The sequence below is a fragment of the Equus quagga genome, chromosome 3, assembly GCF_021613505.1.
Source record: "Equus quagga isolate Etosha38 chromosome 3, UCLA_HA_Equagga_1.0, whole genome shotgun sequence".
NCBI classification, from domain to species: Eukaryota; Metazoa; Chordata; class Mammalia; order Perissodactyla; family Equidae; genus Equus; species Equus quagga.
Genome location: NC_060269.1, coordinates 83,270,073 through 83,342,161, shown reverse-complemented (window position 1 = coordinate 83,342,161; position 72,089 = coordinate 83,270,073).

Here is a 72,089-nt window from a genome sequence, read left to right as displayed (position 1 = left end):
TACTCTACACTCATTGTTATCACTTCTTTGTCACCTACTGCAAACTGGCTTTGGACTCCACTAGCCCACTGAAACTGTGCTTGCTAGAGCAATTATTGAACTCTTACTTGATAAATCTAAAAGGCACTTGTTGGTTCCTGTCTTACTTGGTATCTTTACTGTAGTCCAGAGTCGTGAGCATTCTCTTCTTGAAGCTTCTCCGATTTGAAGGAACCTAAGTCAACCTGGTTACATACAACTTTTGGTTTCAATTTGGTTGATCAATATAGCCATGAAAGAAGTTATAATGAAAGCAAGTCTTTGATAAAATTATGCTACATGTAGGTTATTTTAACTGAACTTTAGAAACACTGGCACAAAAACAGTTCCTGAAACCTGTGCCGTTAACTGGAGGAACTTAGAGTTCTTTGTCCCTTCAGTGCTCCAGCCATCACTTTGCATGTAAGTTTTCACAAAGTAGATACACCAAAAGCAGAATTCTATTACTTGGCATAAGCTTGTGCATCATATCACACTGCTATACAACAGTATTTAAATACCATTATAATGTAATTCTCACCTTGTTTTCTTTCCGTATCTAGGAATAGTGTTTCTTGTCCTTCAATGATCCTTTTACTCTATTGTAAATTGATTGATAATGATAATCACTAACTTAATTATCTATTGCTGATTAATGATATTACAAATATCTTAGTGGCTTAAAACAACATACATTTATTATCTCACAGTTTTTGTGGATCAGGAGTCCAGGTATGGCTTAGCTGTGTCTTCTGCTTAGACACTCACAGGGCTATGATCAAAGTGATCATTAAAACTGTGGTCTCATTTGAGGCTCAACTGGGGAAGGATCCACTTACAAACTCACTGAGATTGTTGGCAGAATCAATTCCCTGCAGTCTTGTGGCTGAGATCCTCAGTTCCTTGCTGGCTGCTAGTTGAAGGACACCTTCAGCAACTAGAGGTCACTTGTAATTCCTCACTACATAAAGTTCCCCAACATGACACTTGCTTCGTCAAAGACAGTAAGAGAGAAAGAGACTTCAGCAAGATGAGCACTATAATCTTATGTAATCACATAATCATATATAGATAATCATGTCCATTCCATCTATTGATTAGAAGCCAGTCACAGATCCTTCTCACACTCAAGGATTGGGGCTCACACACAGACATGAATACCAGGAGATGAGCGTTACGTCTTATTATTATTATTATTATGTCATATATGTCTTCTGTACCCACACATTCAGTCTTCCCACTCTGGATATTCTGCTTAGGTAATCTCACCTTCATATATGACTTCAGCTGGTAGCTATATGCTGTTGGTTTCAAAATCTATAGCCCAGTCTAAATATCTCTCCTAAGATCTCAATCCATATACTCAACTCCCTTTAGATATTGTTATGCGAATGTAGACATTTCTGTGTAGAAACCAGCGTCAGTGCTGTTACTTTCTCTCCAAATTGTTCCTCCCTCTTTTTGCCATCTTAGATGATGACACGTCCTACATGGATCACAAACCTGATACTGTGATTTAACTATTTTGGAGTGGAATCCAAACATCAATATTCTAAAGAAGCTTTCCAAGTGATTCTAATTTGCAGCTCTTATTGATAGCTGATGATCTATAGCATTACTCTGCTTTGTCTGCTTCATAACATGTATTACCATCTAAAATTATTATGTTCCTTTATTGCCTTATTCTTTTTCTGTCTCTCCCTTAGAATGTAAGCTCCTTAAATGCTCTTTCACTGTTACATTACTAATGTATATAAGAATGTTTGGCCTATAGTAGGTATTCAATAACTTACTTATTGAATGATTAACTGATAAATACCATTTATTATGGGTGAGCATTATGATAAGTGATTTATAGACATTATTTCATGAATCCTAACAAAAATCTTGAGTCTGTTTTCAATTTTATTATTCTTCCTTTATCTATTAGGTAAATGTGGCAAAGTAATTTACCCAAGGACACCTGTAAAGTAGAGCTGAATTTGAAACCAGATCTGCATAACTCTAAAGCTCATAGTTTTGACCAAATGCTATATATATGCTGTCCAGCTATATGCATTTATTGCTCAAATTCTTATGCTTTTGACTTTGTTGTTTCTTTTTGGAATAGCCTCATTCTTTAGTGATTTATTAATCCACTGTGGTAGGATTAGAAGTCAAATCATCTGTCTCCACCAGAATATAGCTGTATCTTCATTTTGCTCAACACCCTTACAGAATATGTAAGGACTCTGATGGTTATTATAAATGCAATTATTGTCAAGCGATGTATACTGCTTACCAACAACTTTCTAGACACAGAGTGGAATCGTACTGTCTGACATGCTCCCCATTCTACACTTTGATCCATAACTTTCATCCACCAATCCCTTTGTATTTTGCAATTGTGAATTCCCCAAACATCCCATGAGGTAAATGAATATTTATTATTTCCGTTTTACAGATGCATAAAGTTAGCAGTAGACTAAATAAATAAGTTCTTCAAGGGCAGAGAGTAAGTTGATTAGAAAATCAAGGTTAGCGTTGAAACTTCCAGATCCTCCTTCTAAAAGGAATGCATGGTGTCATAAGTTGATTTCACCACACCTAGCTGAAAATATTTATTTCAAGTTTCCACAATATATCCTCCATTAGTTTTTGGACATTGCCCAGAAGAATTCACAGTAAATTGATATTCAGCCCTTAGATGTGTATGCGGTTTGCATCTATTGGCTTCTGTGGGAGCTGCAAAAATGAAGCTGAAGAAAGAATTTAGCCCATAGTAATTATATCTTCCTGTAGAGATTCTGGTAATTATGTTTGAAGATTTTTTCACTCTATAATTTAAAGGTTTTTATTTTGTAATGTAGCTCTAATTTAGCATATAGAAGTAAGCAGCTAATTAAGCTGAGATTACTTTCTACTCACAGCCAACATTTAGAACATAATCAGAGTTATTATTACAAAATTGTTTAACGTTGTATTACTATTTATGAATATGAACCCAAACCAAAATGCACAGCATAATAACATAATTAAGAAAGACTATATTATTTCAGTATGTTGCCATTTAAATAACAAATTAAAACTATACGTCCTCTATTTCACAAGTGGTAGATTTTTAGACTCATAAAAGATTCTTAGTTGATTTGTAATCTCTTATATCTGGCTCTTAAACAAGATGATATATTTTTCTGGTTCTTTTTTTATTCTTAACTTTTTTAAATGTAAAATTGATTTAACAACAACATACGTATATAGTGCATCACTGCTACACATAATTTTTAAATAGTTCAGATTTTGAGATTTTGTTGAATCTAAATTTAAATTTAGATTCATGGTCAAAATCATTGCAATTGAAAGTCACAACAATGCTATAAATAAGAAAAAGAAATTGATGTACAAAAGGGAATTTCTTTGAGGTTAAATAGGATTTTATTTTCATCTGCACACATCACTTAAATCATTCATGGGCATACGCACTAACATAAGATTTCCTAGTAACATGACAAATCTGATTGGGAGATATCTATCTCAGAAAGGTAGGCATTAGATAATAAATTGTTATAATGAATAATGCTTTTAATCAGGGACTCCTCAGCTTTCTATTCCATGAACTCCTATGAAGGATTGGTTACAACGATTTCAGGATATCTTAACAAATTTGCTGGGCTGTGTGATTTAAATATTAACTTCCTGAGAAAACCGCTTCATCAATAGTTAGCTGAGTAGATGGTACTTCAATTTATTTATTTCTGAGGGGTGTCCACTTATTTGCACATGTCAGAGGACCTTGTCTTGAAGAAGAAAATAAAAACAGATTTAATTAGTATAATTGGCAGTGTAACTCTTTTGGATTCTAACGGAATAGCCAAGGGAGAATTATATGACTTTCATTGGTTAACCTAAAATTTCAATCATTCTACCAGCAGAAATCATCTAACTGATTTACCAAGGTTCTCACCACCAAATTTCACATCAACCTTCCTCCCTTCCCCTACCATTCCAAACCATTGGCAAATACCAATATATTCTCCATTCTAAAATTTTGTTACTTCAAAAATATTGTATAAATGGAATCGTACATTACATAATCTTTGAAATTGGCTTTTTTTTTTTTTAACTTAGTGTAATCCCTTGAAGAATAATCCAAAATGTATGTATCAATTGTTTGTTCCTTTTATTATGGGGTAGTATTCCATGGTAGTTATATACCACAGTTTGTTTACCCATTCACCCACTGAAGGACAGTTGGGCTGTCTCAAGTTTAAAATATTATGAGTAAAGCTTCTGTGAAATTCACGCACAAGTCTTTGTTTGAATTTGTTTCATTTTTCCGGAATAAATGCCTAAGTGTACAATAGCTGGGTTGGACTGAGGATTAGTTTCCTTTTACTTCTATAACAAATTACCATAGACTTAGTGGCTTAAACAATACAAGACTTGTTATCTTATAGTTGTGGAGGTTATAAATGTCACAGGCCTCAGATCAAGGCGACTGCAGGGTTATGTTCCTTCTGGAGGCTCTAGGAAACAATCTGCTTACCAGCTTTTCCAAATTCTCGAGGCTGTCCACTTTCCTTGATCATGGTCCCTTACTCCATCTTCAAAGATCATTGGCATAGCCTCTTCAAATCTCTCTCTCTCTCCTTCACCACCTGCCTCTGCATCTGTTGTTACATCTTCTTTCGGATTCTGACTGTCCTGCTTACCTTTTTCCCCTATAAGGACACTTGTGAACACATTGGGCCCACATGGATAATCCAGCTAATTTTTCAATCTCAAGATCTTTAACGTAATGACTTCTGCAATGTCCCTTTTGCCAAGTAAAGTAACATATTCTCAGGTTCTGGAGATGGGATGTAGATTTTTTTTCAGTGAGGAGGAGAGCAGGTTGGCATTACTTTGTCTATAATATGTGGCAGAATAAGTACATGTTTGGTTTTATGAGAAACTGCCAAACTTTTCCAGAGTGACATTACCATTTTCCATTACCGTGACCAATACACATGAATGATCCAGTTTCTCTACATCTTCACTAGCATTGGGTGTTGCCACTATTTTTTATTTTATCCATTTTGATATGTACAGGCATACTTCATTTTATTGTGCTTCACTTTATTGCTCTTTTCAGATATTGTGTTTTTTACAAATTGAAGATTTGTGGCAATTTTGTGTTGAGCAAGTCTATGGGTGCCATTTTTCCAACAGCATTTGCTCACTTCGTGTCTCTGTGTCACACTTTGATAATTCTCACAATATTTCAAACTTTTTCATTATTATATATATTATGGTGATCTATGATCAGTGACCTTTTTACTATCGCAATTGTATTAGGGAACCATGAACCACACCCATGTAAGAGGGCAAACTTAATAAATGTTTTGTTCTGACTGCTGCACTGTCCAGCTATTCCACTGTGTCTCCCCGTCTTCTCTGGCCTATTGCCTGAGACACAACAATATTGAAATTAGACCAATTAATAAGCCTGTAATGGCCTCTTAAGTATTCAAGTGAAAGAAAGAATCGTGTGTCTCTCACATTAAATCAAAAGCTAGAGATGATTAAGCTCAGTGAGGAAAGCGTGTTGAAAGCTGAGATAGGCCAAAAGCCAGGCCTCTTGCACCAAACAGTGCAGCCAAGTTGTGAATGCAAAGGAAAAGTTCTTGAAGGAAATTAAAAGTACTACTCCAGTAAGTGCACAAATGATCAGAAAGTGAAACAGCCTCATTGCTGACATAGGGAAAGTTTTAGTGGTCTGAATAGAAGATCAAATCAGCCACAATATTCCATTAAGCCAAAGCCTAATACTGAGCAAGGCTCTAACTCTCTTCAATTCTGTGAAGGCTGAGAAGGCTGAGAGAGGAATTTCAGAAGAAAAGTTTGAAGATAACAGAAGTTGATTCACGGGGTTTAAGGAAAGAAACCATCTCCATAACATAAGACTGCAAGGGGAAGCAGCCAGTGCTGATGTAGGAGCTGCAGCCAGTTCTTCAGAACGTCTAACTAAGATAATTCATGAAGACGGCTGCCCTAAACAACAGATTTTCAGTGTAGATGAAACAGCCTTATATTGGAAGAAGACGTCGTGTAAGACTTTTACAGTTAGGAGAAGTCAATGCCTGGCCTCAAAGGACAGGCTGACTTTCTTGTTAGGGGCTAATGCAGCTGGTGACTTTAAGTTGAAGCCAATGCTTATTTACCATTCCAAAAATCCTGGGGCCATTAAGAATTATGCTAAACTGTTCTGCCTGTACTCTGTAATGGAACAGCAAAGCCTGGATGACACCACATCTGTTTACAGCATGGTTTGCTGAATATTTTAAGCCCATTCTTGAGAACTACTGCTCAGAAAAAGGGATTCTTTTCAAAATATGACTGGTTATTGACAATGCCCCTGGTCACCCAAGAGCTCTGATAGAGATGTACAACAAGATGAATGTTGTTTTCATGCCTGGTAAGACATTCTGCAGTCCATGGATCAAAGAGTGATTTTGACTTTCAAGTCCTATTAACATTTCACCTATTTTTGAGTAATTTGTTTATCCAGTAATAGGTATGATTTCTAAGTTATTTATAGCTTTATTCTAGTTGGTGAAACAAGGTGATAGAGGCACTATTTTAGGTATTGGTCTCCAAGACCTTGGCCTCTTGTTCTGTGTTAACACAGGTGGGAATGAATGGGGGCACGTTTATACTGTCCTTCACCATGCAGGCGAAGGACTTCAAGAGAGAAGCAGTTATTGAATAGGAGGAGCGTTGTGCTGGATACATCCTTCTATATCCAGTATGAACACTGTGCATCTGACATTTTGGTATGTGTGTACTCTGGAATCGCCCTAGGGAATAATTTTCTGGTCCACCTTTATCCACCTTTCAAATGAGCCTGAAATAAGACTGAAGTCACTCTGCCTCGACTTGTGGCAATAGAGTTAACACATTTCCTTCCACCAAGTGATTGGCCCTGACACTGCTGAGGACAGGTCCTTTGTCAGAGAAAAGAATAAAATGTTGATAATGTTACGGTATAAAGTTGTTGTGGCTATTTAGTCTTCAGTAAAAACTGTGGTTCTACCACTTAGCGTATTAAGACCACTTCCCATTTTATAGTGTTTTGAATTATTACAAACCATTTTTACACACCCACACACACACACATTATCGACATTGATTTTTATGATTCTATGAGATGGGAATGAATTTCCAGATAGTTAAATACCCAAGGCACTCCTCAGAACTGCCTGCAGCCTGGGGTCTTCTTAAAGGAAGACAATATTGCAAGATGAAGTGCTTATAGTTGCTGAATGCCTCCTTATTGAGAGGTAAATAGATTTTGTCTCAAAGAGTTTAAATTGTGCAAGGTCACAGAAGGTACATCAGGCTGCGGAGAAAATGGACTCATGTTAATAGAATTTAAAACAAGAGATATAAAACATTTGTCTGACATTTACAAGTTTTCTCCCCACTCCAGAACCACTTAAAGTCTCCAATATTGTTTTCTAGATCAAAGCTTTTTTCTTTTCTTTAATTGAAGTGTAGTTGACATACATTATATTAGTTTCAGGTGTACGACATAATGATTCTATATTTGTATGCATTGCAAAATGATCACTACAGGAAGTCTACTTAACCTGTCACTTCACATAGTTACAAAATTTTTTTCTCGTGATGATAACTTTTAAGATGTACTCTCTTAGCAACTTCCAAATATGCAGTAGGGTGTTATCAACTATAGTCACTATGATGTACTTCTCATCCCCATGGCTTATTTATTTTATAATTGCAAGTTTGTACCTTTTGACCCCATTTACCCATTTCTCCCACCCCATACCCTCTGCTACTCTCAACCACCAATCTGTTCTCTGTATACATGAGCTTCTTTTTTACTTTTTTTTTTTTTAGATTCCACATATAAGTGTGATCATATGTTATTTGTCTTGCTCAGTGTGACTTATTTCACTTAGCATAAAACCCTCAAGTTCCATCCATGTTGTTGCAAATGGCAGCACTTCCTTCTTTTGATGACTGAATAATATTCCACTGTACATATGTATACCATATCTGCTTTATCCACTCTCCATGAACACTTAGGTTGTTTCTGTATCTCGACTATTGTAAATAACGCTGAAGTGAACATGGGGATACAGATATCTTTTCAAGTTGGCATTTTCATTTTCTTTGGATAAATACCCAGATGTGGAATTGCTGGATTATATGGTAGTTCTAATTTTATTTTTTTAAATTTTTGGGGGGAACCTCCATACTGTTTTTCATAGTGGCTACACCAATTTACATTCTCACCAACAATACAGACAGGTTTCTTTTTCTCCACATCCTCACCAACACTTGTTATTTCTTCTTTTTTTTTCCAGAACATTTTTAAGATTGGCATCTGAGCTAAGATCTGTTCTGGATCTTCTCTCTCTCTTTTGTTTTTCTTCTTCCTCTCCCCAAAGCCCCAAGGACATAGTTGTATATTCTAGTTATAGGTCCTTCTGGCTCTGCTATGTGGGATGCTGCCTCAGCATGACTTGGTGAGTGGTGCTAGGTCCATGCCCAGGATTCCTCAAACTGGCAAAACCCTTGGTCACCAAAGCGGAGAGCATGAATTTAACCACTCTTCCACGGGGCCAGCCCACTGTTATTTCTTGTCTTTTTGATAATAGTCATTTTAACAGGTGTGAGGTGCTATTTCCTTGTGATTTTGCTTTTCATTTCCCTGATGATTAGCGATTTTGAGCACTTTTTCATGTGCATTTTGGCCATCTGCATGTCTTCTTTGGAAAAACGGCTATTCAAATCGTTTGCCTATTTTTTAAATTGGATTGTTTGTGTTTTTTTGATATTGAGTAATATGAGTTCTTTATATGTTTTTGATATTAATCTCTTATCAGATAGATGATTTGCAAATATTTTCTCCCATTCAGTGGGTTGCCTTTTCATTTTGTTCAATGGTTTCCTTGTTGTATAGAAACTTTTTAGTTTGCTGTAGTCCCACTTGTTTATTTTTGCTTTTTTTGTTTTTGCTTTTGGTGTCAGAGTCAAAAAATTATTACAAAGACCTACGTCAAAGAGCTTCCTACCTATGTCTTCTTCTAGGGGTTTTATAGTTTCAGGTCTTACATACATCCATTTTGGGTTAATTTTTGTGCATGGTGTAAGACAGTGGTCCAGTTTAATTTTTTTGCATGTGGCTATCTAATTTTCCCAGCACCATTTATTGAAGAAACTATCGTTTCCCTGTTGTATATTCTTGGCAAATTTGTTGTATATTAATTGACCAGATATGTGTGGGTTTATTTCTGGGCTTTCTGTTCTGCTGATCTATCTGTCTGTTTTTATGCCAATACCATAATGTTTTAATTTCTATAGCTTTGTAGTACAGTTTGAAATGAGGGAGCATGATGCCTCTAGCTTTGTTCTTCTTTCTTAAGATTGCTTTGGCTATTTGGGGTCTTTTGTGGTTCCATACAAATTTTAGGATTGTTTGTTGTATTCCTGTGAAAAATGCCATTGGAATTTTGATAGGGATTGCATTGATTCTGTTGATTGCTTTGGGTAGTATGGACATTTTAGCAATGTTAATTTATGCAATCTGTGAGCACAAAATATCTTTCCATTTATTTGTGTCTTCTTCAATTTCTTTCATTAATGTCTTAAGTTTTCAATGTACAAGTCTTTCACCAGCTTGGTTAAATGTATTCTTAGATATTTTATTCTTTTTGATGCAATTGTAAATGGATTTGTTCTTTAATTTTTCTCTCTGATAGTTCATTATTAGTGTATAGAAATATAACAGGTTTTTATATATTGGTTTTGTGTCCTGCAACTTTGCTGAATTCATTATTAGTTCTAACAGTTTTTGGGTGGAGTCTTTAGGGTTTTATATATATAATATCATGTCATCTGCAAATAGTGACAGTTTTACTTCTTCCTTTCTAATTTGGATAACGTTTATTTCTTTTTCTTGCCTAATTGCTCTGGCTAGGACTTCCAATACTATGTTGAATGAAAGTGGCGAGAGTGGACATCTTTGTCTTGCTCTTAATGTTAGAGGAAAAATTTTCAGCTTTTCACTGTTGAGTATGGTCTTAGCTGTAGGTTTGTCATATATGCGTTTTATTGTGTTGAGGTGCATTCTCTGTATACGCACGTTGTTGTGAATTTTTATCATAAATGAATGTTGAATTTTGTCAAATGCTTTTTATGCATGTATTGAGATGATCGTATGATTTTTACCCTTCATTTTGTTAATGTAGTGTATCACATTGATTTGCAAATGTTGGGCCATTCTTGCATCCCTGGAATAAATCCCACTTGATTGTGGTGTATGATCCTTTTAATGTATTGTTGAATTCAGTTTGCTAATATTTGGATGAGCATTTTTGCATCAATGTTCCTCAGGGATATTGGCCTATAATTTTCTTTTCTTGTGGCATCATTATCTGGTTTTGGTATCAGGGTAATGCTGATCTCATAAAATGCATTTGGAAGCATTCCTTCTTCTTTGGAAAGGTAAACAAAACTTCCAAAGTTTATCATTTTGTTCATCTTTGTTTATCTTAGTTTCATTGATCTTTTCTACTTCTTTTTAGTGTCTGTTTCATTTATTTCTGCTGTGATCTTTGTTATTTCTAAGTCTTTTCTTTCACCAAGTCTTCTTATCCATTCTGTGTTGTTCCTTATTTTCCTTCTTTCTTTTTCCAACTGCCTTATCACAATTCTATGAGTAAGAGGTTATGACCCCAATCTGAAATCTATGCTGCCTGTTAAAAAACCAAGCACGTAACATAACGGTCCAAATGTTACAGGTTACACAGGTTACATATAAACCAGGGTGTCACTTATTACTTAAGAGAGTGAGATTGTAGGACAAACTCTTTGGCAGACTCTGAGTTTTCTGGGGACTTTTCCTCGCCTCTTATACCTGCTGAACATGGGGATAGATTTTGGTGCCCATTACTCAAGCCTCAGAAATCTATGGCTATGTTTAATGTAGATTAAAGTTTCCAAATATTGCCACACAAAAATAATAAAAGGAAAACTTTAGGACCAATTCTGATAGATTTGATAAAAGCGTAGGTGATATCAGGTTTTTCTCTTCAACTAATTTGCTATTTCGTCTACCCTGAGACTTCTGGTCACTTCTACTGCCTCTGCTTCTTCATATCAGCTCTCTCACCACCACCACGTGTGCTATAAAAGCCGCTATACTCTTTAAATGTTATAATCTATAAAAGTTATATTCTGTAAACCTTAAACATTTTATTACCTAATGAATTCTTCTGAATACTAAGCAACTAAGCTTCTTAAAATTCCCTTCCCTGAGTGAGTTATACTCACTCACTGTATAATAATATAGTATTCTTACTGTTTTTAACAATGCCAGGTTCTCATTTATTGACAAATTTAAAACAAATGTAAACATAGATTTAAAAATATTAATAGGTATCTACTTCAAACAAAATCCTAAATGAGAGATTAAGAATCAACTATTTAACTTGATTTATGCTAAAAATAACAAAAACTATAAGGATATATGATGAATTATTTTTTTCTGGACTGCAAAATTTGGATTGCTGGACCAAAAATAATTAAAATCTGTCTATGTGGGACTGGAAGATGACAATATTTGACAGAAAAAAGTTCAGGTTTGGAGAAAATTAAACTCATAGCTTATCTTAGTGGAAAGTGTGAGGATAAATTTCTCTTCAAAGCTTTGTATTCTTTCTAAAGAAGAGGTACAATATAAATGCAAACATATTGAATTCCTCACTGACCCAAAATAAAGTGTTTTCTGAAGAAAATTAAAGTATGTATTTGTATCCATCTTATATGTATTAAATCATGCTAATCTATACATCTATTTAATCTAATAACTCATATGATCATTACGTAATTTGAATATAATAATATTACAGCGAAGTTATATTTTTATCATAAACTTATTTTATAAGTTTATTTTGTAAGTTTTAATTTTCAAAAAACATATATCGTTACCTTCAAACGAATTGGAATATATACCAGCAAAGTTCTGTCTGTGCTGTTAGATTAATAAAAGTAGGTTATATCAGAAAAATTATGCTTATTCAAATTTTTAATTGGATCTACTACTTTTCAAATATTTATCTTTCAACAACTTGTTTTAGCTAATCTGCTACTGTGATTAGCTGCTATCTCTCTTCATCACATGGTATTAATGTAAGACTCCTAATTATTTAAATGGAAGGAAGGAGGGAAGGAAGGGAGGGAGGGAGGAAAATAATTAATTTTAACAAAGGGCCTGAATAATCCATATACTAGATGCTTTGGGCATAAATTTAAAAAATGTTATCAATCTTTAATATAAATGATGCTTTTAATTTGGAGGGGTTAATTTTTATCCTGTGTTGTTTTAGTATAGTTGATTTATTAATACCAAAATCAATTTTTATGTTTGAGAGAATATAATATTTAAATTTCTATTATCATGTGCCTATTATAAAATCTATGCAGATATTAGTAGTTAATTTGCTATGTAAAAGATTGCTTTTACTCATGCAAAAATATAATAATCTTTTCATTTTAGACCAAATGTATTAAAGCCCAATCAACAGTAACTAGATAATAAACTTTAATATCAGTGTGTGAAAAAGTGCTTATTCAGTTCACGTATTTGTTGTCATTTATGCTATTAAAATATTTTGAATTCCACATTTGTAGAAACTTTAGAGCTATTCAAATATAAAATGTTAAGGATTAAGTTTAATAGCGTTTTTGTAAACATGAAAAAAATATATATATATACACACACACACATTGGCTTGGTGCTTGATTTATTAAGATTTCATTTAAAACAGCTTATGTTCATTTCTCTAAGAATATTTATTACTGAACAAATTTCTTATTTGGATCAAGAGTCCTCTGTCTACATTCATGAAATGTGCACAAGTTTTTGACTTTAAGTGGAAGGAAATATTTATAAAAATTAACAACAATAAGTATATGTTTAATGCCTCTCCATTTTCATTTGGAGTTGACTGGATGATGTTGAGTAGATCTTAGTTTTAAACTTGTACTTTTTATTTTTCTTAAAAAGTCTAATTAACAAAATAAATTTGATCTCGGTGAAATGATTTATAAATAGTTTTGAACTGTTTTATGTCATTAAAGTCTCTTGAAATTCATCCTTAAAATATCAGCAGAATAAACACAATTATATATGATTATTTCTTCTGACTTGAGTAAGCAACAGAAAATTATTCCTTGTATATTTTAAATATACTGCAAACTTTAGACATATATTTAAAATAATCATCAATATTATCATCATCAATACCATCATCATCAATTTTGCTATTATCTCTAGTATGAGTATGACCATGATAGTTATTGTGCATTCTAGACCACATAACAAAATTAATCTCTTCCTTATTCCAATTACCTACTATTGCTAAAAGCTATGTTGATATTCTTAAAAAAGAAATTATATATATACACACACTATATATATATACTATATATAAGTAATATATAGTATATGATATATATGCTATTTAAAGATAAAAAATAAAGTTTACTTGGTTACATAAAATGTAGTGTACTAGATGCTGTACATGCAGATTGAAATGATGTGAACCTAACTTAAGGAGCTCTTTGCCTAGTATATAGTGGGACGGTATGGTTTTAGAAAGATTTGTGTTTGTTGTTTTTGTTGCTGTCTGTTTTATGTTAGTTAGTTTTGTTTTAAAGTGTGAGTGATTCAAACACTTTCATTTATTAAGGGTAAAGTGGGTGTAAAGAGCAGGGAGTTTGAACACAGGAGAGGAGTAAGTGGTAAGGAAAGAGGCTGTAGGAGACAGGGAGGAATAAAGCTCAGAGCAGAGGAGCTGGACTACGTCTGGAAGTGCTTGTCTCCCCAGGAGACTTCAGGTGGGGCTTATAAGAATAAACGAATAAACCAATGAGATTATTAGGGCAGAGTTTGGTCAGCAGTAGGGAGGGCAGAAAATTGAAGGAGCTTACGCCTAAGGGCATTGGTTTTCTTAATGAAAGCAGAGGCAAGGTCAGCTCCTGAGACCTCTTAACTCTTTCCCTCCATCTCTTAGTGAGGAAGAAGTAGAGGCCTGAGGAAAATGAACAAGTTTTGTACCAACAGCAATGGAGAATGATGGGAAAGAGAATAAAATGGGGAGATGTGGAAGGATTAGAAAACATCACTAAAGACATTTTACATTAGACTTCAATCTTGCGCTACTATTTCTTTCAGTTGCTTTTAATTGTAGACTGAATTTAATCAGAAAGAGTATCTTTACCTGCCATTTGCACATGTCAGAGTTACAGAGTTCAGATTGCCCTACCTACAGGGGCTAGCTGATGTTTCTTATTTCCAGGTTGTATGAGAAGAGGAAAAGATATTAAATAAAGGAGGCCCAGGAAAGTCAGTGAAGTCCATTCTGGGAGCTTCAATGAAACTAGTCATTTGCCACATAAGAACGTTTCCGTCAATGATGGACTGCATATATGATGGTGGTCCCATAAGATTAGTAGCTTATAGCCTATGAGTATAGTAGGCTATACCATCTACCTTTGTGTAAGTACACTGTATGATGTTCAAAAATGATGAAATCACCTAACAATGTGTTTTCAGTATGTATCCCCATCGTTGAGCAATGCATGACTGTACATCAACCTGAGATTTATCTAAGTGAAGTTTGCCATGTAGTCTAGAATCTGACATTTGCTGTGTCCCAAGGCCAGCCCCAATTTATTAACTTTACTTCTTTATTTTTTTAAAATATATTCTAATGAGAGGTATATTCATGTAGCCATGAAGAAGAAGTTTTGTTCTATGATTTCTTAAGATTGTAGGTCACTAAGAATTGAGGCATTTGACAGTATTTTACAGGAACATTTTAAAGAACCATTATTATGGTGATTTTATTCTAGATTTAGATGAGGAGGCGATGAAACAACTATTGTCATTTAGAAAGCCCCAGTACATAAAACAGATAGAGCCATCAAATAACTCTGTGTTTTTTCCTGGGCAGTTTCATTCACAACCATGGTTTTAGTTAAAACAAACATTTTTCACAATTATTTCGTCTATTTCTTCAGCTCAGCCTTCTATCAGGCACTTCAGAATTGCATTTCTTTTTTTTTTTTTTTAAATTTAATTTAGTTTTTCTTTTGAGGAAGACTAGCCCTGAGCTAACATCTGCTGCCAATCTCCCTCTTTTTGATGAGGGAGACTGGCCCTGATCTAACATCCGTGCCCATCTTCCTCTACTTTATATGTGGGATGCCCACCACAGCATGGCTTGCCAAGTGGTGCCATGTCTGCTCCCAGGATCTGAACCAGTGAACCCCGGGCTGCAGAAGCAGAACGCGCGCACTTAACCGCTGTGCCACCAAGCTGGCCCACAGAATTGCATTTCTTACACTCAGATGTCTTAAGCCACACTCATCTTCCCCAAAACAAAACTGTACTTTGTCTAGTATGTCCTTTTAATAAATCGTGCCAGTGATACCAGGAAGCCATTGTCCCCCTCTTCATTCCCTACTTCCCTGCTTTCAATCAATTATCAAGTCCTGTTGAATTCACCTCCAAATATGCAGGTCATCTTCATCTTTCTTTTAGATTGCTGGTCTTCTAAATTATCTCCTTATCTTCAATCTTGATGCCATTCTCTAGCCTCTTTGGTCAGATTATTCCCTAGTTTAAAATCTTTACAGACTTTCCATTACCCTTAGGATAAGAATCTTTCTCCTTAACATGGTTATCAAGTACTCCATAATCTGACATCTGCCTACCTGGTTGGTTTCATCTCTTTCCACACCTCTGTAGTATGCTAAACTCTTGCTCTACTGTTTTCTTGTTTGTTTCTTTGTTTTTAAATTCAATACCACTGTGTCTTAGGCCTCTGAATCTTTTCTCATGCTGCTCCTGCCTCTTCCTGGTACATTAGTTCCTAGTCCTTATCTTTGCCTGGGGCAATCTTTACTTACCCTATAGTTGTAAACTTAAATGTTATTTCCTCCAGACATTGTTGGATACCACACTCTGTGTTCTTTCTTTTTCTTTTTCTTTTTGGTGAGAAAGATTGGCCCCAAGCTAACATCTGTTGCCAGTCTTCCTCTTTTTGCTTGAGGAAGAATGTTGCTGAGCTAACATCTGTGCCAATCTTCCTCTATTTTGTATGTGGGATGCCACCACAGCATGGCTTGACAAATGGAGTGTAGGCCCGTGTCCAGGATCCAAACCCACTAACCCCAGACCGCCGGAGTGGAGTGCACAAACTTAACCACTATGCCACCAGGCCGGCCCCCACACTCTGTGTTCTTATAGCATCTTACACTTCCCCTATGATTATGCTCACCCATTATTGTGAAAATGACTTATTATTTGACTCTTTCATTGACTTTTCCCTGCTACACTACTCTGTGTGACAGCACAGATCAAATCTACTTCTTCATCACCATCAGCTAGTGCAGCGTCCGACGTAGCCTCTCAGTAAGTGGCTGTGAAATGAGTGACTAGAATGCTGTGAGTTCAAACATCATATAATAATGGATATTTTTATTTTCACTATTCAAAATTTCAGTTTATCTCTCAATGTGCTATTTTAAGAAACTTCCTTTCAATATTTATTCCCATTTTTAGGACAAGGTCTTTCCTTATGTTTCTATAAACTGGTTTCTTATAGATTGATTTATGAAATATGTAGTTTGAACTGAGTCTCACTCAAAATGCTCCACATTGGCTGCCTCCAAATTTCAATCTTAATACTCATGGGTTTCATGTAAAACTATTTAGAATTTACTATCATTACTATTTAGTTTCCCTTTACAGAAGACATAATCATGACTTATTGAGTCTAAAAACACAAATGATTTTAACTTACTTTGTGAAAGAATTTTTCATTAGGGTTTGCCTTAGTAACTGTGAAATTTGATTAATATCAAAAGCATGGAAAGGCGGTATTATCAGCATTGTGCTGGTTTTTGAAGATCCATGTGTTGATTTAAAGAACAAGGCAAAGCTGCGCCTCCAGTTATGTTTAATCATGCACACAACCAGACTTTCTTCTCTTTTGTAAGCAGATTTGCATCTGTTGCTTACCACCATAGAGAGTAATCAATAATGATAAATAATAATGTTATGTAACTTACTCAAAATAGGCATATTACATGGACTTTAGAAATGAATTACATGAAAATCCCCCTGAAATGCCACAGGAGTCATTGATGAATGGGATCCTTAGAGCACAGGACCTGCCAGACTAGCTTTAGACAGCATAATGGTTTTGCCCATAAGTAAATAAGTAAATCTTTGTCATCACACACTGCTATTTCTTTAAGCTTGCTCTCCAATTATGGGCAACTATGAATAAATCTGGTATATTCACCTAAGAGCCATCAAAGAAGAAAGATTATACATAATTCAAACTGATGATGGTTTTCAAAAATAGAAATTGTCACCAATTTTAATTGAAGGAAAGTTCATCAGAGCTACTATTTATCAAGAATGAAAAACATAACTACCTATAATCTCTTTGGGGAAAAAAAAGGAATAAGTCAACATGAAAACTTCTTAGAAAAGATTCACTTTGAAAATAAATGCTTACTTAAGAAATAGTTTTATCTGTATTTGGAGTTCAAATTTAAATTTTCATTTATAACGAGAAGTAATATAACCTCAATATCATGGATGTTGCTATAGATCCACGTCCCTTGAAAAGTTGTATGTACTTATTTCTTGAATGATATATAACCTTTTGATAACTATTCTCTAATTATTAATAAGTAACTTTCATAGACATTGTGTCACTCTTTAAAAGCATACACCTTGACAACTTTACAAGAGCAAGAAAATACAGTTGTCCCTCCCTTATCTGCAGTTTCACTTACCTGTGGTCAGCCATGACCCGGAAGCAGATGCTCCTCCTAACATATCATCAGAAGGTCAACAGTAGCCTAACGCTATGACACAGTGCCCAGGTCATTCACCTCACTTCATCTCATCACACAGGCATTTTATTATCTCACATCATCATCATCAGAAGAAGGATGAGTATAGTACAGTAATATAGTTTGAGAAAGAGAGAGACCACACTCACATAACTTGTTTTTTCTTAAAGATTGGCCCTGAGCTAACATTTTTTGCCAATCTTTTTTTTCCTCTTCTTCTCCCCAATGCATCCCAGTACGTAGTTGTATATTCTAGTTGTAGGTCCTTCTAGTTCTGCTACGTGGGATGCTGCCTCAGCGTGGCCTGATGAGCGGTGCCATGTCCGTGTCCAGGATCCGAATTGGCGAAACCCCGGGCCTCTGAAGCAGAGCGAGTGAACTTAACACTCGGCCACGGGGCCGGCCTTCACATAACTTTTATTACAGTATATTGTTATAATTGTTCTATTTTATTATTAGTGTTGCTGTTAATCTCTTACTATGCCGAATTTATAAATTAAACTTTATCACAGGTATGTGTGTATAGTGAAAAACATAGTGTATATAGGGTTCAGTACTCTGCAGTTTCAAGCATCCACCGGAGGTCCTGGAACATATCCCCCGTGGATAAGGGGGAACTATTATACTAGAAAATCTGGAGTTTGTATATATATATATATATATATATATATACACATAAATATATTTGGTTTGATATCCTGTCTATTTCCCAATTTGTCATTAGAAAAAAGTATCTAAGGTGCTTATGTTTTCTTTGTTTCTGTTTTGTCTTCTTTTTTTTCTACTTGGAAACTAACGCTCAAGGGCCTTGAGCCTTATATAAATGTGCTCTGTTAGACTATATCATATGGAAAGCTTAAACCACTTCTGATTGTGAGTAACCTAAACTGCTTGCTACTTTCCTTTAGCTCTCTGAAAAAAATGAGATAGTTTGAAGTTAATATCTTAAAGAAATGTTCTTATAGGGAACACCTTTCCATTAAGAGATTATGCCCCTAGGAAACGACTGATTTTCAAAATTAAATCTCTATGACTAAGAGGAAGAATTGGCAATATTTGCTTTTAAATGTTTTCTTTTTGTTTTTTTTTGGAGGAAGATTAGCTCTGAACTAACATCTATGCCAATCTTCCTCTATTTTATATGTGGAACGCCTGCCATAGCATGGCTTGATGAGTGGTGTGTAAGTCTAGTTCCAGGATCCAAACCGGTGAACCCGGGGCCACCAAAGTGGAGTGCACAAACTTAACCACTACACCACCAGGCCAGCCCAGGCAATATTTGCTTTTGAACTCATAAAGCAATTTTTAACTTTCTCATCCCACTTTTGTACAAATCTCTAACTTTGCCTCTTTTCTTTTTCTCTTTTCCTTCCTTTCCTCAAAATGACTTCTAAGACCCTTTAGAAGAAAAGAGAAATTGCAGTACACGTTGTGCCAAGAGCTTGAAAAGCTATTTTCCATGAGATAGTACGTATGATAAAAAGAAAAAACTGTTCCTACAGATTATTTTTATACAGACAAAATTAGAAATGACAGACTTTGAGAAAAATCTTGGACATTACATAAATCACAGACATTTAAAACTGATCTTTAGACAATAACTCAAGAATAATTTACTAATTTGCAAAGATAAAGTATGCATTAGCAATCTAATTGCTCAGTGTACATATTTTTGTGAAAAATAAGATGAGTTAAAGCATTATTACTCTTCCCTTTGTGTTCAGAAACACATTTTTATGTCTTCTTTTTCAGAAGAAACATTTTATCATTTCCTCTTAGCTTAATGAAAGTTAGGCTGAATGATTCAGTTACTCAACACTTGTGTGTTGACCATCTACTGTGTCCCAGAAGCTATAAAAGCCACAGGAGCAAATGATATGCGATAAGTCTCCTCTGAACCAGTACCCACAACTTCAACATCCAGACAGCCCAAGGTGAAGCAATGACAATACTCTGTAAGGCAAACTTCAAAGTTGACCGGGTTTTTAAAGATCTAATGTGAGTGATTCATTTGGTTCCAGTTAATATGTGTGAACACAAGCAGAGATACAGACAGAAATACAGCATATAGAGGTAAGGTATATTTCCAATGGTTAAAATTTTCCATAGCCTGTAATTGTGAGTACTCTCAAAATCAATATATGTCGGTCATTTAATCCAAAGCTTCTCGAAGAGTGATTCACAAAATCTTTTTGCTGGTACAAAAAAGTATAAAAATTGAAAGTAAGGTGTTTACAAACTTTTATAGAAATTTGGTAGAGTAATTTTATGTCTGTTGCATCTAATAGTAAAAAAAGAGGGGCTTCCATTTGTATAGTTTTGGTTTAAATTTTATTTCTGGAATGGATTTATATTGTTTTCCAAAACATTGGTCTGTGACAGATTGAAAAGATTTTAAAAATTTTCTTCACCATAGATTGTCTGAGAAGTACTTATATAAATTGTAAATAAGAATGCTAATGAGAAATTAAAGGAAGATTTGTCTTCTATTAGTCAAATTTTACAAAATCTGTGAATACTGAAATCCTTTGTTTGTTAATGTCTGTCAAAATTTTCACAAAAGAGTTTTCTTAATTCTTAAATATTGTTCAGTGGGTTGAGATAATCAATTTTAATCAAGTCTGGAAAGAAAATAAATTGGTTACCTCATTTATTTCAATTCCATTATCCAAAATAAGGCCAACATATCCAAATTATGTGAGTTGTACCTCTTATTTCTGTTTCTATTTATAGACATAATGCAAACTTGTAGACACTTGAAAATAGTATTTATTAGTAATTCTCTTCTATCTGAATTACCCTACAATCATATAATAAGGCTCATGTTAAATGAGCACAATTATATTTTTGTCAGTGGAATATTTAACATATATTTAAGGGTAAACAAATTTTTAAGATAAAATGTTGCTATCTTACTGTTACAGCTTTATAAAACGTCTTTACAGGAATATATACATTCTGATCTTATAGCCTTGATCTAATAGACACAAATATTTTTCAGAACATGTTTGTCTCGTGTCATTTGTGTTTTCTGTGGTGTCCAGCCTGGGACTTTAAAAAATAGAAAGAATAGTTGAAGAAATGATATCCCTCAACAACTCTTATGGAACCTTCAGCTGTTTAAAGTCACTTTGTTATTTCTGAGAGTATTCAGGGAGAATCTCGTATATACCTAGAAATATGTGTAGCATCTTCCATTTTTACTTAATTTATTCATTCTCCAGTTTCTGCTCTGGCACCTTGAGATGACGTTAGGTGCTGAGGTTTCGGAAACGCTGGTAAGTCGGGAATTCCCGTGAAGGTGCAAATCTGTTCCACGGTGGCTGATGCCAGTAGGATGTCCTGTCGATACTGGCTGAAGTCATTCTGTGGCAAACCTGAACCTCTCTGAAACTTCTCTCCTCAGCAAGAACTAGCACGCTTTGCCAAAGATTTGCAGTCATGATTACACCTAGACCCAGAAACACCCAGGACTCTGAGCTAAAAAAAGGCAATTTTTTCTCTGACATTCCTCACATGTGGCTACAATGGACCCCAAACTCTAGACTTTTCTGCTCATGGTAGCTTATTGTTTGTTTAAATCAGCTCCTTCCGTTTTTAAGTTTACTCTGTATGTCTGTTTGGTTTTCATTTTGGTTGTTTCCTTGTTTATTTTTGATTAGCAGCTTTTGTCTTTCTGGGAACCCAGCAGGGACTAGTTGAGGATAGGGCCAGGGAAGAGAGATGCACAATCTGAGTAACAAACATGACAGGATCCTTCGCTGAGGCAATTTCAATGCACCAAGCTTGTGCTTTGACTTTCTATGGTCTACTTGTTACACTCATGTGAACTGGCCCTGGAAGACCAAATGCAATCTACATCTTAGGGTATTTACAGATTAAGCAGAAGGTGGGATTGTCACATAGGCAAGCATGTCTTAGAGCATCGTTTGCTGAATGGGATGTACACAATACCTTAACCTTACTATATCCTTCATAATACATATGTATATAATTTTAGATCATTATACATTTTGCCATTGCTCCTTTTTTCTTGTTTCCCTCTAGTCTTTTTTATCACCCTCCCCTACCCAGGTCCATTGTTCAGGTCTCCTTCTGTGGTTTCTCCAACTTAAAGCTTTAAAGGAACTGAAATTGAAAATCATCTTTTAAGTCATATTTGAAATTACCTTTACTGTTTTTCTAAGTGCCAGTGAATTTTCAACATATCATGAAACTCTTTTCTTGTGGTCCTAGTAATATTCATAGTCTCATGGTCCATCATTGTACTAAACTAACTTTGAAATAGGTGATTAGAAATGCATTTTAAATTACAAGCTGTTCCAGATCCATGAGGAGTCTTTTTCTTTGTGATAAGAAAATAAAATCTTTGGTTGTACATACACAGAATAGTAGATTGGACCGATTTGAATATTCCTCAATTAAACTTCACTATGTACCATTGTAGCACTTATTCTGTAAGTACTTTCTGAGTTAATAGTGTAGTGTAAAGTTTAAAAAGCAATATCCTTAAAAAGGTAATAGCCAATTATTTTACCAGCAAAATGAGTTTATTCGAGAACGGCAGAGAATTGCAATTCAGGACAAGCAAGCTATAGTGAAACATAAGCACGTCCAGGGAACAAAGGAGAGGGGTTTGCTTTTACAGAGGAAAAGGGGGAGTTGGGAGGAGCTGTTATAAACAGAGTCCATTGGAGGAAACTGGGAGTTTGAAGTGTAGTGGCATCTCATTGGCTGAGTTGTGACAGTTTCTCATTGGCTGGGTTGTTGCCAGGTAGGGAGAAATCTGCCGCCTTCTTTCTGGAGGAGTGAAGTGGGCTTTTTCCTGTTGGAAAATGCAATTGAGAGGATGGTAGGGTGTAAGAGCTCCCTCTTCTAGCCTCCTGACTCCATTTTAAATGAAGGTTATTTTATTCAGTTTCACAAAAGCTATTAAACAGATTTAACGAATCTTGTTTAATGGAAGAAACCGTGTTTTTGCACACCATTAGCTGAAATGTATTAATAAAAGTTATGGCTTGTTAGGCAATAAGGATGAATACTGGAGGCATTCACTTTGCCAAGAAAAGTCTAAGCTTGGCATGAAGACTGTGAGAAAAGTATAGTTTTAAATAAAATTTAAAATTATGTATTACTCTGTTAATTTCTAAAACAAAATTAGGATTGACAGAAGATTATTTTCTCTTACTGTCATTTCTAGGTGAGTCAGGTTTAAACAAATTCTAGTAGTAATCACCCATGTAAAACTGTGCTAAGATTGAAGGGGACTGCCAGATAAAGTAGAGAATGCCCATGTTAAATTTTAATTTCAGATAAACGAGTAACTTTTTAGAATAAATATGTCCCAAATAAGCATGAGACACATTTGTACTAAAAAAAATTGTCATTTATCTGACGTTCAAATTTAACTGGGTGTCCTTTATTTTTATTTGCTACATCCATAGACCTAAACCAGGAACCAAGGAAGATGATCACAAAAGTGATGACTAATGAACCTAGTTAACCAGCTTAGTTAATGCTTAACTTTTTACATTAAGACAATAGGAATTATCTCCAAGATATCATAAGAGGCGCACATACAGAAAACAATGCATGTTTAAATGTCTTCTTGTTCTAGTCATTCATAGATTATTAAAGACGGTATATCTATTTGAAAGATTTATTTGTAGCTAACCTGATGGAGTGAAACGTCTTTTTGGATGTAATATGTATGGTTTGAGGTGCTTGTCCTGCTCACAGCACCCTTCTTTACCCTGAAGGTGGGATAAGCTTGCGTGGTAGTTACACATTTATTACTCTTCCCATTCTTCCCTCAAACACACCATTGTCTTAGCCACTGCTAGTGGATCAGAATCCACATCTAATTTCAATGGGGGTGTATTGTCCTGTCCATTTTGGATTGGGTTCATATGAGCCAGAGCAAATTTTTTAGAGGAGCAGAGATTAGATTATGTTGAGTCCTGGCAGGAGTGGTTAACACATATGTCAAAACCACACGTAAGCCAAAATTGTGGATAAGCACAAAGAAGTGTATTGTCAGGTGTAGCTTGAATATCTTCTACATATTCTGCTGAATCTATTGTGATCATTATAATTCTACTCATTTTAGTTAGAATATAAAGGAGGAAAAAAGAGTGAGTAAAGGAAACTATTATATGTAAAAATTCAGATATAGAATGCTATTGATTTATTAGAGTAAACTCTATAATTGCAATTGAACATACTTGTATTTGTCATAATTAGAAACATTCAACTTTTATGTTTGTATATCTACAATTTAATAATAATTGTATTATTGATGTTAAATACATATTCGATATGTTTATCATCAAAGGGTGCTTTTCTTCTCTGTTAATCAGAAATAAAATATAGTGCCTTTATACTTAGGATGCTAAGTTGGTTACAGTGTGAGCTGATAAAGATGGGATTGTAAGAGGTACACACAAGTGTTGCCTTTGAAATGATTGAGTTTAAGGGGGAAAATATTGCTAGATTAGCACACTTTACTATTGGTGCAAAAATAACTCAAAGGACACATCCTCATGTCATTACACCAGGCATTATTTATTAACAAAAAATAGAGAAGAGTTTTATTATCAGCACATAATATTATGTAATACTTACCAAGCATGCCAATAAATAACAATCTGAATAAAAGGGAACATGAATATTAGCAATACAATCTTATGGGGGTCACATAATCCTCCACTAATACACACAAGTAATCTACTTGTTTCTCTGGTGCTTATTAAGAGTTTCCTGATTATTCAGGTGTCCAGAAAAAAATTAATGCTCGAAGCCCTAAACCTGGTGAATATAATGAGCATGGCTCCCCACGGATCTGAAAAAATTAGATTGTTGGTTTGAGACAGATGCAGCTATAACCAGAGGGAATGCTTTTGCATTCGCATCACAGGGTAGCAGAAACATCATTTAGAGGCTTTAATACATATTAATACTATGTTCAAGACGATTATAAGCTCCAGCAAACAAAAAATAAAGATCCCAGAGAAGAATGAAGTTACTCAGTACCCGAAGTCCACTAAAGGCAGTTACAGTCTAATTCTAGAACTAAATTTAGTATACAACTAGAGTAAAATCTTATGTAAATGCACTAGAAATACATTCAAAACAAGGTCAAGAGTACAGTGTTACTCTTCACAGGGTAAAGCAAATGAAATAACCATGAATCTGCTAGTCATAGTTTTCCTATTTCTTCTCCTTAAATAGATTCATATTTGTGCTCTCAAACAGTAATTATTAGTTTAGAATTTCGTTTGATCTGTCTTACTAATTTTAGTAGAACATGTTGTGGTTTTTTACATAAAAATATATAAAAGTGTTAAAGATATTTGTTAAAGAAATTATATACCAAAGGCAAAACTATGCACCAAGAGACTCAACATTATTTTAGAACAAGTAAATCCTAGATATTAGAGATAATCCACCCAAATCCTTTGAGAAGCAAGGGGAAAGGGATCTCTATTTATTGAGCACTGACCACATGCTAGTTATATGTTCTAAGGCTCTTACAGCAACTATCTAAGTTATACCATTTTAACAACACGTGTAACCTTAAAGGGAATACATGATTTGTCCAAAGTTATAGAACTAATAATCATAAGGGGCAGGGTTAGAACATCCCAACCTCCTACTTAATAAGTTGTACAACCTTAGGTAAATTACTTAATCTCTGCCTTGGTTTCCTATCCTATAAAATGCAAATAGTAATTGTACCTACCACAATGGGTTATTGTGATGAGTAAATCAATTAATAAATATAAAGCACTTAAACAAGTCATATCACACAGTAAATTCTATTTAAATGTATAGATCTTGGGGCCCAGTGGTGCAGCGGTGAAGCGTGCACGTTCCACTTCGGTGGCCCAGGGTTTCCTGGTTCAGATTCTGGGTGTGGACATGGCACTGCTCGGCATGCCATGCTATGGTAGGCGTCCCATGTATAAAGTGGAGGAAGATGGGCATGAATGTGAGCTCAGGGCCAGGCTTCCTCAGCAAAAAGAGGAGGATTGGCAGCAGTTAGCTCTGGGCTGATCTTCCTCAAATAAATAAATAAATAAATAAAATGAATAAATGAATAGGTTTCTAGCTCGATGTTTGTTTCACTGCTCCATAGAAAAACTGGACATTGAATTCACACTGCTAACAATGTGCAAACATTTGTAGCACTAAGATACTGTTTTATAGAGATTTATTCATTGCCTGCTGCAAGATTCTTTAGTATTTCTTGGCTGTTAACTTCATCAACTAAAAAATAATGAATGCACAAGTCATAAGTGGTGCAATGATTATTATTATGTTGTTTGGTTTGACTATATTTTTCTGTAAAGTTTTTAAAAATCTAAAGCTGTCAAAGTCTTTTTGACTACTTCTCTGTTTTGGATAATTTCAGCCCTAATTTTTTTTTCTTTAGGATCACTTGCTTTTCTGAGTATTAAATCTTACTTTGGAGTTACATAAATTCTGTAAGGATTTAAAATACCACAGATTATTTGTAACATTATTTAAAGAATTTTTTTTCATTTTGTTTAAACTAAAAAACCAAAAACAGTTCCATTTCTCCCATCCTCCACCCCCTGCCTCTGGCGACCACCAATCTGTTCTCTGTATCTCTGAGCTTGTTTTGTTTATGTGTATATATATATATAATATATATATATATTTGTTTATTATATATAATATATATCTTCCTCATACAAGAGAGATCATATGGTGTTTGTCTTTCTCTGACATTTCACTTAGCGTAATGCCTGCAAGCTCCATCCATGTTGTCACAAATAGCAAGATTTCATCCTTTTTTATGGCTGGATAATATTCTATAATATATTTAGGTACACTACAATTTCCTTATCCATTTATCCATCAGTGGACACTCAGATTGTTTCCATATCTTGGATATTGTAAATAATGTTGCAATGAATGTGAGAGTGCATCTATCTTTTTAAATTAGTGTTTTCTTTGAATAAATACCAAGAGGTGGAATTGCTGGATCATATGGTTCTATTTTTAATTTTTTGAGGAACCTCCATACTGTTTTCCATCAACATTATGTGAGGGTTCTGTTTTCTCCATATCCTCACCAACACCTGTTATTTCTTATCTTTTTGATAATAGCCATTCTAACAGTGCAAGGTGATAGCTCATTGTGATTTTGATTCGCGTTTCCCTGATGATTAATGATGTTGAGCATCTTTTCATGTACCTGTTGGTTATCTGCATGTCTTCTTTGGAAAAATGTCTTTCAGATCTTCTTCCCATTTCTTAATTGGATTGTATTTTTGCTTTTGAGTTGTATGAGTTCCTTGCATATTTTGGATATTAACCCCTTATCAGATACATGATTTGCAAATATTTTCTCCCATTCAGTAGGTTGCTTTTTTGTTTTGTTGATGGTTTCCTTTGCTGTGCAGAAGCTTTTTATTTTGATATAGTCTCACTTGTTTACTTTGGCTCTTGGGTTTAATGCTTAAAAATGACATTTTAAAATGATTACGTTACAACACAGATACATTTTGATAATGTATGGCATCAAGTAAATGAAATGAATCATTAAAATATACAAATATAGGCTGTAAAAATTTATCTCTTACCACTAATTCATTCTTGTGTCACATAGATCTTTTTTTCCTAACATTATCTAACCTTGATAAATGTTGTATTCTAAGTAACAGTGATTATTTCTAAACCATAAATATTTTAGAAGCTAAGTTATTTTGTCACCTAATCAGTTCTGACTTCATACTCCTATATTTATACATTATATTTTGAAACAGTACTTGTTATAAAGTAATTGTCTAACAATGGACAAAAAGAAAATGTGTGCTACCTTTGCATAACTCCTTATCTTGTTTTAATACTATAATTTCATTAATTCTCCAGCCTATATTTATATTGTTTACATGTTATAAATTTCTTTAAAGAACTTTACCTTGGGAGTGAGTATTTTAATGCACATCTTCAAGTATCAATATTTTTGACAGGTCAGACAATGCTGGAATAGTGTGTGACCCATCTATATTCTATAAATCCTGAATAAAGAATTCAGGGAAAATTGAGGCATCAGTTTTACTCTCAACAGTGTAGGGGAGCCTAAGAAAACCAGTGAAGACTAAGAAAAGGAGAAAAAGAAAACTAAACACATTGCAGTGTTATAAGGCAGCACAAGCAACCCACAGAAAGACCAGACAAAAGGAAAGATTCATCTTGCCTTGGAAAAGCAGGAAAGGTTTTGAGGGAAAGTGCCATATATGTCAGACTTTGAATAATAAATAGGATTTTGATAGATGATAAATGAATATAGATCAAGAAGGAAGGTTAGTGTTAACTTCTAGATGTTTTAAATATGGATTTTACTGCAGGAAATAGGGAGATAGTGAAGATTTTTAACTCACAGGAACATGGATTATGTTTCTTAATTGTTATTCAGAGCCTAGTTCCCAGACTACATACAGCATACAGCAGGATCATCTGAAGGCATTTGAAACACAGATTACTTGACCTCGCCCCAGTGTTTCTGATTCAGTAAGTCATGAGTGGGGCCTGGGAATTTGCTTTTCTAGCTAGTTCCCAGATGATGCTGGCACAGGTGGCTAGAGACCACTCCTGGTGAACCACTGATCGAGAGTAAAACTTTCCCCTCCGTAGTTCCCTCCCGCCTCCTAGAAAGGGAGTCAAATAATGCTGAACTGTTTTTTGTTAGCATCTAAATTATAATGTATACTGAAACTCTGAAACAAACCCTAGAGGAATATACGTACAAATACGCAAAACTCAACCCTTAAGAGTAAATGATAGTAACTAGAGTAAGAAGTGCCGGAAACTATAATACTATTTCACTTGTATCAGTTAGAGTCCTGGTAGGAAACAGAATTCATGCAGATGGTTTAAATAAAGAGTATTTAATGAAGAGATAGTTATAGACATATGGACATAGTTGAGGCAGCTGGAAGCCATTGCCACCCCTGGGTGCCAAGGGGAAAGTAGCAATAGTATTACCAGAGTCCCTGGAGAGCTGGTGCCGTGCAGCAGAGGCTGGCTCCTGGAAAGGAGTTGGAGTTTTCTTAGAGGGATGCAGCTGCTGCCAGAAAACTACTGAAGCAGAAGAGAAGGTAGAAAGAAATACCCCGGCGTCTCTCTTTCTTCGCACTCCAGTCTTCTGTTGATGCCTCCTTTTGGCTAAAACCAACCTGAAGCCAGTGTGAGGGTACATGTGGGGGCGGCAGCCAGACCATCCGTGTCCGAGGCACAGATCGGTTCTCAGAAGGCTGAAGACGATGAGTGAGGGACCTGGTTCTACCTTTCCTCATGTTAATTTTAAGCCGTGCTCCCAGTTCTATTTTATGCCTTTGTATTTGGGGAGCAACAGGCTGAGCATCAAGCAGCGTGGAGATGAGATGAGCAGTCTAATTGCTTAGCTACTCGGGAGTCAGAAGTGTTTTTGGAGTCTCTTTATCTATTGGGCAAAAGTTCACAAACACTCCTGCTACAGCAGAACCTTAAGCATAAGCACTCGTAACTCAAAAATGCTGTTAAAATCCTGTTGTTTGCTCTGAATATAAGGAGATAAATGATTGTCCAATTCAAGCTGCACAGGGACGATTGCTCTTTTTTGTTTTTAATTGACTTCCAAGGCTCTGAGGCTGTTGTATAAATACCAAGAAGGCAGTAAGAGCTTAGTTGTCCTACCATCAAAGAAGAAGCACCTTTTTAGAATTTGTTTAAACACCAGAAGGTAGTCCAATGTGATAGATACCAGCACTGCTTTATAATTCTCAGTCACAAACAAGAGATTTCTTTTATTATCTTACTTATTTTAGGATCCTTTCTTGTAGTCTCTCCAGAATTTCTGAAACAAGAGCAGAGGTGGAATTCATTGCTGGGTAATAGCAGTAAGATGGCGGTCCACATTCAAGATCATAGAAGGATCCCAATTGTCTTCTTAGCCTTAAGACCTATGACTTTTCTATATGTATCCTAGTATAAGGCAAAGGTTTTCACCCAAAGTGCCAATTATCTAACTCACTCTGAATTTTTGCTTATGCAGTTTATTTTGCTGAAACCACTTTTTCTTATCTGTATCTGCTTGGTAAAATACGTAAAGTTTCATCTCAAATCCTTGTCTTCCCGTGAATCCTTCCTTGATTCTTCCAGCGTGAAGCTTGAATACCCAGAGCACAATGTGTTACTTTCAAGCCACTGTTATTACCTTATATTATAATTAAAAATAACTCAACATTTTATACCTTCAATTTGAAGCGTGTTTTACCACTTAATACAGTGATTTATAGTGAAATATTTATATGGGCCTTGAACATGGAATATATGAATAGCTGTGTGAGTTTCCATAAGCTACTTAATTTGGTGTCCAGTCTCATCTGTAAAATAATGACGAACTTACCTCAAGGTATTATGGTGAGGTTCAAATGAATAAACAATGATGAAAATTAGCAAATGGAAGAGTAGACTATAAATGTTAGTTCAATTACTTTTATTTTTTGTGTCTTTTACATGGTAGGAAACCAGAAAGTTTGTAATAAATTGAGTGAAATTGACGGTTCATGGAGAACTATACTGGGATTAAAAATCCTTAATTATCCTTAGTACATAAAGAGAAAGAGACAAGGGAAAAATGTCTCAACATTTTCTTCATAATTTCAAAGCCAGGGCAAAACATATATGCATGTGTGTCCATGTACATATGTATGTGAGGCTTCTTTCAAAAAGGTTTTAAAATGTTTTGTAAAGATTTATAAGAAATATCAAGGTGTACCAACAGAATTGTAAGACAAAGGAGGTGAGACACTGAAGTCAAAAGTAAAATCATGGATGGAAAGTGAGATAAAAATCAGGATTCCAATTAGTACACTTCAAATATACCCTAAGAGCCTCATCGCTTGCTGGAATTAGGCCAAGAGATTACTTCTAAATGTTCTGGAAGCTGAAACAAAGTTTTATTTTAGGTATAGACCCCCCCAAAATATATGAGCATCAAACATAAGGAAAGAAAAGAAAGATTAATTAGTTAAGAGAAATACAAATATTTCTGCACCTGAGTCCAAAGAAAAAATTCATCACTTAGCCTCGTTAAGAAGATGGTGCATCTTAATGTGGTGAACAGTGACATTCTTAGAGTAATTGTACAGTGCAGTTGGGTATTTCCCCTGTACACGTGGAGAGCGCCACACCAGAGCATTGCTCTCTAGGCCTATCCCACAGGGGATCATTATCATTGAAATTTATGACTTTCTCAGGTAACAATCAACAAAGACACTCCAATATGTCCAAGAAAAAGGGACTGTATATTTTTTCAGAAAATCTACCATAAATTTTATTGCTCTAAACTTAGCTTTGGATTACTACTATCAAGTGGTTGAGGAGATGGCAACTTCCCTTTTTCTGATCTAAGGCCATTTGACTTAACAGTCAAGCAAGGGCTACAAGTGGATAGGCTCTGACAGATGCCTGAATTAAAGGTCATAATAACTTTTAAATTCAGGTGGGGAGGTTGATCACAACACTAGTAAAGAAGGAATTATGTAAATATCTGGAAAAATTAACTTCAAACCACTAACAGTGTTATCTCTATGGTATGAGATTTTTGGGATGGAGGGAGCTATAGGGTATTTTCTTTTCTATTTACATATTTCATACTTTTAAAGTTTTTTACAGTATAATACATTTCTTTAATATTGAATAAAAAGATTCTAGAATGCTACAACAAATCAAAACTAAAAATAAAGTACTAAGTAATTCTGAGTTCTGTGCACAACCAACTTAATGTCTGATCGAGGGCTTCATGTTCTCAGTCATAAATCAGTGGTTCCCAAACTGTTGATTACAATTCACTAGTAGAATGCTACAAAATAGGTACAGCAGTCCTCTCTTATCCACAGGGGATGCGTTCCAAGACCCCTGGTGGATGCCTGAAACCATGGATAGTACCAAGCCCTATGGACTGGTTTTTCTTATTTATACATATCGATGATAAAGTTTAATTCATAAATTAGCCACATTAAGAGATTAACATAACTAATAATAAAATAGAACAATTATAACTGTACTGTAAAAAAAGTTATGTGAATTTTGTTTCTCTCTCTTTCAAAAATCTTATTGTACTGTACTCACCCTTCTTCTTGTGGTGAAGTGAGATGATACAATGCCTGTGAGATGAAATGAAGTGAAGTGAATAACCTAGGCATTGTGACCTAGCGTTATTTTCAAACTGCAGTTGACCAGGGGCAACTGAAACCTCAGAAAGTGAAACCACGGAGAAGGGGGGACTACTGTATTCAATGACAAGTACATTTTGGAAATGCAACCTATAAATCATCCTCTTGGTAGTTCATAATACACATAACTATATTAAACTTTTGATGTCTTGTATTAAAGAATCATTTTGGACTTTGTTTAACCCACAAGTGTTGGAAGTTGTCAGGGCACCTGAAAATATGTATGAAGGGGATGTTGGGTTGTCACAAGATTAGATGGAATGATTGATATTTAGTGAGCTGGGACCAGGGATGCTAAAAGTGCTGCAATAGGGGCCAGCCCTGTGGCCGAGTGGTTAAGTTCACGAGCTCCGCTTCTGTGGCCCAGGGTTTTGCCAGTTCAGATCCTGGGTGAGGACCTAGCACTGCTCATCAGGCCATGCTGAGGTAGCGTCCCACGTGCCACAACTAGAAGGACCCACAACTAAAATATACACCTACGTACTGGGGGGCTTTGGGCAGAAGAAGGAAAAATAAAAAATAAAGTCTTTAAAAAAATAAATAAAAATGCTGCAATACATAAGACAATTTCACAAAATAAAGATATGAAAGTGCTTAAAATATCAAAAACTTCCTCACTGAAAAATATTGTTCTTCAAAACTTATTTGACAGGAAACAGTATTTTGTAGCATTGTTATTACGTAAATAGAATGGTGATTATTCTGAAATTTATATTTTAGTCTAAAGTCATAGATTCCTTTCTTGATATTCCACTTGGTTGTCTTGAGGATGTCTCAGAGTTAATGTGTCTGAAGAAGAACTACAGATTTTCACTCTCCACCCAAATTCCTACTTCCCCAAATCAGAATATTTTTCATTTTGATAAATGGAACTATCAGCCATTCATTTGTTCAAGACAGAAACTATGTGCCTAAATTTTTGTTTACATTACATATCTTCGTTCTTCATTCCACCTGCAAAATATATTTTTATTCTTTATTCCCATAAACATGAAAGGTTAAAAACCTGAAGTGAGGGTATGATATAAAATATAAAACTAGAAATATTAAAATGGAGATTTTTTTCCTTTAGAGGAGAAGAAAAAATTTAGAATAGAAATGAAAAATAATGTGTTAGAAAAATGGAGCCCCAAATTTAAAGAAATAGAGTGACTTAAATTTGAAAAAAATAAATTTGGAAAATAAAGTTGGCTAAACTACTACAATAGCGAGCCAATGGTGGTGTCTCTTCATCCTCCTTGAAACCTGTTCCCCACCTAGCATCCCACACACACGCTCACACACACGCACACACACTCCTTTGCACAGAGCCAGGCTGCTGACCATGATCTGCATATTTAGGGCTGTCTCAGGTGAGCAGGAGTCTTCAGGGAAGCTTTTCCTTTGCCCCACCCTTCTAAGAAACTTCAGATGTAGCTGGAGCAAACTATACTTTGGGACTAAAGGGAAAAGCTATCTGTCAACTGATAGTTTTTATTTTATTTATTTACAATTGTGTTCCAATTTCACCACCATTTTAACGCCAGTTTTTCCTTTCCTTTTCTTTTTTTGAAGAAGATTGGCCCTGAGCTGACATCTGTCTCCATCTTCCTCTATTTTATATGTGGGACACCTGCCACAGCATGGCTTAATAAGTGGTGCTAGGTCCTTGCTGGGGATCCGAACCAGTGAACCCTGGGCTGCTGAAACAGTGTGTGAACTCAACCACTATGCCACCAGGCCGGCCCCACCAATTTTTTACTAATCAATAACCTTGTTTTATATTTCCACTTGTCCCTCTCTTCCTCCAGTATGCTTTCAAATTTCTCTCTCTTTTTTTTAAACCATTTTTTAACACTCCTATGATTCTTTTAACAGTTGCTGTATTTCCTATGAAAATGAAAACAGACAGGACTCATGGAGCAGGATTTGCGTGCATATTTCAAAATATGTGTATTTGTAAACGATTTAATCTTTTCCTTTACTTTTAAGAAGTTGTATTTGATGGAAATGAAAACTACCATTTTTTCCAGCTTTATTGAGATATAATTGGCATATAACATTGTGTAAGTTTACAGTGTATAACATGTTGTTTTGATACATTTAAATATTGCAAAATGATCGCCACCATAGCATTAACTAACATTGATATCCTGTCATATAACTGTCATTTTATTTTTGTGGTGAGCACATTTAGGATCTACTCTCTTAGCAACTTCAATTCTATAATAGAGAATTATTACCTGTAATCACCATGCTATACATTAGATCCTTAGAACTTACTCTTATAACTGGGAGTTTGTACCTTTTGACCAATATCTCCCCATTTCCCTCACCCAGCCACTGATGACCTCCACTCTACTCTCTGTTTCTCTAAGTTCTATTTTTTTTAGATTCCACATATAAGTGATATTATACAGTATTGTTAAAATTTACCATTTCATTTAATAAGTAATTACTGAATACCTCAGTTTAGTGAAAAAAATGGAAGTATTACAATGTTATTTTTAAGCCTTCTCTAATAGCTTTTAGTGAAAATATATAACGTTCTCCAAAATGTAATGCAACAATTTTTACTATATTTTTTTCTCAAGTACTCAGTACCTTGTATAGCGATTTAAATAGAACCTTTTTTTAGACGTATAACATTATATTAGTTTCAGTTGTACAACATAATGATTGGATATTTGTTACATTGCAAAATGATTGCCACAATAAGTCTAGTTAACATGCATTACCTTACATAGTTACCAAAAGAGTTTTTTTAATGATAGCTTTTAAGATCTATTCTCTTAGCAACTTTCAAATATGAGACACAGTATCATTAACTATAGTCACCACGCTGTATGTTAAATCTCCATGACTTATTTAGTTTACAATTGGAAGTTTGTACCTTTTGACCCCCTTTACCCGTTTCTCTCAGTGCACCACCTCCCAGCCCTCAGCAACCACCAGTCTGTTTTTTGTATCTATGAGCTTGGGTTTTTATTGTTTGTTTTTTTAAAAAAAAATATATATATATATATATATATTCCACATGTAAGTGAGATCATACAGTGTTTATTTTTCTCTGTCTGACTTATTTCACTTACCATAATGCTCTCAAAAGCCATCCGTGTTGTCACAAATGGCACGATTTAATTCTTTTTTAAGGCTGAATAATATTGCATTGTGTATGTATACCACATTTTCTTTATTGGTTCATTCACTGGTGGACATTTAGGTTATTTCCTTATTTTGGCTATTGTAAATAATGCTGCATTGAGCATGGAGGTTCATATATCTTTTCAAGTTAGTGTTTTCATTTTCTTTGGATAAATACCAGAGGCGGAATTGCTGGATCATATGGTAGTTCTATTTTTAGTTTTTTGAGGAACCACCATACTGGTTTCCATAGTGGCTGTGCCAATTTACATTCTCACCAGCAGCGCACAAGGGTTCTCTTTTCTCCACATCCTCGCCAACACTTATTTCGTGTCTTTTTAGTAAAAGCCATTCTAACAGATGTGAGCTGATATCCCACTATGGTTTTGATTTACATTTCCCTGATGACTAATGATGCTGAGTGTACCTGTGGGCCATTTGTGTGTCTTCTTTGCAAAAATGTCTATTCAGATCTTCTGCCCATTTTTTAAATTGGATTGTGTTTTTTTTTGCAGTTGAGTTGTATGAGTTCTTTATATGTTTTGAATATTAACCTCTTATCAGATATATGATTTGCAAATATTTTCTCCCATTCAGTAGGTTGCATTTTCATTTTGCTGATGATTTCCTTTGCTGTGCAGAAGCTTTTTAGTTTGAGGTAGTCTCCCTTGTTTATTTTTGCTTTTGTTTTCTTTGCTTTTGGTGTCAGACTCAAAAAATTATCACCAAGACCTATGTCAAGGAACTTACCACCTACATTTCTGCTAGGAGTTTTATGGTTTCCGGTCTTACATTAAAGTCTTTAATCCATTTTGAGTTAATTTTTGTGTATGGTGTAAGATAGTAGTCTAGTTTCATTCTTTTGCATGTTGCTCCTCAGTTTTCCCAACATGATTTGTTGAAGAGACTGTCATTTCTCCATTGTATATTCTTGGCTTCTTTGTTGTAAATGAGTTGATCATATATGTGTGGGTATATTTCTGGGCTCTCCATTCTGTTCTGTTGATCCATGCATTTGTTTTTATAACAATAGTGTACTGCTTCGATTACTATAGCTCTTTTGTGGTTCCCTACAGATTTTAGGATTGTTTGCCTTATTTCTGTGAAAAATGCCATTGGAATGTTGTTAGAGATTGCATTGAATCTGTAGATTACTTTGGGTAGTATGGATTTTTTAACAATATTGATTCTTCCAATTCATGAGCATGGAATATCTTTCCAATTATTTGCATCTTCTTTAATTCTTTTGTTAATGTCTTACAGTTTTGAATGTCTATGTCTTTCACCTCCTTGGTTAAATTTATCCTAGATATTTTTTCCTTTTGATGTAATTGTAAATGGGATTGTTTTTTGATTTCTCTCTCTGAAAGTTTGTTATTAACGTATAGAAATGCAACAGATTTTTGTATGTTGATTTTGTATCCTTCAACTTTACTGAATTCATTTATTCTAAATGTTTTATGATGGAGTCTTTAGGGCGTTCTATATATAATATTATGTCACCTGCAAATAGTGACAGTTTTACTTCTTCCTTTCTGATTTAAATGTCTTTTATTTATTTTTCTTGCCTTATTGCTCTGGTAGGACTTCCAATACTATGGTGAGAAAAAGTGGTAAGGGTGGGCATCCTCGTCTTATTCTTGATCTTAGAGGAAAAGTTTTCAGCGCTTCAAAGTTGAGTTTGATGTTGGCTGTGGCTTGTTACATATGGCCTTTATTATGAGGTATGTTTCCTCTATACCCTATTTGTTGAGAATTTTTATCATAAATGGTTGTTGAATTTTGTCAAATGCTTTTTATGCATCTATCGAGATAATCATATAAGTTTTACCCTTCATTTTGTTAATGTGGTATATCCCATTGTTTGATTTCATGATGTTGAACCATTCTTACATCCCTGGAATAAATCTCATTTGATTTTGGTGTATGATTTTTTTTTTTGTATGTTGTTGAACTCAATTTGCTAATATTTCATTGAGGATTTTTGCATCTATGTTCACCAAGGATATTGCCCTGTAATTTTTTTTCTTGTGGCATTCTTGTCTGGTTTTGGTATCAGGGTAATGCTGGCCTCATAAAATGATGTCAGAAGTGTTTCCTTTTCTATCATTTGGAAGAGTTTGAAAAGGATTGGTATTCATTCTTCTTTGAATTTTTGTAGAATTCACCAGTGAAGCCATTTGCTGGGAGGTCTTTATTACTGAATCAATCTCCTTAGTAGTAATCAGTCTGTTCAGGTTTTCTATTTCTTTATGTTTCAGTCATAAAAGCTTTTATCTTTTGTGTAGCTATGGTAGGATTTTGCTTTGTTGTTACCTTGAGGTTTACTTTGAACAGCTTATATCTATAACAGTGTATCTGAAAGCAATAACAGCTTACATTTGATTGCATTCTAAAGTGCTACGTATTTACGCCCCTCTCCACATTTTATTTTATTTTATTTTTTTGAGGAAGATTAGCCCTGAGCTAACATCTGCTGCCAATCCTCCTCTTTTTGCTGAGGCAAACTGGCCCTGAGCTAACATCCATGGCCATCTTCCTCACTTTATATGTGGGACACCTGCCACAGTATGGCTTGATAAGCAGTGCATAGGTCCATGCCTGAGATTCAAACCAGCAAACCCTGGGCCACCAAAGCAGAGTGCGTGAACTTAACGGCTGCACCGCCAGTCTGGCACCCACATTTTACGTTTTTGGTGTCACATTTTATATCTTTTATCTTATATATCTTTACTAAGTATTGCAGTTATAGTTATTTTTACTTCTCTTTTGTTTTAACCTTTACACTGGCTTTATAAGTGATTAATCCAGTATCTTTACTATATATTTACATTTCTGGTGAGATTTATTCTTTCACATGTTTTCTTGTTACCAGTTAGCACCCTTTCTTTTCAGCTGAAAGAAGCCCCTTTAACATTCTTGTAAGGCTGGTTTAGTGACGATGAACTCCTTTAACTTTTGCTGGTCTGGAAAACTCTTTATCTTTCCTTCACTTCTGAATGATCGCTCTGCTGGGTAGAGTATTCTTGGTTGAAAGTGTTTTTGTTTCAGCACTTTGAATATATTGTTTCTGCTGAAAAAGCTGCTGATAGTCTTATGGGGGTTCCCTTGCACACAGAAAAAGTTGTTTGTCTCTTGCTGCTTTTAAGATTCTCTCCTTGTCTTTAAATTTTGGCGTTATCAATTATAACGTGTCTTGGTGTGAGTCTCCTTGGGTTTATCTTATTTGGAAATTTCTGAACTTCCTAGATCTGGATGTCTGTTTTATTCTCCAGGTTAGGGAAGTTTTCAGCCACTATTTCTTCCAATAAGTTTTATGGCCTTTTCTCTCTTTTCCTTCTGAGATCCCTAAAATGCCTGTGTTATTCTGCTTGATGTTGTCCCATAAGTCCCTTAAGCTATCTTCACTTTTATTTGTTATTTTTTCTTTTCAGCTACTCTGATTGAGTGAGTTCCAATGGCTTCTCCTTGAGTTCACTGATCCTTTCTTCTGCTTCATCTAGTCTGTTGTTGAAACCCTCTAGTGTATTTTTCAGTTCAGTTATTGTATTCTTCAGTTCTGTGACTTCTGTTTGGTACTTTCTGATATTTTTTGTCTCTTCATTGAAGTTTTCCTTGTGTTTATCCATTCTCTTGAGTCAGTGCATGTCTTTATGACCATTACTTTGAACTCTTTGTCACATAAATTACTTATCCCCATTTCATTAAGAAGTTTTCTGAGGTTTTAACTTGTTCTTTCATTTCGAACATATTCCTGTGTTTCTTCATTTTACTTGACCCTCTGTGTTAGTTTCTATACATTAGATGTAATATCCATCTCTCCCAGTTTCAGAAGGTTGGCCTCGCATAGGAGATGAAACTTGTCATTCAGCCCTGCCCTATCTCTTGGCTGTCTCGCAAACTTTTGTGAATGTCCAAGTTACCTATTTATTTTCAGTAGCTCCCAGTAGTTGAGGCTGTGCCAAGACCTGTCAGTGACCAAAAGGGGAGGATCTCAGTCAGCACCTAGATTCAGGCTGATTGGAAGCCAGACCCTCAGGCAGCAGCTTTTAAAGTATGCAAATATATACAGTCTTGTGGGACCACAACAGGACCTGGCCACCAGAGCCAGGTGATCAAGAGGTGTCGCCTGAGTAGCAATCACAAAAATCGGGGCTCCAGAAAAATGTATAAGCTTCTTTCTGGGAGATACTGGCAAGCTGTTGTAAGGCAGAGAGAGACTACAAAGATGGTGTCCACTGGCCTATGTTCCCTGAGAGTAGCTTCATAGGCCCCTAGATGTGTGCCAAACCTGAAGCCTACCCCTCAGGCCAAAACTACAGGAAAATCACAAAGGCGTCTTTTGCAGAAAGACTGGGAGTGTTTTTCAGTCTGTTGTCTGTGCAGTGCCCTGGGGGTGGTAGCTTGCCAAGAACTGTCTCTCTACTTGTTACAGTCCTGTGGGACCCAGGAGCACAAGTCCCCCTGGCGACCAGAGCCAGCTGGTCAAGGGGCATCCTCTGGGTGGCAGCTGCAAAAACTGGCCCACCAGACATAAAAATCAGGGCACAAGTCACATGTAAGAGCTCCCCTCCAGGAGATATTGACACTCTGGAGCACAGCAGAAGGAGGCTATGAAGATAGTGCCTACCCTCTGAGATCTGTGGGAAGGATGACAGTCAGCCCTTAGACACGTGTTTAATTAGAAGCCTGCCCCTCAGGTTGCATCTATAATGATTAGATAATAGGCCTCTTTCACAGAGAGACCGACCTCTTGAGTCTGTTGCCTCTTGCTGTGCCTTGGGGAATGGCAGCTGTTTAAGAACTGTTTTTCTGTTGGTTACAGTCCTGTGGGACCCAAGAGTGTAAGCCCTGCTGGCCACCACACCCAGGCCATGTAGAGGTGTCCATTGGTGGCAGCTGCAAAAATTGAGGTGCCAGGCATGGACATAAGCTCCTTTCTGGGAGATACTAGCAAGCTGGAGTGAGGCAGGGGGGGAATGCAAAGATGGCGTCCAGTCTCCTCTGTTTCCTGAGAGCACTTCCTTAGGCCACTAGAAATATGTCAAACCAGAGGCCTGCCTGCTCAGCCCAAAGCTCCTGGACCAGGAAATAGGCCTTTTTCACAGAAAGACTGGGGGTGTTTCAGTCTATTGTCTATGCAGTGCCCTGGGGCTGGTAGCTTGTCAAGAACTTTCTCTGATTGTTACAGTTTCATGGGACCAAGGAATGCAAGCTCCGCTTACCTCCAGAACTAGGTGACTGGGGGCATCCCCTGGGCAGTAGCTGCAAAAATCAGCACACGAGACGCATATAAAGGCTCCCTTCTGGGAGATGCTGGTGCTCCAGAGTGCAGTAGAGGGAGAGCGCAAATATGCTGCCTGCTGGCTATAGCAAGCCTGAGGGGAAATATAAGTATGGTGCAGGCAGGAAAAAGAAAAAGATGGCACCTACTGACTAGAGCAAGGCAGAAGGAGAATGCACAGATGGCACCCACCAGTCCTTGTTCCCGGAGTGTTCCAGCAGCTCTTAGATGTGTGTGTTAAATTAGGTGCTTGCCCCTCAGACCAATGTTTTAATATATGCAAATGAGCCTCTTTCCCTTAATGTCTGAGCATGATCGCTGCCTCTGAGCTGGGCCCTGGGGCAGGTGAGTTTGAGTGTGCAAGCCCTTTTAGAGCCATTTCTCAGACTGATAGTCTGGTAGGGCTAGTGGGTGTGAGTCCATTGGTTTCAAAGCTAGATGTTATGGAGGCTTGTCTCTCAGATACAGATCTTAAAAGTTGGGGTGCCCAATGTGGGCTTCAAATTCTTCACCCCTGAGGGAGAAGCTCTGAGTTTTAAGTTCCCTCCTGATTGTGGATCATTGTGCAGGGGTGGGCTTTGTGAAGAGATTGTATCCCAGCCTCTCCTACCTGCTTCAATATGGTTTTCTTCTCATTTGCCTGATGTGTAGTTGTTGCTCAGATAGCCTTTAGATTTTTTCCAGAGAAAATAATCCCATATGTAGCTGTAGACTGGGTGTCCATGGGAAGAGGTGAATTCAGGATCTTCCTATGTTACAATCTTGAACCCAAGTCTAGAATTTTGTTTTACAATGGACAATGGATCCAGTTTTGTAAAATATGTACAAATATAACAAACATATCTCTGGAGAGTTAAAATATGAAAAAAATTAATTTATTTTCTTAAAACATATGCACATATAGCATACTTACAATGAACGTATGTTGCTTTTGTCATTAGGAAAGCAAGTATATTTCAATGCTTCTGTTTTTTATTTAGGAACCTGACAACTATATCATAGAGATAATGTCAATCGAAGGGCACTCTGTCCACATAGTGCTCCATCCAGGCCGAGAGGGCTAGTTGCAAGTATTGACACAAGGAGAATTCATTGCCTCTATGTGCACGAGCAGTGCAGATTGTCCTTGTTAAACGTGTGAAGTTTATTGCTGGTGTAATAAATTTTCATTACATTTCATTTACAGTAAAGAAATATATAGTGAAGAAATGAAACATTGCTCATTTGAATCCTCTATAAATGAAAGATGACATACTGTTTCCTGAGGTGCTTCTAAAGAATATATAATAAAAGGAGACTATGCTGTAAGTCATAGGTTCACAACAGTAGCTAATGTTCCTTAGCTAAGACTACCAATATGCAATTAACATAAGGTTAAAAAAAGTAAAAGGCAAAAAAAATTCATGTGATTAGAGTAAAATTCTTAAAAATATACTTTTGATTCCAAATATACTGGAAATAATTTATTATCTCAATAATTTATTCTATGGGATGATTAAAGAACAAAATATTATAAACAACATTTAATTATAATGGAATAAAGATGATCGTGTATCCTTGATTTGATTTTTCAACCTAAGCATCTCTTTTAATTGTGGATTACCATTGATTTGGTTAAAATATTGTTGGATTTAGCCAACATTAAATAAAACAATTCATCCTTGCATATTTTCCTGCTTTTTATTCTGTTTATTGTATAGATTCTACCTTATGTCTTATTTTGGTTGTTCATTTATTTTTAATCCTTTAGACAAAGAAAAACTCTGTCTTATAATACACTAATAGTCAAACAATAATGTTCAATAAAGAGTCAAATAGAACTGATGATTTGACTCACCAGAAAGAGTTAGCCTCGTGCACCACACATTCTGTATTGAGTGTGTATTGTGGGGAAGGATATAATCCTAAATCGTATCCAAAATACTAGCAGAGTCTAGACTCCAAAGAAGAGGAAGAAATCCTAAGGGGCAGGGAGGGTAATAAATAGTGTTTGAAACAGAAAGAGTGTGATCTAGACTGGGTTGGTAGGATGTTTAAAGGCAGAGGACTGATAGGTTAGTCAAGTAGAATGAAAAAAAGCCCAGTGTTTTGAACAGGAGACAAAATATACATTCAGGACAAACTGATCTGCCATTTGGGGAGAAACAGAATTTGTAGAAATCCAGGATGGAGCCAGATTCCTGAGAGCTTTCACTGCAACTTTTGTGCTTTCTAGTAAGGGAGCTCCCACAAGCAAGAGACGAAAAAAAAAAATTGGAGGAATTTCATCTGGCATCAGAGTACCATGTGGCTTAGGGGAGAGGAATCACGAAAGCAATGGAATTTGTTATGGAATTTTATTTTTGCTTCATATAATTAATCCACGCTATGTGTCTGAGGCTCTCATCTCTACCTTAGAAGGTTTTCATCCTTATCATTTGAATTTCATTTAAAGAGTTGCTTGATCCTTTGTGTGTATTGTTCTCTCGCACATTATTCATGTTGGTCAGTGATAACTTAGCAGTCTTAGAAATGGTAAATTTATGTTAGAAATTCTTATTCAATATTCCTCACTATTACTTTTTATTTTTTACTAGCATTGCTTTGTGGGCTACATTGGATAAAGAAACTCTGAAAAACACTTTCTTCTTTTCTGATGCTTAGCACTAACTCTGGAACAGACATGCAACACTTGGAGATAATTAGAAGCCAAGAATCCCATGACTTTGTGCAATAGATCCCCAGATATGGACAATGCAATCACTTGCAGTACTTGAGTTTGATATGACAGCTACCAGTTGTTACAGGCTTACTTGTTTTTAAAATAAGAGAAAAAAAAGTAAGCACCTTCACAAATGAAGCAGAACAGATTCTGCCAACATGAAATACTTGGCATACATTTCAACAAAGTAAATTCCAGCTGTTTTAAGGACCAAACAAGCTGTTTCAGTACACATGAATTATAATGTTCCTAAACCTTTCGTTCTCAAAAATCACTCAGATGTGCCTCAGGTACTTGAGAAGGACAGTGGATTCTTGCCAAGCTCCTGAGGATGCACAGACATTGTTTGACTGATTGAAATGGTCACATCTAAGGTCCACTTATTAGTTCTTTGTTTATTAGAAAATATGATTCTGAAACTGCTAATGATCTTCCTTTTCATGTGGTAGTTGACCTTTTTGATTCAGTTATAAAGTCTAAACTGGAAGAAAGAAAAAGACGTTGACATAATTTTCATGGTATTTTTTGTTTGCTTTTGCAAAAGTGCTTATTTGTAAAGAAAAAATTAATTAGATGTATCCTTATTTGGTTTATCAAAGCTTGTCTTGTGTGTGCATTAATGAGGATAGAAGGATAACCTTGGTCTTTCACTAATATTCAGTACATAATCTTTTATCTAAAACCTACTTCTCTTCCTGTTTTCCCACCTTAGTAAATGTTACTATTATTCAATCAATTGTCCCTGCAAGAAACTTGGAATTCTGGAAACTTTTGGTTGATCATACAAGTTTCTAAAACTTCCTCACCCTCAAAGTGAAATGGCAGTGAAAGGATATTTTAAAGGATATAATCCCAAGACCAGAGTAAAGTAAGTGAGTGTCCTCTGCTGATGTGAGATTTTAATATGTTTCTAGAAGATGGAAAGGTGATGAGAGTGGTAGCTGTTGAATCAGTGAGGAACATTGTCAGCTTGTTATATGAGCAGAAGGGCACGCAGCTTGAGAAAGAAATAGCCTATCCTGTAGACCCCAGAGAAACTTGTGACTTAGAAAGTCTGTGTTTGAAGGAGATCACTGGTAAGATACGTGACTATAAACAAGGATGCTAATTGAAAGGCTATTTTTGGAATAGTTGATCCTCCCACTCTAAGGGCTAAATTTTCAGTAGCTGGGAATCTAACACAGTAGAGGGGAGAAAAAAGGATGTGAAAGGTGATGGCAGAGGAGTTACTTTTCTAAAGAAAATAAACAAATGATCAGAGAAGATCTAGAGCAGCTAGCAAAGTGTGCTTGAAGAACAAAGCTCTTGATATTCTGGCATTCGTGGCTTCCTCAAAAACAAAACAAAAACAAAGACATCTGGTTTCTTGCTCAATTACCAAAAAGCAAAACCTTCTCCCCTCTGGTCAACCATCCCTACCATCTTATACGGATCTCCCAAGCAGCTTTTGTTGTCTCATCATTAAGTATTATGGACAGACAACCAAGTGTCATCCAACATTTGAAGTAAAAAAGCAATATGAAAACAAAGCCCTAAAGAAATGTCTAAAAAATAAAAATAAAATAGAGATAATAACTTAAAAACAACTTTTATTTAGTTTCCAGTGACAACCCTAGAAGATACAGCTTCATTAAAAAAGGAAACATGTTGTTATGAAAAGGAAGCAATCATAAAATAGGGAAAATATCTGAAAAATCAAAAATAAATGCCCCACACTATTCTTCAAAGACTCAAAACTAGAAATTTTTTTCTCCTAGAAAGTAGAACAAAACAGGAAGAATCAATGAGAGATAATATAAGGTAACGAGGATAATCCAGCAGGTTCAACATCTTATGCATAGCATACAATGTTCAGATTTATGGATCTAACCAGATGCACAGTGCACGTATAAATCTATGATTGTAAAATTGCAAGAAACAAAACATAAGAGGGAAAACTTAGTTACCTGAAAAAGAACAAGGAAAATTCCAGCACTGAGATCTCATCAGAAAGCTAGATGCTAGAAGACAATGACAAGATATTTAAAGCTCTGAGGGAATATTATAATTAACATAGAATTCTATATCCAGATAAACTAACAATGTGCGAGTAAAATAAAGATCCTTTTACACATGAATGACCCAAGGCATTTACTAAGGACATCACTAGTGAAAGGAGGGATAGAACTAAGCAATAGAAGAGTATGTGGTCTAGAAAACAGTGAAACCAAGTGTTTAGTGATGGGATTCTGTCCCAAGGTGAAATTTTAGCAGTTGGCCTAGAGAACGTCTAATCCATAATGGAGCCAAACAGAGACCTCTGGAAAGAAGGACTCCAGGAAAGAAACGGGATTGGCAGAATTGTTAAAATTTGAAGATATGTAAAGAAAATAGGAGAAATCATTTGAACTCTATTTTAGGAAGATTTCTTTGATTAGCATAGTAGTCAAGACAGTATAGAGCAGGAAATACAATTCTAGTCGATTTTTGGCTTTAGAGTAAACAAAATTTTAATAATCATAATTTTTTCCAACTCATAATTAATTTATAGACCAGTCAATAGGGCCTTAACTATGGCTTATCTTGGCCTAGATCAGCCTGCAGTTTCTAGTCTTCCCTTCATCCCAGCCTCATTTTATAAAACCCTCTCTCCATGATCCCAATATACTTCAGTTGAAGTTCGTCTCTCAGTTTCTCATACACACTAAGGTCTGCTCCACGTCAGGGCGTTTACACAAGCTTTTCCGTCTGCCTGGGATTACCATCCTTCTTCTCCCAACCTACTCCTAACCTCTTTCAGCTTTCTCAGATAAACCTTCCCCCATTCCCTTCACCAGGTTAGATCCACCTGTACCTCTCCTTCAGAGCACTTGGCATATGATAAGTGATCAAGAAATCTTTGTTCATCATGTGAATAAGTGCTTTTTTCTTGCATAAAAGTCTCCCAATTTGGAATGCTGTTTTCCATGTCTTTGTTAAAAACTCTCTCATTTATATACTTGGTCAGGTGACATATCTGTTTTGCAATCTTCAGTCTCTTGCTCAGAAAAGAACTTATTAGCTCTGTTTTTGATTTGTGGCATGTGCTACCTGATATTATTCTTTATTGGACATACCTAGATTGTGGGCAGCGGAGACAGAGGGCTGTGTCTTATGTATATAAACCTAGAACCATGCCATATAGTTAGAAGATAACCCACTATTGTTGACAATAATATTCCTACAAGGAAGGGCACTCACACTTATCTTGAAATTATTCTACGCTTATAAATTCTGCAGAGTCACTGAGCCAACTTTTTTGAACTTCTAAATATTGTCCAGTGAAATCCCTGAATTAAATCTTTTTAATCAAATTTTAAAATTTAGTTGTTAAAAGAGGTCTTATTAATATGTGAGATTATGCTGTCCGTTATGTATTACATGATTTACAAAATAAATAAAAATTACTTGCTGATTGATAGAGCCTCAAGTGTTTAGAAAAGATTTAATACCCATCTGTAGAATTCATACATTTTAACAATTGGGTTCCTTCTTTTAAAAAAGAGATATTACCTATATACAAAGCTTTCAAAATCCTTTGAAAGCATTGTATCTATTTCATTTTTATTCATACGAAGGGTCAAATCAAAACTCCATTACTATGGCAGGATTTGTTGCATCTCTATTCTAGAATCCTACATAGTATACAAAATGAGAGTGAGATTCCTTTATATCTTTCCTTTAAAAAATTTGTTTCCATTACACAGTTACACAAGAATAGTGTGAAACTGTAGAGTATAATAAAAACAGACTCTGGTGGAGAGATGACTAATCTCTATACATATACATTTTTAACTACTTTTTGGATTATTTTCAATTACAGCCCAAAGTTAATTTTGTCACTCCTGAGTATTTAAATATGATAGGATATACCTAAGATATAGTCTCTTGAATATAATAAATTAAATGTTCTGTGTATGTTTTTTCTGTTTTTAAAGAATTGGACTTTCTACTACTTCATGATATTAACAACTTTTATTTTTTTGTTATTAGAAGTTAAATTTTAAAATATTGTTTTAATCATTTCATCAGAACTGCTTTTCTTGCTTTTCATTGATATTTTTTGAAGCACCATTTTCTATCTTTTTCATTGTTTCTTTACTCAGCAAGATTCAAGTCTAAAAATCATGTTCTTGAGCTCATACAGGAAAAGCTTATCTCTCATTCACACTAAGTCCAGTATGTTTAAGCCAGATGTCCTCCATTTTATAGCTATGAAACTGGGACATGTAGCTTTAAAAGTTGTGAAGTACCAAAAGAGGGAGAGATATTATGTTTTTAAGGGTAAAAATTGTTGGTATCACTTCCATCCTAATTTTATTGCAAAGAACTCTGTCACATGGCCTCAACAAACTGCAAAGGGTGCTGGGAAATGTGGCACAGCAGAAGCCACTGAGCAGTAAAATGAGAGTTGCAGTGACCTCATTTTTAGCTTTTAATTTTAAGTTGTAGTTTGATATTAAACAAATGTATACAAATATTCAGCTCAAAATTATTTCAACTTAGCTTTAGCTCCTCTTTTCAATACCTATTTATTTAAATATATATGTAAAAAGAAAAACAATTAAATGTGAATCCCTGAAAAATAATGTCCCAGCTCTTCAAACCAGAATAACCAAGCCACATATCTTGACTCAGCTTGCCTACAAAAACCAGTTCCAAGCACAATATTCTTCAAATGGCCTATTGCCTCTCCTGCTCATTTCTCACTTCCTACCATTTGGAGCCCATCTCTGATTGCTCCTAGCTCTTGGCTGTTTTCCATATATGGCCCCACTTCTGCTCCTCCATAATTAGTATTGACACTGAGACTTCACATTCTCCCTGTGAACTTGACTCACTACTGAGGTTCTGGGTGAGAAGTCAGCTGTGGATGGAAAATCACTAATTCTAACTTCAAGGCCATTTCCAAATGTATGCTGGTGTACAATGAACAAAGTGTTGAGGCACGTATGGTGTAGGTAGCCAAAGTTTATTTAAGCCATATGTGAATATTGTTCATAAAATAAGCTCAAATAGTTAGATTCTTAAAGTATATTAATGAACTACATATCGAATGTTCTCTCTCCTACTTATCTAAATCAAACTTTTAGGAAGCATAATGTATGTGTTAATTTCCACTAATAAACAGTAAGCCCTCATTTTTGCTTTTTGAAGGTAAATTTATTATTTTATAAGCTCCTATTTCAAAAAATTCCTTATAAAGAAATTCTGTTGTTCATTGACCTCTGACTGAAAAATAACCCATTTAAGACTTTACTAATGGTATAATGACAAATATTTACTCTGTAGCTGTTAAAGAGGTTTTATTATATTTCTGTGAATATTAATTTTCTTTTAATTGAACTGTAAAAATGACTTAATCAGAAAAGTAGATGGCAATGATTAAATCATATTATGCATATTGAATAAGTCATGTAAGATTTTAAAATATATAGCCTCAACAACTAATTTCTTCTCCTCCATTTCTTTCCCTCAGATGTTTAAAAATATATCTGTCTCCTTTCCCTTTTGTTCCTTAATTTACTATAACTTTCAAAAAAATCAACTTCTAATTTAGGAAAACTATATAGTCTTCAACTATCAAATAAGTGTTTTTGTTTATAACGATGTTTCAAAAATCGGGACTTAAATAGAATAATAGCAATTAAAATAGAATTTCTATTGTTTTATGGTAGTCTCTATTCTCATGGATAGGCTATGAGGGATGGATTATAATGAATTTCATGTGTACAGTTGTATATAATTAATAATCTAATATTCCTCTGAAAAGCATGATTATACACTATCCTTCGCTTTTGTAATAGACGAACGACTTCTGGAAATCCTACTTATGATAAAACCCTTCTGCATTTCTAAAACTTACTGACCGTCCAAAATAAAATCATTTGTGAAATGAGCTTGTATTGGTGGAGCAGTGATTCTTCATAGCAATTATGCATTCCAAAAATCTCTAATGCGAGTTTCAAGTACATACTGCACTATAGTCATAGGAAGGTCAAATAATGGGATTCCTCATATCTCTCCGTGAGTTCATCCCATACTAAATGATCCATTACTGGCATAATAAGGGCTTAAATAGAATTTATTGATGATAAAACTCTAATAATAGTAAGCTAAAGTCTGGGATATTTAAGGCTGTTAACATACTTAGAGGATAATTTTTAAAGACTAACAATTGACCTTAGAGGCACACAAGAGGAAGACAATGGACATATTAATAGCTTTTCATAATATTAACTAGCAATGACTGTCATTAATATTGATCCATTTAATAAACAAACTTTTAAATGAGAGAGAAGGTCAACGCAATAAGGAATGAAGATATATTTGTTCATCGTAAGACATTAACCAATTTCCAGAGTTTAACCAAGAAGAAAGCACTGTGAATTCTAGCAATGATAATGATATTTAGAAGTAGTCATAATAAGTGGATCTGGGAATAATGCAAATAATTGAGAATGGTCATTGCAGAGATTTGATTCCTTTATATAGCATATCCTGTGAATTTTTACCAATGATGAAATAAAAAATTAGAGGGGATAAATAAATTACCCAATATCACATAACAAAGAAGTGATAATGTCAGGAATTTAGTCCTGGCCATGGTTTCCACAGCCTGAACTTAACTGAAGCTGGCGGAGAGAGAGGATAACAAACACAAAAAGAAAAAGGGTTTCCAGTTACAAAGACATTATGATAACTTTCTTTGTGATATTTCTCCCTTCTTATCTATGTTATTTTTTAAGGAGAAAAGGGCCAGGTTAAACAAAATAAATAAAGGTAATATGAGGACTGAGGAAGAAGTATAAACTGATGCAAGAACAGTAACCAAACTGCTCTTCTTTGTGGGCAAAGCCAATTTAACCTCCTTGCTACACTGACGACCTGTAGAACCAGAGTACCACCCCTGAATCACTGCCATGAGAAATGTCTGTTCTGGGTAGATGAATGGCAAGTATTAATTTCATGAAATTTTATGAAATGTTTCTTTTAAAGACACAGGAAAAAGAAGCACTACTTCATTTGTAATTTAAGAAATATTTTTAGATTCCATACTTATACTGTAACTTGATATTTGTGTGTGTGTGTGAAAACATTTAACGTTATAGTGAGAACAACCATTTACAAAACATTCTGGCAATATCTGTTTAAGTCAAACTACATATATTCTTTGACCCAGCAACCTGCTCCTCGAAATTTATCACACAGACGTAAAACTACTGGTGCTTAAAGATATATGTACAATTATTTATTTGAAGCATTGTTGATAGTGGCAAAATACTAAAAATGAATTGATGTTCCATCAGTATGAGAATAGCTAGGTAAATTGTCATGCACTCACACCAAGGGATATAGTGCATCCTGGGAAGGAAGGAAGGCACGCAGGCAGGCAGTTAGTTTTTTGAAGAATAGATTTTTTTCAATAAAATATTTGTGTACATTTCCAAGGTAACATCATTTGATTTACCTCATGTCATGACTTTTGAGTGAATATTTTTATTTGTGGGTTATGTCATAGATGTTTCTTCATTCTGCAGAGATATTAAAATGTCATTTTTTACAAATTTAAGACAGTGAAACAATTGTTCATAGTAGTAGTATGTTACTAGAGATGCTATCTTCTAAATTAATATTACAGTTGGATAATCACATTTAAAAATCTACCTCAGTAAGGACATCAGCTCATAGGGAAAGAATTGAAATTCTGTTTTCTTCATGCTTCATCTGAAACTATAAAACCAATTTTAAAAAGCTATTTTCTATGAGCAAATATAAGATAATTACCTGAAATAACTTCTTCATATAATTGTGATAGAAGACTAGTTTTGGAGGGTTTTGTGAAAAACTAAGATGCTCTTTATATAATTGCAATTCTGAGATACATATATTAAATAGAACAGGAATATCATCCTTAATATTAACAATTTATATACTATCATTGTTATGAAATAAACATCTAGAAAGATTAGCATGGCAGAATTGATTAAAATAATGAATATATCTTTTGCCATTCTTCACCCAAGTTATAGGATTATCTTTAAAGGCTGGGTAGCAGGGATTCCAGTCCAGAAATTGTATACTGAAGGAAAATTACTATATGATAAAAGGAGACCTTAAGTTATTCACATTTGACAGTGAAAAACCTTCATTCTGGTGATATAGAAGTAAGTTTTACAATGTAAAAATACCTAAAGAATACTAAAACAAGAATACTAAAACAAAGGAGGTATAAACTAAAATCCAAAAAAGAAAATTTTTTAATAATTTATTTTTATGCTCAAAGTTACTGTGTATATTTAATGCTGTAGTTAAGATTTCATACACAGTTCTGACCCTCATATAATTATAAACTTTTTGGAAGGTATTATGGATCATGCTTTTTCATGCTCCCAAAGTGAATTTTAAAATGCTATGTATATGTACTTAAAATTTTTGATTAAGCATTCTCACTGAATTAAATATTAGAATTTTATATATAACACGTTCTTTTCTATTTCCAAAAAGCATTTAAAATACCTCACAATAATATATTTTGTAATCATATACAAATGACTCCTACTTACAATGTTTGACTTACGATTTTTTGACTTTACAATGGTGTGAAAGTGATGCGCGTTTAGTAGAAACTGTAGTGCGAATTTTTAATTTTGATCTTTTCCCAGGCTATGATATGTGATAAACTCCTCTCTCATGATGCTGGGCAGCAGCAATGAGCCACAGCTCCCAGGCAGCCACGATCGTCAGTGTAAACAACTGAAACACTTACAACCCTCCTGCCCCCAGACAACTATGCTGTTTTTCACCTTCAGTACAGTGGTCAATAAATTACATGAGCTATTCAACACAATATTATAAATAGGCTTTGTGTTAGATGATTTTGCCCCACTGTGGGCTAATGTAACTGTTCTGAGCACGTTTAAGGTAGGCTAGGCTAAGCTGTGATGTTTGGTAGATGAGGTATATTAAATGCATATTTGGCTTATGTTTTCAACCTAACGATGGGTTTATTGGAATGTAACCCCATCCTAAGTCAAGGAAGAGCTGTGTGTTAAAGCTTGTAAGATAGAAATCTGGAAAGAGTAGCAAGCATAAAAAACACACAAGCTCTCCGTGTCCAGAATAAACACACTAGTTATTCAAAAGAAAGAAATGTTTTCAAGTGATTTAATTCTAAATCATCTAATTATATGGATGATAAAGATAAAAGCAATGAATAAATGCAGTCACACATTATGCCCCTGACAATGCACCAATTTCTGAAAATAGTTAACAATCTTCCACCACTGCTGATAGAACTTTCACAACTTTATTTTATGTAAGAATTACTTATATCAACCCTCAATTTTAAAAAACAGCTCTAGGGGCCGGTCTGGTGGCATAGTGGTTAAGTTTGTGTTCTCCACTTTGGTGGCCTGGGGTTCATGGGTTTGGATCCCAGGCATGGACCTACACACGGCTCATCAAGCCATGCTGAGGTGGCGTCTCACATATAAAATAGAAGAAAATTGGCACAGATATTAGCTCATAGCTCATCTTCCTCACCAAAAAAAAAACTCTACACTAAACTTAAACTTGATAAAAACATTTCCACAAGGGTATGAGCTACTGACGTTTACATATATTATGCTTAAATGGTCTCACTTCAAGCAGATAAATTATAATAGCTAAGGGAGTAGATGGAAAGCATATTCTTTGGAAAATTTTCCTTTTATAGTTTCTCTCAGCCAGACTTTTAAAATGAGCTGGAAAGCAAATGAATCAAAGTTAGGATCTCTAGTTACAGCCTTGCACACTCTTGTTTTATGTTGAATTGGATGCTGCACAAACAGGTGTTGGGAAAGAAAGTATGTATTTGAACCATGATGGGTGGGGGCCGTCACACAGCCCACTACTCTGCTATGGTAATTCTAGGCTCAACTCTGAACAATAAGATGCCATCTTAAAAAAAAATTAGATTTAATTTAATTCTTAATTTAAAATCTAAAATTTTTAAATGCTGTTATATCTACATGGCTTACAGTATAAGTTCTTTATTTTTTGGTAGTCATTAATGTATTTTATTTTATTTTTTATTTTTTTTAGTTACAGTAACATTGGATTATAACATTATATAGCTTTCAGATGTACATCATAATATATTTCGAATTCTGTGTAGATTACATCATGCTCAGCACCCAAAACTAATTATAGTCCATCCCCTCACATGTGAGCCTAATCACCCCTTTTGCCCTCCCCTCCCTTCCCCTATGGTAACCACCAATCCAATCTCTATTGCTATGTGTTTGTTTGTCATCGTTTTTATCTTCTGCTTATGAGTGAGATCATACGGTATTTGACTTTCTCTCTCTGACTTATTTACTCAGCATACTACCCTCAAGGACCATCCATGTTGTCACAAATGGCTGGATCTCACCATATCTTATGGCTGAGTAGTAGTCCATAGTGTATAAATACCACATCTTCTTTATCCATTCATCTCTTGCTGGGTACCTAGGTTGCTTCCACATATTGGCTATTGTGTATAATGCAACAATGAAGATAGGGGTGCAGGTATCTTTATGAATTTGCGTTTTCAAGTTCTCTGGATAAATATCCAGCATGGGATAGCTGGATCATATGGTTGATATATTCTTAATTTTCTGAGGATACTCCATTCTGCTTTCCATAGTGGTTGCACCAGTTTGCACTCCCACTAACAGTGTACGAGGGTTCCCTTCTCTCTACATCCTCTCCAACACTTGTTTCCTGTCTTGTTAATTATAGCCATTCTGACTAGAGTGAGGTGACACCTCATTGTACTTTTGATTTGCATTTTCCTGATAGCTAACGATGTTGAGCATCTTTTCATATGCCTGTTGGCCATCCGTAGAGCTTCTTTGGAGAAATCTCTGTTCAGAACTTTTGCCCATTTTTTAATTGGGTTGTTGGTTTTCTTGTTGTTGAGATGTATGCGTTCTTTGTATATTTTGGATATCAACCCCTTATCTGATATATGGTTTGCAAATATCTTCTCACAATTGTTAGGTTGTCTTTTCATTTTGTTGATGGTTTCCTTTGCTGTGTAGAAGCTTTTTAGTTTGATGTAGTCCCATTTGTTCACTTTTTTCTTTTGTTTCCCTTGCCCGGTCAGAAATGGCACTTGACAATATGAGTCTAAAACCAATGTCAAAGAGCGTACTGGCTACATTTCCTTCTAGAAGTTTCATGGTTTCGGGTCTTACATGCAAGTCTTTAATCCATTTTGAGTTGATTTTTATGCATGGTGTAAGGGAATGGTCTACTTTCATTCTTTTGCATGTGGCTGTCCAGTTTTCCCAACACCATTTATTGAAAAGACTCTCCTTTATTGTATGCTCTTGGCTCCCTTGTAAAATATTAGCTGTCCATAAATGTGTGGGTTTATTTCTGGGCTCTCAAGTCTGTTCCATTGATCTGTGTGTCTGTTTTTATGCCAGTACCATGCTGTTTTGGCTACTATGGCTTTGTAGTATATTTTGAAATCAGGGAGTGTGATACCTCCAGCTTTGTTCTTTTTTCTCAGGAATCCTTTGGCTATTCAGGGTCTTTAGTTGTTCCATATAAATTTGAGGATTCTTTCTTCTATTTGTGTAAAAAATGTTGTTGGAACTTTGATAAGAATTGTGTTGAATCTGTAATTGCTTTAGGAAGTGGGGACATTTTAACTATGTTAATTCTTCCAATCCAAGAGCATGGAATATCTTTCCATTTCTTTGTGTCTTCTTAGATTTCTTGCAACAATGTTTTATAGTTTTTGGTGTACAGATCTTTCACCTCTTTAGTTACGTTTATTCGTAAAAAACAAAAGAAGGTTTTAGGTACAGACCTAATTTCCTCATTGGATAAACTTGGAAAACTTAGGCTCATGATCATTGCTAGTTAATCTGTACTTGCTCTTTAATGGTAACCTTCTATAAAACTTTATTTCATCATCTATGTGTGATCTAGAAGTTGAAACAAGATGGCTACCACTGCACACATTGTTTCCTGCTATTGAACACTTGAGGACCTCAATTCCTTTTCTTAGATACTTTGGTAACAAAGGATACAGAACAGTTCTAGCCATAACATTTAAAGGAAAGGAACTTTTGTGCCATTTCGTGTAAATATGGATCTATTTCTATCTATCTATTCATCTATCTGTCTATCTATAGATAGAGATAGAACAATAGCTAATATGATATTGCAAGAGTAGTTTTTAATATTTTTTCCTCTCCCTATAAATGATGATAAAAAAAATCTTGATTTAATGTATTTACCTTGTTCAAGACAGTATTAGAAAATATAATTTTGATTTTCAATTCTTCAAAGCTCCTTTAAATGCCTGAGATGATATCTTCACTATAATAGGGCATGATTTTTAAAATCTTTGAAACTTAATAAAATGGGAATAGTCTGTTCACAAATAAAGCTTAAAGTATTTAAAGTATATTAAATTTGTGGTTGAGCTCTGTAGGTGTTCTCCTCCGGCAAGGTTGTTTAGCATGTATAAATCATTAAAATAATGGAAAATAACCCAAGCCAAGTGGAATAGAAATGACTATTTAACAAAATCATTTTAAAAGTAGTTTGAGAAAACATTTAGAAAAGAAAAATGTCCTTGAAGAAACCATAATCTTTTGGAAAATGTTTTTCCAAGATCATCACCACTTATGTGTGTGGATTTATGTATTTTTACTTTGTGTCCAGTTCTTCAAAACAATGCCACGTAGATAATTTAGCAGGTAAACTGAGTGTCATACAGCCTATGTAAGTTCATCATCGTTACCCATTAAATAAATGGCCACGGTAGCATTCATGCCAAGTCTGTTCAATTGTAACAGATCCCCACCCACTTTCTGCTTCAGGTCAAATGCCAGCTTCCTAAAATTCTCTCTCCTCACAAGCCCCGGCTGTTTCACCTTGTACAACTTTCTGTTATGTGGTGGTTATCATGGTCTGTTGTTCAGACAGGTATCCCACATTTCTAGATGAGTTTTTAATTTTTTTAACCATAATGATACTTGTTTTAAGCCAGCCTTCCAGTCTTGTATTCTTGTTCTTACTTACTAAAATATTACTTCATCACTCTTTTCCCCAGAAGTCTTATCCTCCTCGTATTACTCTCTTTTCTGGCCTGCTAGCTGTAGAAAGCACAATTTTCTTCCTTTCAGGAAGTCTTCTTTGCTCTAGGCCTTGGAAGCCATAAGCTTAACATAGTAGTTTATGCAGCACTATTAAGTAAGTATGATTTTCCCCATCTTGTAGATGATAAAATTGAAGTTTATGAAGTTTAAGTACCTTCCTCAGGGTTACATACCTCTTAAGTGGAGGATGTGGGAATTAAACTAGGTCTATACGTAACCAGTATGCAATACTGCCTTTTCCAAGATGAGGAATTTAGAAGGTTGATTTATCATAATCTGTATCCTGCTCTGTAATAATTCCTGCAGTCATTTTCTCTCCAAATGCAGGATACCAAATCTATTCCCCATGCAAAAATAAAAAATGTTTACTAGCAGTACAAAGTGATATGTGGTTTTTAAAAGAAAAATGTTGTGGAATTTGAAAGAATATTATGTTACTTTGGTAGTATTTTAAGATTGCCAAAGAACCACCCTTGGGAACACTTTCATTTTGTGTCATCTCCTAATGTGGTTTATATTCTCTCTATGTTATTCATAGCAATTCCTAAACCTCACTAGTTCTTGAATTTGCTTGTACATAATGAAAAAAGATTTTTTTTTGGAACCAAGTCACTTAAGGTGGAATGTGTGTGTGTGTGTGTTTAATTAAAGATTTGATTTGTGTTCATTTATTAAGGAAATATGTATATATCTCCAAAGTACTAATCCTAACTTTGAATGCTAAATCTCTCTCTGTTATGGTAATGGTTTAATAATAACTCTTAGTAGTTTGAATGAAAAGGTTTGAGTAAAAAATATGGATAAGATGTATGTTCTTTGTTTTTAAAATGAAAGCAGTGTAACAGGAATTCTATTAGCAAGGTATAAGAATAAACTCAGAAGTAAATAACAAAAAAAAAAAAACAACCAAACAAGAATTCATAATTTCATTACAGGCCCATCAGTCACTGTTTCATTTTATGTGACTACTTTGCAATTTTTAGAAAATGTAATTCCACCTAGCATGAGTTCATATTTGGTAAGTTTTTCTTTGAGACGTTTATAGAAGATGTGACCAGTAGTACATTAAAACGTGTTTGTGTGCCTTAGCAAAATCATGATTTTCAAAACAGCCTGTATTACAGATCTCTAAAACCTCCTCATTAGTCTGAATAGTGACAGGTTCACACAGACCTCTCTATCACTGCTGAAATGCCAACAAAAATAGTAATTGCTTTTTTCTCTAGGATCAATTTTCTTGCCATAGTTCAGGCTACTGACAATCAGTCAATCAGTCTTTTAGTTGTGGTCCTTTGACAAACTCCTTTTTTTTCTGACTGGGTCACTATTCAATTTGGGAGCATTTACTAACATTTTGGTAGCTCTGAGTCTTTTCTCCCTTTATCCAATATCTTTAAAATTCCTCATGAACTATTGTAATAGTAACAGAAAATATTCAACCAGCTCTTATTTTGCTGTTAAAACCAACATTCTTTGCTGTAATTTGGTTGAGGAGCATTGGGCATTATCAAGTGTAGATAAGTGAAAGACAAGCCGTAACTATTTATTAGGAAATATTGAGAATTTTTAACCTTAATAAACAAAAAAACAATTGGCTAGTCCTTTTCCAAACATAATTCTATTCTTTGTCCCTGGCCAAATTGGGATAATTCAATGAGCAATATAAATGGGAACGCTCCTTAAAAGTAAAAGAATGCATTTTCAAAGATATGAAGATAAAATGCGAACTTGACATTAGAATTTGTGTATCCACTGGGAAATTCTCTGAAGTAAGTTCTTTTAAAATGTCAGTGAGTAAGCTCTTAACCCCCCCAGCTTTTTCCACGACCGAGTTGTTCTACTCCATTTATTCTTGGCTCTCATATTCATCTCAGCTTATAGCTCTTCTTCAGCCTGGTTAGTTGCTCCCTTCTCTCAAGTCTGGTTTTTTGTACCCAACCTCAATGCTAGACCCTGTGTCCTCATCCAGATACTTAACAGGTTTCTTAGTTCAACAGTTTAAATGGGATCAGTGATGGTGTAAATATTACATATGCTAACAGCTGGTGCGTTTGAATAGGAAAATGTTCACCTTTAGTTACTGACCATAATAATTTTTTCACATATTCTTCCTCAGGGACTTTGTGTTCCTCTTGTAAAGTAAATGTGGAAATGTTTTGAAATACTAAATATTCCTTAAATGTTCAGTTATATAGTTGGTAGTTGCCATAAAAAAATGTTTCTATCCCTGAAGTCTTCTGTGTGAAAAACAATACTCAGGCATATTTTTACCATTTTAGTTTGCATTGGCATGATTCTCAGTGAGAATGAAGTTAAATCTGATTACTGGTTTGTTTGGTGTTTTTTTCTCATACTCCTAATAATGATTTTAAAATGTACTTTGGTTTACAGATTGCAATACGCAGTGACAAACATCATCTTATTAGATATTCATAATAAGCCTCTAATATCCTTAGGGTTCATATTGTAAATGAAAAAAATATTATGAGATTAAATGACTTGTGCAAGGCTGCATCAGTACAGATACTTTCAACTTCAGTAACAAAAACACAACTCAAACTCAAATAATAAAGAAGTTTGTTATTCACCTAAGAAAAAAGGCAAGTCTCAAGTCCTACTTAAGCCAGTGGCTCCAGCTGTGGATCCATTTCCCTGGGATTTACTTTTGCCCTTTACACCATATTTTTGTGTCCTCATTGGGTTGAGAAGGAAATAGCTAGAGGAGATACCCATCTCAGATTTCTCTAAGGAGATGTCCAGCAAGGAGAGAGACATTTTTGTGACTTTTTCTCTTTCTGTGGCTAAGATTAAATTCAAGTTTCCCTGAAGCTATAACAAGCTTCATTTCATCCTATTGCCCAAATTTGGTCCTATGCTCATTTCTGAACTAATTTATGTTGACAGAGGTGTGTCATTCATTGATAATTTATTCTATTATTTCTCCTTGATAACACGATTATAATTAGAATAGTAAATAAACAGATATAGATGGTCTCCAACTTACGATGGTTTGACTTACAATTTTTCAACTTTACCATGGTGTGAAAGTAGTACACATTTAGTCGAAACCATGCTTCAAATTTTGAATTTTGATCTTTTCTTGGGCTAGTGATATAAGGCATGATACTCTCTTGTGACGTCGGACAGCAGCGGTGAGTTGCAGCTGTCAGTCAGCCACACGACCACAAGGGTAAACGACCATCACACAACCTTCTGTACCTATACAACCATGCTGTTTCTCGCTTTCAGTCCAGTGTTCAGTAACTTACATAAGATAGTCAACACTTTATTATAAAGTAGACTTCGTGTTAGATGGTTTTGCCCCACTGTAGGCTGGGTGTTCTGAGCACGTTTAAGGTAGGCTAGGCTGAGCTATGACTTTCGTAGGTTAGGTGTATTAAACGCATTTTCAACTTACAATGGGTTTTTTGGGACATCACCCCATTCTAAGTCGAGGAAGATCTGTATTTGTGTGTACAGTTAACAGTTTAACTTCTCTCACTTGAGGGAGAGCGTATACACCTCAGGTAGGGTTTGTGTCTCTTGTTTCTCACTTTAGCAGAGCATAGCCAAGTCCCTTGAACATAGTAGATATTTAATAAATATTTGGTTATTAAGTTAATTAAAAATGAAGGAAGTTCTCATCATTACTTTTGTATCATAGGTAGTACAGTCATACAATGCTTAACAATGGGGATATATCCTGAGAAATGCGTTGTTCGGTGATTTGGTCATCGTGCAAACATCGTAGAGTGTACTTACACAAATCCAGATGGTACAGCCTACTACACACCTAGGCTATATGGCTTAGCCTATTGCTCCAAGGCCACAACCTGTACAGCATGTTACTGCACTAAATACTGCAGGCAATTGTAACACAACGGCAAGTATTTGTGTATCTAAACTTATCTAAACGTAGAAAAGGTATAGTGAAAATATGATAGAAGAGGTTAAAATGGTACACTTGGATCGGGCTCTTACCATGAAGGGGCTCGCAGGACTGGAAGTCGCTCTGGGTGAGTCAGTGAGTGTGTGGTGAGTGAATGCAAAGTGCTAGGACATTACCGGACACTATTGCAGCCTTTATCAACACCGGACACTTAGGCTATGCTAAATTTATAAAAAAAAATTTTTCTTTCTTTAAATTAACCTTATCTCACTGTAACATTTTTACTTTATAAACTTTAATTTTTAAAAACTTTTGACTCTTTTTTAATAACAGCTTAAAACACAAACACATTGTACAGCTGAACAAAAATATTTTCTTTCTTTGTATCCTTATTCTGTAAGCATTTTTTCTATTTTTAAATTAATTTCTTTCTTTTACTTTTTAAACTTTTTTGTTAAAAACTAATACACCAACATGTACATTAGCATGGGCCTACACAGGGTCAAGACTGTCAATATCACTGCCTTCCGTCTCCACATCTTGTCTCACTGGAAGGTCTTCAGGGGCAATAACATGCATGGAGCTCTTATCTCCTGTGATTACATTGCCTTCTTCTGGAATACCTCCTGCAGGACCTCAAGGTTTGTTTACACCAGCATCCCCAGAAATATGTGAGTAATGTGTTGCAAAACAAAGTTATGTCGGCTCCGATGTCACTAGGTGATAGGAATTTTTCAGCTCCATTATAATCTTATGGGACCACCGTTGTATGTGTTGTTCATAGTTGACTGAAATATCATTATGTGGTGTATGACTGTATTTTATTTAGGTGGAGTAGGGACTGGAGGCCATCAACTCTTCGTGGGGGCAAAATTTACTACAGAAAATATTTAAGCTTTATCCTTATCATGCAGGATCTTAATACATTTCTTTACTCTCTCTCCCTCTCTAGTCTTTTCCCATCAATATAACAGATATAAAGACACCATATTTACTCATTAACAAAACCAGGTGCAAAAACTATCTCATCTCTTCCTCAAATCAACTGCGGTTAGCAGAAGTTTATTAACAATGGGGTAAATTTTGCCTTCTCATTAATTATTCAGGCTATTCCAGAGTTTATACCCCAAAAAGGGATCACATTTGATTTTCTCACCCAAATGGGAGGAACACTAGAATCCCTTCTTGAATCTCTGCCATTGATTCCTGCTCTCATGCAGCGTCAATTGTTGATGCCCAGGTACATACAGTCCGACAGGTCTGTGATGTTGCCTTGTTGATTTGGCTCATCATACAGGCTTGCTTCATCCCTGCAAGATGGTGATACTCAACTTCTGGGCTCATCTCAGACAAAGGTTTCTCAGACTTTTTTCTTCTAATATAGCAACTCTTGGTGCTAACCTACTTCAATGCCTACACTGTCATCTCCCTGGCATCACGTGGTTCCTGGAGCGCTGATTTTGACTGGCTCATAAGTCTACCACATCAAAGAACTTTGCCTCTTCTCTTGAATTGACCCATATCTAAAAGTCAAGCAGAATAATGTTATCATTTTAGTCCTCAAAACATAAAGAATCCACGGATAGCTGTTTTATCCCAAGTTTGTTCATAACAAGAGCAATCTGGATTCATAGTTTAGGGACATTCTATCTTCAGTAACTCTCAGATGATTCTCTTGTCATCACTCTCACTAAAGAAGAGAAAAAGAAAATCCACAAATATAATCTCTAGTAGGATTTCCCACAGTATTAACTGCTTCTTATGTTGGAACTTGTTTTTGTATACACACTGATTTATGCAAACATGGCAAGGGTATCTTGAAAACCAAAATCCCAGGACTAACCAATGATTTCATTAGGCCTAGTTTAGTACGCTGTTAGACTTTACTGAGATATCAGATAACATTCATATGTATACTATGAAAAATATGCTATTTTTGAAACGAAAAACTAGCTATGACATGAATAGTTACATTCAAATAAAATAAAAAGTCATGAAGTTTTGTGTTCCAAACAAAAGAAAATGAGTAGCAAAATACTATAGTGTTATTCAATAGGAATTGTGATACAATGTGCATCTATACCTATTCTGCTGGTTTCTGGCTAGCCATGTGGACACAGTGCAACATCTCAAAGTCTCAGTTGCTTCATCTGCAAATTTGGTATAATAGTAAGACGTAATCCCTAAGGTGACATTTAGGATTAAATGAGATAAGGCCCATCATGCCCTTAGCAGCTTAGTACATAGCTCTCAATAAATAATAAGGGTTGTTGCTATTATAATTACTCTTGTTTAATTAACATACATATTTGGAGATGAAAATAAAGAGATCCTTGAATGGTAATTATCAAACTTTTTTACTTGATTTAGGTGCTTTCTGAAGTCTTGCTGGTGCATTAGAAAAAAAAAAAAGATTTATTTGGAATTTATGTTTTACTCTTGAGCAGCTGCTATTTACTTTCACTTCTTTTCACATTTCTGACTCTTCCTTGTTTTTCCCAAAGTGAAGGAGCAGGCCCATATAGCTCTAATCTTGTATGTAGAGATCAGAATTGAATGGAACTACATTTCCCTTATTCTTTTTCCAAGCAAGTTTAAGCCTAAAACCTAAAATTAGAAAGGAAATAACTCCTACTTACATATAACAAAGTTTAGCTGTATTTCACACAAGTTAACTTATTTCATCTTTTCAGCATCTCTACCACAGTGGCAAGGAAATTTTATTAGCCCATTTTACATTTTCAGAATTGGTCCCAATAACGTTAAATGATTTCCCTAAGGTCTTATGTCTGGGAAATGGCAGGATGGTAACTTGATCATGAAACCCAGCGATGTTTTCTTTCTACTGCATTATCTCCCTATTACCTTTCAAAACACAACTTAATCTTCTGAAAAATACATTTTACTTATCTTGTCTTTCACTTTGCTTCTTTTAGCTAGGCAAAGCCATGGTTAAACTATGCCATTGTCTTGAGCAAATAGGAATTGCTTCTAGAGAAATGAATTGTCTGAAGATATAGGGGACAATTAATTTTCGTGTATAATACTCAGTTATTCATCTTTTGTAACAACAGTCTCTCAGTGATTGAAAGATGTTTGCCAAGAGAAGTAACAAGACAGTATCTAAGTCATTCCTTCTTGTATTGTGAGTCTCAAGAATGTTTGGTAATTTTCTGGAAATGACTCACATCACTCAGAGGCAGTGTACTCAGTGCTATGGTTTATTACAGTGAAAGGATGCACAAGAAGATGAGCAAGGGAAAAGGCACGTTGGGCAGAGTCTGGAGGAATCCACGCACAGGATTTGGAAGGTGCTCACTTTAAGGGGAGTGCCACATGGAATGTGCTCCTTCCTTCAGCAACTAAATGCAGGAATACATATGCTGTGTTTCTGCCCAGGAAATCCTACTGTAGACTCAGTATACGGTCTTTGTTGGGAACTGGTCATACAGGCACTCTCTGCCTATGTGACCAGCCACAATCACAGAAATTCCAGACTCCCAGAAGGAAAGCAGATGTTCACCATAAATCAGGCTGATACAACGAATTCAGCGCCCCAGGCAAACAAAACAGCCTTATCAGTGCAGGGAACTTCAAAAGTCAAGTTCCCAGGCACCAACCAAGGGCCAGCCCTGCAAGCAGGTTTTTCTAAAAAGCAATGTTAGGCCTTCTGTGTTAACTCTCTCCTGTACACTTTACAGTGTCAATATGTGGGGGACAGTGAAACACAGCAGAATTTTGAATCAGAATATACAATTATCATATGAGAAAAACACCAAATAATGGCAGTATTCTGCTATCAGTGGGAGAATCCTAATAGTGTAAACCTGGGTTTTCAAAATTTTCTTCAGAATATCACTTTCATTGTAGAGACAGCACAGTGGTTAAATATAACTCAGGAACACACATTTATTGAGATCTGCCTGCCTGTTCTATGCAGAACACTCTAAAAGAAAAAAGGTATAGTGATTTTGTAAGGTCGAGATGCACATGGATTTTAACATACAGAAGAGACCATGGTAAATGCTCTATTCTGTCTTCAAAGGATTAAAGAAGTGTAAGGAAAGGGAGTATGAATATCCTTTAAGAAGATTTAAGAAAGCTCCAGGAAGTCGTAATATTTGAGCTTTATCATCCTTAAAGATTTCTATGCCAAAGATAGTATAGTGACATTCTTATTGTCTCATTACGTATACAATAAAGAACAATAAAGAAAATTTAGCAAGACCTGATCTGATTGTTCTGGTATGTTTAAACAAATCCCTTGAGGAATTTTTATTACATTTATTAATAAAGATTTCAACTTCATTGGACTTTGATTATTATCTGATACATATATATGTGTAGAAATTATAAATAATTTTTTACCCAATCATACTGAAAATTTTATATTCATCTTTTTCAAACTAATATTTGAATATGGCTTTCTGCATTAATGCTGAGTTAAAAATGTTAGGAAAATACTGAGATTCAATATGTAGTAATTTATTCTGAATACCAGGTGCTAAAGGTACTTATATCTATAAAAATGAAATTATATAAAGTATGTAATTACTGTATTAAACATTACTTATACACTTTAAATAAAAGTATCTTTTAATTTTATACCAAATTTTTAGTATTTTATGTTTGTCCATCAAGTATTTTTTGTTTCTCTTCAATTGGGACAAGATGTGCTTGGAAAGATATTAAAACTAATTCAGAAGTAAGATGTAAGGAGACCACTTTACCGAGGACATTATTCATTTCAACGATTTTCAAAAATATCAAAGAGCCACCAAAATGGGTCACATTCTACAAACGATAGATTGGGGTTTAGAAACAAATGTTGCATACTTTCCTCCTTAAAAACCATGTCATTCTGAGGAAGAACTAATTATCTTAAGGCTCTGAGTCAACTGTTGCCAAATGGTCTCACAGTTAGCGACAGAAGAGAAATGAAGCACAGAGCAGCAAACCTTGGGGATTCACCTGGCCTCCTTTGCAGCCAAGATTGTCCCTATGGTGTCAGACAACAATTAAAGAACCTGAAAATGAAGGTGACTCAGAAAAGGGCAAACTGAAAAGTATAACTCTCTCAACCAGGTCATTCACATCACACTAAAAGAATAACCAGAACATAGTGATAGAATAAAAGAGGAAAGGAACATCTTAGAAAGCAGAGGTGAACAGACAAGTGTCCTTTGGATGTGTGGGAAAGCAGAACAAGTACTGGCATCAGGTATACCATGACCGTCACTAACTACCTGAGTAGTCTTGAGAGGTCATATTCCCAATCTGTAGGCCTCAGTTTCCTCACAAATGAGAAAAAAGAAGGGCTAAATGATTTCTTAGGGTGTTTTTTAATGCTTACATTCTATAAATCTTTATGGAAAATTACATATTTGTAAAATATTTTAATGTAAGTGCCATAAGAAACAGACCTTGTTGGTCTTGGCCCAGTCCATAGAATAGGGCCTAACATATGGTAGGCACTCAAAGCAATATTTTCTGAATGAAAGAATGAGCCAGAAAATAAAAGCAAGGGGTTGGTGGGTTGGTTAAATGACTGTCAGAGGAAGGGTGACATATGCTAACATAAACATCACTGTGTTAAGACTGTCTCTCCTTTAAGGTGAACTGCACCTGTGATGATGGTGGTGCAGGGTGGGTAAGAATGAAGTCCCTAGGGAATTTTCAGAGTTTCTCACAGGTTTTCAGGCTCCTGGTTGGAAAAGCTACAAAGTGGTTTCAAGTCCTTAACACTAAAGAATACTATTTCTCACCAATTCTCTGTCATATAAAGAACCCTGGACCTTCAAGCTGTGGTCAGATTTCTATTTCATGAGAAACAGTGCCTTGGGTCAGCTTGGTGGTGCAGGGGTTAAGTTCACATGTTCTGCTTTGGTGGCCCGGGGTTTGCCAGTTGGGATCCCAGGTGTGGACATGGCACTGCTTGGCAAGCCATGCTGTGGTAGGGGTCCCACATATAAAGTAGAGGAAGATGGGCACGGATGTTAGCTCAGGGCCAGTCTTCTTCAGCAAAAAGAGGAGGATTGGTGGCAGATGTTAGCTCAGAGCTAATCTTCCTCAAAAAAAAAGAAAAAAAGGGAACAGTGCCTAATGTTTCTATGGCTACACTTTTAAGTTGGATAAATCAGAGAACAGAATCATTAGAGTTACATAGCATTTAATTTCAAAATATATCTTTTCAACTGGTACATCCTGGCTAACCCTTGCCAAATGTAGCCATAGAATTTGTTTAATTAGCTCCTTCTTACTGTTACAAATCACTATTCTAATTTGAATCAAAATCTGATGATTGCAAATTATCTATTTAAAGCATCACCTGACTTTTGAAAGATGTTATTACCAGATTGGGAGGATGAAAATATACCCAAAATAGTTGTAATATTCGCTTCTTAATGTTCATAGATTTCCAAGAGGGATCCCATTTCCACAAATTCATGATTCAAAAGCAGATAATTAGAGTAGAAACTATAGGGAAATGGAAATTCTCATTTTATTTTCAGGTAGATCTTTGGGTTTGAGAGGACATTAAATTACGTTATGGAACATTGCTCTGTCAGATGAAAGTTTAAGCCACGGTGCATTTTCTGACTTGCAGTCTGAGACTACACATTTATTTTTCTGTTCTGTTTTGCTGTTCCTAAAAATTAATAATGACAGAAATAAACACATTTTAATAAAGTAAGATCTCCAGCAGTGGATTTTGACACCACTGATTTATTTGTTTAATATTGAGTCTTCAACAGAGTTACTCAGACAATATAGAGCTGTGCATTATGAATACTATATTTAAAAGTGAAAACTTTAAATGGATATGCTGAAAGCTATGCCACTTTACAAGATAATAATTATTAAAAATATAAAGTATCTACAGCAAAGTTTAAATAATGCACTCATACTGGCACTTTGTCACATGTTTACTGTTTTGGAGAGGTCTTACGATAGTTGAGGGAGATTTTTAAAGAAAAGCTCTGAGACATTAGATTAATGGAAGCAAGGGCCGCAACTATTAACACAAGTCTTGAGTTGAAACTGATTAGAAAGCAAAGCTCAAATATTAAAATTGAGATGTTTAAAAATTTGCTTTTCTAATATAAAAGAAAATCTCAGTATTTTAGCGCTAAAAGAGACATTCAAGAGTATCTAGTCCACTTTTCTAATTTTCCTGAAAAAGAAATGTGATCTCAGAGGTTTCAATGATTTGTCCAAGGTCACTGAGAGAAAAGAATCACTTTAATCAATTCATTTTTCTCCTGAATGAAATTGAATTGCAAATATTAGAGTCTCTATGTTGATACTATGTTTATAAAAAGGAGTAAATAAATATCTGTTTTATAAGAATTGTACAAGCTTATTCATTCAGTTTACTCAGTAAATATTTGTTTAGCACCTGCTAAGTGCCAGACTCTGTGTTAAGTCCTGGGGATATAAAGTTTTACAACACAGACATACTGCTTACTGTCATGGACTTTACATTCTGGTGAGAGGAAATAGCTGAGACACAAAATAATAAGTAAATAAATTAAACATATAAATAAATAAGAAAGAAAAATATTTTTTTTTGAGTAAGATTATCCCTGAGCCAATTGCTGCCAATCCTCCTCTTTTTGCTGAGGAAGACTGGCACTGAGCTAACATCTATGCCCATCTTCCTCTACTTTATATGTGGGACGTCTCCCACAGCATGGCGTGCCAAGCAGTGCCATGTCTGCACCCGGGATCCGAACAGGCGAACCCTGGGCCACCAAAGTGGAACATGTGCACTTAACTGCTGCATCTCCGGGCCGGCCCCAGTAAAATATTTTTCAGTGGTAAGTCTCAAGCAGGAAATTAAAATTAAATGATCTTACAGTAAATGACCTGATATCTATTTTAGACTCAGTGTTCATGGATAGTCTCTAACACAGTAAATTTAAACTGGAATTTGAATGGCAAGGAGGTAATCCTAGTGAAGATTGTTGGGGAGAGATCATTACAAGAAGGCAACAGCTGGTACAAAATCTCTAAAGTAGGAAAGATTCAGATTTCAAGAAAACATTGAGAGCAAATTTCAAATTTATGACCATAAATTTAAACACAACACTCTGTTTTTCTGTTTTCACACGTAGTTAGCTATTAGGTACAGTTATACCTTATGTCAGTGATATCCAGAGCTTAGGCTTTGCTAGGGAAGAACAGCGGAAGAAAGGATCCAGAAAGTCAAAAGGGTTTTGCCTCAGCCTAATGATAATCATGGACCTTGGACTTTAAGCTCAAAAAGGGAACTGAGAGGGAAACTGAGGGAGAAAGTGGTAGGCTGCAGTGACTGAAGGTCTCCATGAGTTTGAAGAATTTTTTGGATGAAAAGTTTAGATTAACAGTGAGAAGCTCCCAAAAGCATTTGAGCACTTTTGTCAATTGTTATAGATAGCAACTGTCAATGTCATCTGGAAGGCATTATTAGCAATATAAATTCAAAGAAAGCCTTTGGAAAGGTAATGAGATGTCTTTGAAATTGTATCAGTTATGTGCTTTAGGCGCTTCTTGTGGAAAGGTGGCACTTAAAGTGGAAAACCTGTATTCAGACTATTTAATTACATATCTTTGGGCAGATTCTTTTAACTATATGAACTAATGGCTCTCATTATAAGAATGATGGTCCTTTTAATCCCCCAGGTCCAGTATATTCAGAAGTCCCTTGAACTTCATCAGTTAAAATGCCTGAAGTTACCCAAATCTCTTTGTGTACAAGTATGGGTGTACAAATGTGTTAATATTTACCAGATTTAAGGGGAGGGGAGTTCTTCTAGATGGTTCCCTCTTACAAGAAATGACAAGCTTACAGGAAATGACGTAGCTAAAAAGAGTGAAAGGCAGAGAAGACTGAGAAAAAACATCCATTAAAAAGATGGCAACTTCAGAATATGTAAGGTATAAACACCATTGTCCCTGAAATCTTAACCTCTTCTAAAAGGCCAAGGTGGAGAAAGCTGTTTTTTATGATTTATATCAGTGCTGAAGAAATAGCCTTCTACGCCTACTGGAAAATAAAAGCATGATGGATTTTTTTGGTCTGAAATTATTTTATCAGCTAAAATAATTATTTTCCCCATCTGATCAAAACATGCACGCAAATGTTTGTGTACCTATAAACCTTGGGAATTAGGTGTCTTAGGGTATGCTTTCTAGAGCATTTGTTTGCTTAGTTAAAAAAACATGACAAAAGACAACCTATTTCACATAAAATGTATACAAGCTACAGTACTCAAATTAATGTAAAGATTTGAAAGGCAAGTAATCAACAAGAGAAACATTCCATACATTTTGTTGCTTTTGAAAGCCAAATAAAAAATGCACGTAGATGTCCCCTTACTAATTAACTCCTAATTGCTTGCTTGACTTTTTAAGTGCCTAAAAATATGCCCATGTAAAAATTTTGGTAACACAAAGATCAAAGGAAACAGTTAAATTATCTCCACATAGATCTCACTTTGGTAGAAGTCAGTTGCACTTGTCATTGCTCTCTGCACTCAAAATCTGGTATTAGAAGGAAAAAAAGTTAAATGCATTATCTGGTCATATAAATGGGAGCAGGAATCCAATGCACTGTTTTTCAGTGAAACAACAGAAAGTCAGGTTATATGGGCACACACTCACATATAAGTATATTAACACAAAATAATAAAGTCATAATCACTAGATTATAAGCTCCTTGAGGATAAGAATTATTATCTGTTCTATTCATGGCTGTTTCACCAGAGCCTGGAAGAGAGTCTGCCATATGATTGATGCTCATGCACATGTAACCCACATGGTCATTATGAAATACATAAATAGTTAAGGCCCTTAAGCTGTTGCAACCCTCAATGTTTAATAGTGGTAAGCATCAACTATAATAGAACCTGTGTTTTTGTACAATGATGGTTTCTTTTTGACATTTTTGCTCTTTCCAAAGAGTAAACTTCTTTTTCCAAAAGCAAGAAGCATATAAATTCCTCCTACCACTTCAGTGAAGCAGGGAACACAGAGGTTGTGTACAGAGACGGTTGGCCAGAGAACCTGCAGACATAGCAAAAAGAGGGCATGATGGAGAGGTGCACCTACCAAGTAGAATGAGACAGCCGTTCTGGGTACTAAGTAAATAGCAGTAGGCATTTTTCAGAGTCCCTTTAGCGAGAGATTGTAGATGGTGAGATTTCTACAAACAATAGTGACCTTGATAAATGAAAATATATCTTAATGCAGACTACCACAAGAAGTGGACAGAATATGGACCAGTCAAGCAGATGGAAGAAAAGTTAAATCTAAGCGTTTTCTAGCGTCTTTTGGATTTTCATCAAGAGATACTACTTAAGAAGGAATTGGCAGTGTCAGTTCAGTATCATAAACTCAGTGAATGTCATTTAGAATTGATTGTGTATAATCGTACATAACTTTATCATTTTACAAACTGGTATTGTTCTCAATTTATGATATAGATTCATTCTTTCTGAACTAAACCTTTTAAAGTTTTTTAATTATGGCAAAACTGAATAATTACTCTATGTATTGAGATAGATTTCTGTAATCTATGCTATTTAATTGAATTGTTTGTATTTCTAACTTTCATATGTTAGTTTAGTTTTCATCCTGAAATAATAATTTTCATCTTGGGCAAAAGGGGACATTGTTCAGTTGAGAATTGTGCCCTAAGGGATATTCTGAAATAAAAAATTCTTTCTTATAAGGTCTGTGTCACTGATTCTTGCTTAGGCATTTAATAAAAAAACACGATGGCACACTGTCTTTGGTGTTGTCAAATGATATAGCGTGATAAGAAAATGCTGCAACTCTTAAAATTATAAATGAAATTTTAGATTTTTGTTGATTTAACATTGATAGGAATAAATGAATTTACTTTACCTGATAGGTCACTAAAGCCAGCACCACTTGTACAATTTTTAAATTTAAATATATATATTACAGATTGGGTAGAACTCTTTAGATATATGGATGAATAGAAAAGTAATTATTCCATTAATTCAACAAACATTTAAATACTTATTTAACACTCACCATGTTCCAGGCACTGTTTGGACAATCGGGATAATTTAGAAAACATAACAACAAATATCCCTGTCTGTTGCACGTAAATACTAATGTGGAAAGATAGATAATAGACAATACTAATAAATTTATACAATGTGTTTAAAGATGTTAAGTGTCCCTGGAGGTGAGGGAAGCAGTAGACCATATCAAGTAGGGTGATAAAAGTAGACCTCACTGAGAAGATAAGATGTAAGCCAAGACTTGAGAAGCTGTGGGAGTTGGTCATGCAGATATTTAGGTGAAGAAAGTTCCAGCTCATGGGATGAGCTCCTAGTCCAAAAGCCTATGGTAGAAAAATGCCTGACGTATCCAAAGACTATCAAGAGAGCCATATTCTGTCATGGAGTGATACGAATGAGGTTTAGAAAGAGATGGAGTGAGAAGTTATAGATAGATAAATAGATAGCGTGATAGATAACCATATTCCAGCTTTTAATCCTCTCTTGTGAACTACTTTAGTACATTCTCTTTTTTAATCTTCCATGGTAAGAATTGAAAAGACAGCTTACTAGAAAGATTAATGATTCAACTAGCTTAGCATAACAAAGGATTAATTTTTAAAATATTTCATGATGCCACATTCCTTACATTAGATGCTAAGGCTCTTTAAATTCACAGTTGGGCTGATATTTACCACCATGAGAGAACTTTAAAC